A 61,051-nucleotide genomic window follows, 5' to 3' on the forward strand; every position below is an offset into this window, starting at 1 on the left:
GGAAGTTGGCTTCTTGGAGGAAACCTGTTCTACCAAGGGTTTCTCCTTTAGGAACGAACGGTTCTACCCAGCGCTTCTTGCTTCTGAGCGTGTGTCTCTGTCGGCTCCGTTCTCTGAGGAGTTCCTGTCTGCCTCCCTGCCATAATTAAGGTCAGGGGAACTACCTCTCTCACATGAAAGGCTAGCCTCCCCACTGCTGCATGCTAATGCAGTCATATATCAATGTGTCCTAGGACTCCTGGGGATGTGCTGGCCAGATGTCTGGGGCTGCCAGGGGGCCAGGAGAGGGTGGAGGCTGAAGAAGGAGGTCAGGGGACAGCGAAGGAGGCCGGGGGAGTTTGGAGGAGTCCCGGCGAACGTTGGTGGAGCCTTTGGGAAACGTTTGGAGAATGTCGAGAGAATCTTAGGGGAAGGTCGCAGGACATGAAACCAACACTTACAAACCAATACACAGCCAAACAGAGATTTGAATCGATGTTTTACTCACCCTAATCCTAACCCAGTTCGAATCCTGAAGGGCTCCGTTCCTCATTGTGCAAGAGTAGGAAGAGTAGGAAGCTCTAATGCCACGGTCAGCGGGAGCTGTGCTGGGAGAGAAACAAGCCAAGCACAACAGACTGAAGCCAGAATAGATAAGCAGAAATGTTTAGACACGAGCAGCACCCACGACACTGCTACAGTCAGTGTTCTACCAAGGAATGGAGCTTCTATGAAACACAGCGACAAACTGCAGCGTTGCATTATTGGCAGGGAGGAGGGAATGACTTTCCGTTCGTTGCTTTCTGGGTGTGTGTGTGTTTGTGTGTGTGTGTGTGAGAGAGAGAGCCCACACAGCACTATACTGAGCAGTCAGACCTACATCGAATCCTTGCCCAAACACCACATGCTCAAGCACACACACACACACTGTAAACACACGCAGACACACTTTCAGAGGCTGGTGAAGCAGGTGTCTACCGCAGGTGTGTCTCACGTTGTCATGACAGGCTAACTCATCAAATGTTACGCTAGCATGGAGAAAAAGGAGGGAAAAAAAGCCTTCCCGCAAGGCTGAAACGTAACGATCATGACAGGGAAGAAAACCTGAAGGTCACGAAACAGGGTTCAAGGGGTTTAGGATCAAGGTTTTTTTTTTTTTATGGTTGCAGGGATTAGGGATTGGTGTTTAGGAAACTCACAGACTGTACTCCGAGCTTCTCTCATCGACTCTCTCCCCACACGCACACACATGACTGTGCAGAGATGGAGAGCCTGGGGCTGTGCCTGTGTGTGTGTCAGGGTCTGATCTGTGAGCCCTCTGGGTCCTGCCCGTCCTGTGATCTCCAGGTCCGCTGAGTCGGCGCCGGGCTGATTAATGCATCTCCAGAACCCTTCTGGCACATCCCTCTTCCCAGGCCTGGCCCATGGGCCTCCCCAGACAGCACTAACACCAGCTCTGACAAAGACGGGTGGGCGACCCGGCCGCCGGAGGTATGACCCGCGCCCGAGTCCTCTTGGTGCCTAATCACATGCAGATAGAGGGGAATTCCTCCGTTTGAGGAGAACCGGGGCAGAACCGGGGCTCATCGCGAGGAGCAGGAACCACAGAACGTGATTAATGGGCAGCTCGGCCGAGGGAAAGAGAATAGATCTTTGTGCGTTTGGGAACTCGCACGCAGGAACGCATGCACGCATGCAGGCGCACGCACGCACACACACAAAACACACACAAAAAGGCGCAAACACGTGCATACACACACACACACAGATGTAGCTCGCAGACAGAAAGAACATTCTGGCTTTGATGCCCCGTCTCATTAGGTCTTCATGGGAAAGGCCTGTGTTCTTGTTGAAGCAGTGTGGGAACGACTCCCTGACACAAACATAGAGAAGCAGGAGGGGGATCGTACACGGTCGGTAACACAACACACACACCTAGATAACAATCAGTCATCTAGAGTATCGGTGGAAACACTGAGTCGCGTGCGTGCGGGCGTGCGTGCGGGCGTGCGCGCGGCGCGTCAGTCACATTTCGCAGCGAGCGAGAGACACGGATGGCTGCCCTCCATTTTGGCAGGTCTGAATTCCCGACACGCTCGCGTTACAAATGTGACTCTGCTCAAACCAATCTCACACATCCAATTATGGCTTCACACACGTCCCTCAACACGCGCCTACTGGGTGTCACTCTCCTTCCTGCTCTCCCTTATCCAAACACGTACGGCCGGGTCGAGGAGCAGGCCGGCCCTTTCATGTGAGGAGCCCCGGGGAATGGCGGAGCGAGTCTTCGTCTCCACAGGAGTTTATTTGTCCTCCTGAAGAACCCCGCACCTGTGTGCCGTATCACGTTGCACCTCACGTCGGGGGGTGCAACGTGATGGGGGGGGGGGGGGGGGGGGAGGAACCTGACACTTCTGGGGAAGGAGTCGGATGCGTGTGTCACACACACACAAGTCCATTCACGCGCCTCTCTCTCTCTCCCTTTCTCTCTTTCCTCTCACTTTCTCTCGCTCTCTGATGACTATTTAAAAGGACATCAATCAACACAGGATATGTTGCTTTTTTCGAGTGGCAGGATGACGGCGTTTTGATTTTGATTGGACGCATTCATGCTGGAGAGCAGGAAGTGTCTGAAAAGAGAGAATGAGAGCGAAGGTCTGGAGAGCGTCAGGCAGAGGGCAGAGGGAGGGAGGGATGTGAGGATGGAGGGATAGAGGAGGATGGAGGGATTGCTGATTGATGTAGCACATGTTCCAGAGACTTTTGAGAGCTGGGTTATTTACCCTTTGGTCTCACAGAGGAGATGACAGGTGAGGAAAGAGGAGCAGTGGAGGGGTGGAGGGAGGAGGGGAAAGGTGAAGAGAGGATTGGAAGGGTGAAGAGAAGTGAAAATATGACAGTTGAGGTGAGAGAGAGAGAGAGAGAGAAGAGAGAGAGAGAGAGAGAGAGAGAGAGAGAGAGAGAGAGAGAGAGAGGAGAGAGAGAGAGAGAGAGAGAAAGAAAGATTTAAAAAAAAGAGAGAGAGGTGACCTGAATGTTAGACAAACAGACTGGGTTAGCCAGTAAAGCTGAAGCTCCTTGCACATTCACTTCCCTTAGAGGTGTCTGTGTTAGTGTATTCGTGTGTTTAATGGTGTTGGTTGATTGCTACCGCTAGACCAAAATGCTTCAAGCCCCCTGCAACCCAGACGCGGCGACCTCATCATGCTACAATAGTTCCAAACCACCTCTGCTACACAGCAATCAGACACAGACCAGCTACTGGAGCCCCTACGGCCTGCTTCATCCAAACTCAATGTTGATATCAAATTGCATATAAATGCAAATGACATTTCCAATACAGAAGAGAGAGATGTGTTGGATTTGTCATGGTGGGAGAGCAGAGGAGAAGAGAGAGGTGAGGGGAGGAGGACAGGGGAGGAGGGGAGGAGAGGGAGGAAGAGAAGAGAGGAGGTGAGGGGAGGAGAGGAGGACATGGGAGGAGAGGGAGAGAGAAGAGAAGAGAAGAGGGGACGAGAGGACAGAAGAGGAGAGATTCATTGAGATGGGTGAAAAGGCGAGTGGTCCTCATTACAGAGAGCTGAGAGATGGATAGATAGAGAGACAGAGAAAGAGAAAGAGAAAAAACTACGAGATTAAACATGCATACATAGTGGCTTATAACAGACCCCTTGGGATCAGAGTGCAAATGAGAAGAGAGAGAGGGGGACGGGGGGGAGGGGGGTGGTAGAGAGAAAGGGGGTAAGAAGAGAGGTAGAGAGAGGCGGAGAGAGGGGAGGGAGAGAGAGAGAGTGGGAGAGCTAGAGGGCGGGTACAAAGGGGAGAGAGAAATAGAGTCAGACTTGGGGAACATGGAAGAAGAAGGGGAGAGAGGGAAGAATGGAATGAAGCATCTTTCTCTCACCCTGGATGAGACAGGGGACAAGGAGCAGACGGGGGCTGATATTGGACATGATATTAGATTCCAACCTTAATATACCAGGACTCAGGCAATATTAGAATCCTCTGAATGTGAAACCATGGATATGTCACCAGGAAGCAGGGCAGTGGAGATACAACTCTGTCAGGGAAGCTGAGCCTGAACTGTACTGGTGGGAATCGTTGTGGAGAGAGAAAGAGAGAGATGGAGGAAGAGAGGACCTAGACAGACAAGGGGAGAGGGAGAGAGAGGAAGAGAAAAGGGAGATAAAGAAGGGGGGGTGGAGAGCGCAGGAGGCATATGGATAAGGGTGAATAAAATGGTTTAAAAGCAAACCTGATAAAGAAACTAAATTGAGTCATTTAGAAGGATATCACATGCAAAAAAAAGTATCTTAACTTCTTAACAATTATTACTGCCGACCCTTTTGCCACAAACTTTTACAACTGTCATAATTCGTGCACAGGGCGTTTTTTTTTGTGCAATGCTCCTAAACTGAACATAAGCTACACAAGCAAATGATTTACCTGAGCTGGAAAAAATGTGGAGGATTTTTATGTTTACCCCAAACTGGCTACTGACAGCTGCGCAGTTCATGTTCTCCTCAATTGCTCCCTTGGGTCTCTTAAACCAAAAGTGCTTGTCGCATTGATAAAGTTGCCCCCCACACACAACAACAAATCTACTGAACAGCAATCCAAACGTGTAGAGGTAGGTTAGCAATGGGTGATGTTTTGCAGAGGTGTGGCAGGATGGGTAATATCCATAAAAGACTGTAATATACTCTCAATTAAATGCATTTGACTCTCTCCTAAATGCAGTGCTGTACTATGTAACTACATCTCCACAGTGCTCTCTGGCTATGTGGGGTTTTGTAAGGACTGGATGCCTCTGAAGGTTGGTGGATCTGCTGGCTTTGATGAAGGGCTGGTTCCCCGAGGACCATCCTCTGTCCAGAAGCTTCTGTGTGGAGAGTCAACAAACATATCGTAGAACACACACACACAAATGGGATGCGGAGTTAACTTTGAAACTACAGTTACACCAGGGATTAAGAAACACAGAGATAGATCAGTGTGTGTGTGTGTGTAAATGTGTGAACATTTTGAAAATTGGAAATACATGCCTCTACCCTGAACAAATATGTGTGCAGTATTTGTCTTGGACGCGTGTTTGGCATCGCCGTGTGTGGTGTGTGTGTGTGTGAGAGAGAGAGTGTCACGGCCACAGCGGTGCCCCCCCCCCCCCCCCCCCCCCCCCGGTTTCAGTTTTTTTGTCCTGCCCTAGTGTTTCCCTGTCATTGTCTTCACCTGTTCTCGTTAGCGTTATTGTGTCCACCTGTGTGTCGTTTGGTTCTGTGTATTTAGGTTTCTGTTTTGTGTCCAGTCTTTGTCTTGTCCTTACAATACCTGTACATGTGAGTGCCCTATTTGTTCCCAGTTTTTTGAGAATTAAAACCCATGTTTCGACCATGCCTCGCATCGTGCATTTGGGTCCTACCCCTCCTCACACAGAGAGAGAGAGAGAGAGAGAGAGAGGGGATAGTGTAGGAGATAGAGAGATATTAGGATTATTAACTATCGTAATGACCCTACCATTACCACAGCTGTAAGTCCCACATGGCCGTGCATGCTCTCAGCCATGCTGCGTGGGGATCTGGCATTCAGGGCTCCGTCTCTGCACAGCAGCTCTAATGGAGGAGAAGCGGCAGCCATCAGGACCAGCTCTCTCTGCCTGTACGCTCTGTTACCTCACTCTGCTCAGCAGGCTGACTCAGCACACGCACTCACACGCAGAACAGGAGAGGAGTGGTTATGGGGGGGGGGGGGAGGAAGGAGAGGAGAGTGGAGTAGAGAATCAGAAGGGGAGGGGAGGGGAGGAAAAAAGGAGAAAAGAGCAGAGGAGGGGAGGGGAGAGGAAGAGGGAAGAGAGTAGAGGAAGGGAGGAGAGGAGGACAGGAGGGGAGGGGAGGGGAGAGGAAGAGGGAAGAGAGTAGAGGAAGGGAGGAGAGGAGGACAGGAGGAGAGAGGAGGGGAGGGGAGAGGAAGAGGGAGGAGAGGAGGAGAGGGGAAGAGAGGAGGGGAGAGGAGAAGAGGGGAGGTATGGCTGCGAGGCAGTCCCCAGGAGGTTGGTCAGTAATATAGCTCTCTGCCTCTGGCAGGTGGTGACATAACATCCATCACAACCTCTCAGGCTGCAGCTCCCACTGGAGCCCGTCCACTGTGGCTCTGTGTGTGTGTGTGTGTGTGTGTAGTGTGTTTGTGGGGGGGGGGGGGGGCGGGGGGGGGTAAGTGAAAAAAGGAAATACAGCCCTCTACCCTGAACAAATCTCAGTGGTATCATTTATCCTATTATCCTGTCTGTCCGCTCGTCCGTCCGTCCGTCCGTCCGTCTGTCTGTCTGTCTGTCTGTCTGTCCGTCTGCTTGTTTTGAACAGTAGATCAGAATCGATTCAAGGCTTCCTGAGACTCTCTTGTGTAACCATCCGTGTCACTTCTTGCTGATTGGAGCCAATCAGCTTTTAGCACGGCAGACATGCCATTGCTCTCATCCAGTGATGATGATGGCGAAAGTGTCTCTCCTCTTTCTCCTCTCTCTCCTCTATCCCTTTCTTTCTTCTCTCTCCTCTTTGTACACTCTCTCCCTCCATCTCTCTTTCTCTCCTCTCTCTCTCTCTTTAGGGTGTTACTTTACGTCCCCGCTGAACTACCTCATGCTGAAGAATAAGCAGGCAGTTTTTCTCGGCGACGTAAAGTTTAAACACTGGTTTATAATAATCAATATCCTCCTCACCAGGCGTTAAAATGGGGGGCCGCTCCAAGGCTCTCTGGGAAAAGGAACATGAATCACTTTCTGCCCCACGGCTCTTTAACTGGAGGGGGAGAGAAGGATCCGCCGTGAACACACACACACACACGCACTCAAGTATCTCAATGAAACCACAGTGCAGTCATAAATAATATGAATATGCTAATCAAGCCACCAGGTTCTGTGGTTCAGAACCAGATATAGAAATAAGGGGGAGGAGGAGGGAGGAGGGGGGAAGAGGAGGGAGGAGGGGGAGGAGGGGGAAGAGGAGAGAGGGGAGGGGCTGAAGAGAGAAAGACAGAGGGAGGGAAAAAACGAAAGGTATTCCTTCATTAAACCTTTATTTAGCAGGGAGGTCTCAGCTACCTTTTACATGCGTACCTTGTCGTAACCCCAAACAATATAAAAACATAATGACTACTGACATAAAACATAGATGGTACACAAACAAAGCAGAAACAAACGCTGTGAGGTACAACACACATTACTATTATGAGTAATGTGTTGCTCATCCATATATAATGGTCACTAGTCAACAAAAACAAAAGGGTGTATCATTCAGTACAAAATCCTTTGAAGGGTATTTCGTAAGGTCTGAGGCGGGAGAGGGTCAGAATCAGAATCAGAAAGGGATTTATTCGCCATGAAAGTTTGCACAGACAAGGAATTTGCTTTGGCAGGAAGGTGCATACAATAAACATATACCTAAAATTTAAATATGTGGACTAACTATACTAAGGGTACATAGACTAGCAGTACTAAGTGGAATAAATATAAGTTGCCGTAAATTACAATATAAAAATACAAATACAAATACTATTACAAGTACCTTTTCTAAATAAAAGAAATAGAGGGAGAATGTATGGAGACTGTAAAAGAGAGAAAAAAGGGCGGGGGGGAAGGGTGGGGAGCAAGGGAGGGAGAGGGGTGGGTCAGGGAAAGGAGCTGTCATGTGTCCCTCTCGGAAAGAGCAGCGAATCAATATGGTGTGTATGACATGCCTCGTGAGACCCTCTCGAGATGTTGCGACAGAGAGAGGGAGAGAGAGGGGGAGGGCGAGACCGAGGGAGAGAGACAGAAGAGCGAAGAGAGAGTGGGAGACAGAGAGGAGGAGCGGGAGAGAGAGAGAGAGGGCGAGAGACAAAGAGTGTTTGAAGATCTTGTCTTTATTAAGTAAAGACAGATGAGCTGATGTGCCTTGAGATCAGGGCTACCCCAGAGGGAGGTGAGGATATGTGCGCACACACACACACACACATGCACACACATACACACACTGAACATGGTCAGTCATTCACATGCACATACAGACACACAAACATACACTGCACACACATCAGAGTACAGAATCTGTAGATGTCATTAAAGCTACACAGGCACACGCTAAAGCCCTGTGTGTTGGAAGCACCTGGAGAACTCCGAAGGTTCATCAGCAGGTTCTCTATCCACATATGACTCCCTTGTGGGATCTCCTGTATCTCTGCCTGCTTCTGCCTGTCTACCGGTCTCAGAGAGACAGAGAGAGAGAGGCAGAGAGAGAGAGACAGAGAGACAGAGAGAGGCAGAGAGAGAGAGAGGCAGAGAGCCTAAGAGAGAGAGAAACAGAGAGAGAGATGCAGAGAGAGGCAAATACTTTCTCTCTCCCCCTCTCTCTCTCTCTCTCTCCCTCCCTCCACCAATACATCTGGGATACATATAATGGATCTGTACTCTCGTTGGCTGTGTGTACATGTTGCCGAGCCTGCCAGCACTGTTGAGTCCAGCCCTGTTACCACATACCCACCATCACACTTCTGAAGCTGAGCAGCTGACCTCCTTTATGAGGCATGGCGGTCATTTCCTCCTGTAAACCAAAGAGGAACACAGTGTCCATGAGGCTGGAGCGGGACAGGACCTGGCCGTGATCACATGACCATGAGCACATGACCACTTCACTGCAGATACTTTAGGACATGCTGATGGATGTTTCTGAGGCGGGTGAGTTGTGCTCAACATCTTATTTCTATCTGCTGTTACTTACATTGGAAACACCTACACACACACACACGCGCACACACAAGCACACACACACTTACCTCTGCGGCTCTTTTCCATAAACGTGAAGATACGAGGTTCTATAAATCTTCCCACCACAGAAGACTTCTCTCTAGAGCACAGACCACATTTTGTAGACAGAGCAGATGAATTGGATATCCAGACTGTGTGTGTGTGCGCAGGTGATCATGTGTATATGTCAGTGTGTGTCAGTATGTGCGTGTGTGGGTGAGAGTAGACAAAGCTTCAGTTCAAGGTTCATTGGCCGACAGGTCAAGCGGGGTCCTTCTGTCCTCTAATGCAATATAAGTGACCGTAGACCCCCCCCCCCCTCCTCCTGCTGTAGATCCATGAAGTGGACCCCCCTGTGCTGGACTACAGGGATGTTGTTGTTATATTAATGTCTGATACTCGTTAAATATTCATAATATCAACAACAGCACCACCAGACATGAGGTCATGGTTAGGATGACCTGAACTTGATCCTAGAATGAGACATGCATACTGCACAAACACACACACACACACACACACACTATAAAGTATGTGAAATAAATCTTGATGCACTCTCATTGAGTCACAGTGCTGAGCTGACGTTGTCATTGGCTACACTACAAAATCAACCAGCCTGACCACTTCCTCACCAGAAGACGACCTGTCTGCCTGGCTGTCTCTCTGTCGGTCGGTCAGTCGGTCTGCCTGTCTGTGACTGTCTGCTTGCCTGTCTGTCCATCAGTCTGCCTGTCTGTGTCTCTGTCTGTCTGCTGGTCTGCCTGAGACATAAGGAGATAGAGGCAGATAGAGAGCTAGAGACAGAGATAGATAAAGATAGAGACGGAGAGCGAGAGACATACAGTATATATAGAGACAGATAACGAGAGAGACGGAGAGCGAGGTACAGAGAGAGCCACGTACAGAGTCCTATTTCTGACATTACCCTGGAGAGAAACAGAAATTAAATGTAAATCAGAAATGAAGTCTAAACAGACTGGCTGTTTGATGCTTTTGCACCAGTCCCTCCCTCCCTCCCTCCCTCTCAGCTTTTTGCATATAAAGATAAAACAAGCTGGGAGAACTTGGAACGAATCCCAATGAAGCAATCATCATGTCCTCTGCAGCCGTAGTTCCACACCACAGACCAGCTTGGAAGGAGGAGGTGTGTACACATCCAGACTTGTGTAGCAGTGTCCTCCACTCCCCTCAGAAGCACACTCACACCCCACCACATCACCATGCCAAGGTGGAAGACTGTCTCAGAGACTTCACCTTTACCACAAGAGAATTAGGTGTTGTATTAGGTTCGGAACTCTGTAAAGGGCTGTTGCAAAAGCCATATACTACATTGGACCAAAGGTATGCGGAATTGCGGAAAATATCACCGCAAATCCAATACAACAGGGACAGATGAAATGACCCAACGCAGTTCTTGCGAACTCATCGACTGAAACCACGTAGACTCAGTCTCAGAATCCCTGCCACGCATGATAATGATACTAATCCTTTTATCAGATATCCAAATAACTCCCTCAGACACCCAGCTGTCATTGGTCAACCCTGATCAAACGTAACTACAGCTATACTCTAACTCTCTTTTCCACTAGCATTGACATGGGAGAGCTTTGTTTCTGATTTGTAAAGGAAATGTATTATTGTCTGCACGTAATCTTGGATCATTTAGATTTCAATAATAGACTAAACTCAATTATCTAAACCCAAACGTCTATATTCTGTCTGTCTTTAAATGATACTGTTAAAGTTTAATTGAAACCAAACCGTCCTCACTTCAAATCCATCTAAATCTGATTCTTATAAATATAAATGTAACCTGCGTGTCATCATTGTTATGATATGCTCTACTCTTAGAAAGAAAAAGAATCCATTATTTTAGAATATTTCAATTACTGCATAATCGTTTTTTTTCTTGATTGGCAGTGCCCATTAAATTGATAATTTTATTAGTAATGCCAATTTCTAGAAATATCGGCACACCTCGCTACACCCTATTATACAATTAAACCAAATTTCAATGATGTGTGACCTTCGGGAGTGTGCGTGTGCATACGATGTGTGTGAGTTGCAACACACAGGTTTAGCTCCAGCCCAAACCTCAATCCTACCCAGGCTGAAGCCAGACTTGTGGAGCCCAGTGAATCCTTGTGAGACCCTGCGACCTCCTTCTGTCTCTCCCTTGTCCTCGGAGCCACGTCAGTTATGTGTGTTTCTGTGGTTAGGGTCCCAGAGCTCTGGCACTGCTGAGCTCCTGGGAACATGTCGTCTGTGCGTGGACTGTGTATGCATGCGACTACATGCACACGCGTGTGTGTGCGCGCATATCGGCAAACTCATCCTTAATTATACAAGTGGAACAGGGCACTTGGGGGGTGGTTTGGGGGATTGTGGGAAGGTCCCTCTGGTTTGGAGACAGACTGCATGGCAGGCTCGCTTCACCAGGGCGGCAGCTAGTGGCGTACGGTTGGCACAAGGCTGGCAGAAAGCTGCAGCGATTAGTCATGCTGTTCTCAGACTGCCAATATCTCGTCCAGTCACAATCAGGAAAGTCCAAAGGGTAGGGTGTGTGGGTGGGGGGGGGGGGGGGGGGGGTGGAGCCAGGTCTCTGGTCTATAGGAAAACTCTTCACGCCAGTGGACACACTAAAGAGCTCTCCCCAGACTGGTTTTAGCCCCCTGTGTTTACGTGTGTGTGTGGAGTGTGTGTGTGCGTGTGTGACGAAACAGATGGGAGCGCTGGTGGAGTATTGCAGTAGAACACTGAAGGAACTGTCTAAACACGTGCACAGACGAGTACGGCACCGTTGTGGGCGTGTCAGTGCATGCCTACTTACATGTGTCTGTGTCACGTATGCGCATGCATGCGAGTGAGCGTGGATGCGTGCGCATGGATGTGATTTTTGATTACACGGAGCATGAAATCGTTTGTTCAAATCTGATGCCTCCCTGCTGTTGTCTTGAAGGGTATGTTTAACTGAGTGATGGATTGGAGCCACATTCGCATCGTTGCTTGAATGTGTGTGGTGTGTACTGTAGGTGTGTGTGAGTGTTCGGGGGGGGGGGGGGGGGGGGGGGGTACGTGTGTGTGTGGGAGGGGTATTCCATTTGCTGGCTCATTTACTTCAGGTGTGTCCAGGTGGAGTGTGTTGGCAGGCAGACTAACCCCTCCCCCTGACTGTTACCAAGGGCACAGAAAGGTTGGTCTGCAGGAGAAATACCAAGGACATCAGACTGCGACTCCTAGCGCACACACATGGCACACACACACAGCACACAAACATTACATACATACCATAGGCACAACACTTGTCTGGGGTGGGAAAAGGGGCTGGATGGGGGAGGTGGAGAGAAGAGACATAGGGGAGAGGGCAGAGGGGTAGACACATGGAGGTGGGGGACAGGAGAGACATAGGGGAGAGGGCAGAGGGATAGACACATGGAGGTGGGGGGACAGGAGAGACATAGGGGAGAGGGCAGAGGGGTAGACACATGGAGGTGGGGGAGAGGAGAGACAAAGAGGAGAGACGGGCAGGAAAGACAGACGCCAGCAAGGCTGAGGATCCGTGTGAACAGGAGGATCGCTCGTCAATCCCAACCGTGACCAGGTCTGTCGTTTCCCAGCGTGCCCAGCGGTCAAGTCCCGCTGCCTCGACGTGCTCTGGAATCTCTGAATGAAGACGGGCACACTGCCAACATTCCCTCGGAGGGATGACAGATGCTGTCACGGCAGCTGGAGTCAGTCAGATAGACCATACCAGACAGAACTGGAAACACACACACACACAGACACAGTAGTGCTCCAGATGTTGGGTATCTGTCAAACATCCCAGTGCTCCTGGGAGGATGATTCTCTCCAGCGTCAGCCTCACCCTCTTCTTCCGCCTCCCCTAATGAAGCACACCGGAGATCGGGTCTGTCTGACGGTGGGTGATATCATGGTATGGATTGTTTAAATAATGGTGAGAGAACACTGACATCGATACTGTATTGTCCCTTCAGCAAGAGCCACGCTCCACAGAGAACACTGACATCGACCTGCAGCACACTCTGGAATAAACACATATTTGTCTATGGATCTTCCTGGACTGACAGTAATGGCATTCATGAATAAGTAGAGGAGAGAAGGTGAGAGGAGAGAAAATTGGAGAAGAGGGGAGAGGAGAAGGGAGAGGAGGGGAGAGGAGAAGGGAGTGGAGGGGAGAGGCAAGGGAGAGGAGGAGGGAGTGGAGGGGAGAGGAGGAGGGAGTGGAGGGGAGAGGGTTACAATGACAAAGCTGTCTTCACGAAGAGGAGAGATGGATTAGCTTGACCACTCAGCCTCCAGTCGAGGTTTCATCCATAACAGGAGTTTAATGAGAAACTGTACTCATCTATAACTCTGGGCTAGGATGGGAGTCAGGGAGGGAGGGAGGGGTAAGTGAAGTGAGGGGGGGGGGGGGGGTGATGATGTTAGAAATGAGTGCACAGTGTTAAAGAGAACCAGTATTAGTCAAAATGCTGCTGATGCCACTGGAGCTGCTCATAGCTAACATTTGGTTTTGTCCCTGACATACTGGATCCTCACTGGGTTACATACACACACAATCACACACACACAAACATGCGTGTACACACACGCCCACACACAGACATACATGCATGCATGTACACACACACACACACACACAGACACACATGCTTGCATGTACACACTCACACAGCCACCCAAACACATACACACAAGTGAATGCAAGCACACACACAAATACCTCATTAAGTTACTTTCCTTAAGGCGATGGAAATAACTGAATGTTTCAAAAACCAATTTTAATTTCAGATCAGAGCCTCAGCTCCATCTGTAAACATGTGTTCAGGTCACAAAGTAAAGATGGGTAATTGGTTGATTAATTAACAACGAGAGCTAACATAGCCCCGTCATCAATTATTCTATTAGAATCTGGCTGACAGAGCACAGGCAGTGAGACAGAAGCCTTTTCCCAGTCATGAAACAAACTGACAACAGTGGATCTATAACACACAAGTGATCCCTGCCTGGGAGGAAAACAAACATTTGTTATTTACCTGATAAGGTTGTATTTACTTATACAGTGCAGTCTGGTTGGGGAAAACATTCCACTCTCTTTAAATCTTTCTGACTGAGCCAGGAGAGTGTTTGTGTGTGTGTGTGTGTGTGTGTGTGTGTGTGCATGTGTCTCTCTGATATAGGTAGGACTGTGTGCACATCTGTGTGTGTGTGTGTGTATCGGTGTGCATAAACCTCTCATCCCAGCATCAACATCTCACCGTGTCCACACACACAGTAGATTGCATCAACCCCGACCTACAACCCCTCCACCTCTTCCCACCTCCTTCCAGTCTCCCCTCAAGCCTTCCCCCCTGTCTCTCTGGTCTTGTAGTGGACTTCTGGAAGGTTCCTTAGACGCTCCGCAGCCTGCAGAAAAGAGATGGGCACACACCCACACACAGGGAAGAGTGAGGGGGGAGAGATGGACAACATTATAGCTGCAATATTTTAGAAGAGAGCTGGGTGGGGGCAGGGGACAGACAGACAGTGCTAAGGAGGAATAGGCTGGAGAGAGACAGGAGGATGGCAGGGGGGAGAAGGGGAGAGAGAGAGAGAGAGATGGCAGGGAGGACAGAGAGAGAGAGAGAGGGATGGCAGGGAGGACAGAGAGAGAGAGAGAGAGAGAGAGAGAGAGAGAGAGAGAGAGAGAGAGAGAGAGAGAGAGAGAGAGAGAGAGAGAGAGAGAGAGAGAGAGGGATGGCAGGGAGGACAGAGAGAGAGCGAGAGAGAAAGAGAGATGGCAGGGAGGACAGAGAGACAGCGAGAGAGAGATGGCAGGGAGGACACAGAGAGAGAGCGAGAGAGAGAGAGAGGGATGGCAGGGAGGAGAGGGATATCTAGTCTCTTTATTTTCCCCTCCTGTCTTTAGCTGAGGAGCACTCAGGTCACCCTTCAAATCAGGCTGACAGAGAGAGGCTTGGGAGAGGGTGTGTGTGCATTGTAAGCATGTGTTAGGCTGGAGGACGTGTGTCTATATATATATTGTTTATACATATATATACTTAAATGTGTGGGTATAGTCTGTGTGTGCATACGGTTGTATCCCTCACCTGTTCAGGTGTGAGGTCTCTCTGCTCCAGCGCCAGCATCTCATACCCCACCATGAACTTGCGTACGGAGGCAGAGCGGAGCAGGGGGGGGTAGTAGTGTGCATGGAGCTGCCAGTGGCACTGGTCCTCCTGGAGGTGGGGGCCAGTGGGGGCTCCTGGGGGGGGGCAGTCAGTGACAGGACAGGTTACATTTCACAACGCCTCTCACAGAAGACGTAGATTCCTCTGGTGGCATCTAGGGGTATGGAGGGGGGGGGGGGGGGGGGGGGGGGGGGGTCTCTACGGTGCTTATTAAGATATGAAGTGACTGTGAGAAACAGCAGTTTGGCTTTTCTCCCAGACCTTATCCCCCCCCCCCCACACACACACACACACACACACACATACCACCAAAACCTCTGCTGTCTGCATATCTGTATGCTGCCTCAGAGAACAATCTATGAGAGACAGAGAGTGAGAGATGCAGACAGTCAGAGATAGAGATAAAAAATAGACACAGATGTACTGCAAATACTGCAGGGTCATCTATCTTTCATGGAAGAGCTAATTTAGTCGATCTCATCCCATTATAAGCGTGATGTGTTTGGTGCCGCCGGTGTGTAACAACACTCCCTGCTAGTTCACCATCTCACGCCACTGGGACGCCCTCACTCTGGAATATTAGCAAAACAAACTGAACCAGAAAGTAGCTGTTGACAAGAGTTGCACATTCCAAACACACTCGGATGGCACACCGGCGTGCATCCTAGGTCTCTCCGGCACCCGAAGGTGAACAGTGTGTGCACAGCCGCCTCCACCCGCATCGCCCGCCAGACTCACTGTTTCTGCTTCTGCTCCGTCTGTTTCGACAGCTAGACTTCCTGAGTCATGGATCGGTGGAGGATATCGATCAGGGAGGCCGAGCGTGCTGACGGGGAGGGGGGTGAAAGTGATTGGAGATGTGCAGTGTGGAGCAGGAGTTGGCCGAGGAGGACCGCGGAGGGGCCATGGCTGTGACAGCACTGCAGAGCAGGGTCTACTGGGCGGAGGTGGACTAAAGCTTCCAGCTACCTCCAGTCAGGAACGCGCTAAAACGACGCTACAACTCTGCGCCCGATTAATGTACAATTCATTAGGGCAAAGCAAATATGACAGGGCGGGAGAGGGAGGGGGGGAGAAGGAGTGGGCAGATGGGGAGAGTTCATTTTCCTGTCGAGTTTCTCCTGCAGGGAAATTACCTGAGCAGACTGAGAAAAATACTAGTTACCTTCCTCTGACTGGTGTGCGTGTGTGTGTGTATATATCTAAGAGCACCAAATGAAATTCTCTGCAACCAGTTATGGCTGTTTCCTCTCTCTCTATCACACACACACATGCACACACCTCTCACGCACGCCTAAATTACATCCTCTACACTGCTATGGATCCGAGTGTGTCTGTGTGTGTGTGTGGTTCTGAAATTGAGTGCATGCCTGGCTGCATATTCAAACAAGCGTGACTAAAGGCTATCATCAGAACTTCCACATTGATAATTCATCTGGAGAGGCTGAAATAGGCAGTAAACCCACACAACAAGATGAATCAATCCGGAAAGGGGAGAGCCTGCGTTCAAAACATTTTCTCCTCTACTTTCCTCTCATCCATCGCCTCTTCAGCCTGTCATTACCATGTCACTTCCTGTGTTAAGGAGGGCTGGCAGCCAATAAGCTCATTTGTTTACAGTAGTTATTATGGATCAGCTGATTGATGAGGGCCGGGACAGCCAATAAAAGGGTCCCACGGAGACAGGGGACAGGAGGGAAGAGAGGCGGGAGAGAGAGAGACGGAGGAGAGCAGGAAGCGAAGGAGGGGGAGAGCGGAGAGGAGATGGAGGCGAGGACCGAGAGAGAGGACCTCCAATTTCTGAGTGCGTCGAGAACAGTGCTGAGTTAGCTGACAGGTGATTGGTTGCTTTTCATATCAGAGTCGTGGTAAGTGTTGCACAGAACTTATATTCACACCTCCATTACACCCTGAAGGGGAGGGAGGGAGAACGTTAAACGAAAGGCTAAAATGAAGGGAGAAATGTTCTCCCTTTTATCTCTTAACCCACCCTCTCTCTTTTCTTCCTCCCCCTCTCTCTCTCTCTCTCTTTCTCTACCTGCCTCTCCTTCTCTCTCTTCCTCTCTCTCACTCTCCCTCTGAGTTATTGAGCTGTGAATGATGGAGGGATAAAGGACTGCTCCATTAATCACTGCTACTAATGGTGTGTGTGTGCGTGTGTGTGTGTATAAAGGGTAAAAGGGAAAGAGGGCTGTGAACATCCAGGGAAATGTGACCTGCAGTTGACATCTGCAAGTACAATAAGGGAGGGAGAAGCCATTGGAATTTTATATATATATATATATATATAAATGCACACACACATAATTATATATCAGACAACCTTGGTAACCTTAGTTCTTATGAGGTTAACACCAAACTCCTCTCCTCATTAACTGTGGATGGGGCATGGGGGGGGGGGCTGAAGTAGAGAGATCCTGTAGACTAGACTTCACACACATGCTGTGTGGGAGTAATAAAAGCCAGCCTTAAACTGCAGATATCCTGTCATTCCTTTCTCCTGTTCAAATGGGAGAGGGGGGTAGCTGTTTGGTGCAAAGTGGAGCGGAGGGGGTGGGGGCGGGGGTGCGGGGGGGGGGGAGCGGGGCGTGGAGTTCAAACACACACCCTGTCAGAAACCATTACACACTGGAGATGGTGGGGGAGACTACACTGGGAGTTGGGGTGTGACTGTGTGTGTGTGTGTGTGGCACAGACCAGGCCTTTCAGCTTTACAGGCCCATTAGTGGGACATGATGAATGTATGGGGTCTGCTACAGAGATGTGTGAGAGAGCATGTCTGGACAAGTCCTGGTCAGACCTCTTACAGACACACACACTCTCTCCCTCTCTGTCTGCCTGACAAGCTTATTCATTCCAGGCTAGCCTCGGTCTCCTTGCAGGTAACTTTGTCTGATGGCTGATTTCCCTCCAGAGTTTGCCGAGCCGCTCTCAGACCAGAAGCACATGGGCCGTAGAAGAAGATGACTTCCTGTCTGCCTCTGAGACCGTTGGCCAAACTGCACTGGCAGACACACACACACATCTCTTTCTGGCCGAGCCCTCTCCTCTTCCCCTCTCCTGTCTTGTCTCGTCGTTTCATCTCCTCTCTCTCCGAGTCCTCGGACCCCGACACAGCTAACAGGGCCTAAGCTAGAGCTCTTACTGAACTTGTCAGACAGCCCAGCACCTGTTCACCAGCCCCAGCCAAGCACACGTCAATGACCTCCCTCCCTATCTGCATGCCACCATGTCCTCTTCCTCCTTCCTTCTATCTCTCTCTCTCTCTCTCTCTTTCTTTCTTTTATTCATGACATCCTTCCCCAGTCTGTCTTCTTCTGAGGTCCTCTTTTATTCATGAAAGCTGTCCATCATTACCCTCCTCTCTCCATCTTGGTGAGGCCTCTCCTAACAAGGACCTCTGGTTGGTCTGCAGATGACTGCAGGTGATAGACATCCCTGTGTGGTTGTGTGAACCAGAGCCAGTCTGATGATGAGGTAAGGTACAATGGTCTAGAGATCTTTAGTACCCAGGTAATATAGTACAGTTGGTTTCCGCCCCACCCTAGAACACTTTCTGTTGAATCAATTTGTCCCTCCCTCTCTCCCTCCCTCTTGCTCGTCTGCTCCCCCCACGCACCCCCCCCCCCCCCCCCCCACGTCTTACCGTGCCAGCCCATGGAATACGGGAAGGAGATCTCAAAGAGGTTGTCATATTTGGTCAGAAGTCTTTTCATAATGTCAGCCAAGCCTGTGGAGAAGAACAGAACAGTGGCTCGTGACACACTCCTGTCATGCCCCACACACACTCCTGTTACCCCACACACACTACTGTTACCCCCCCCCCCACACACACACACACACACACAAACTGTCTGTCAATGGAGACTTGCCCTTCCTCTTGCGGTTAAGGCCAAAGAAAACAACAGTTCAATAAATACCCCTTACAAACACACATATATATATATATACACATACACACTCATGTACATGCACACACATGCACACACAAGCACCCTAATTAACATTTGTAGCAAACTGATCACACAGACGTTGTATAATCTGCATTTTCTATCAACTGCAAGATGGCAGCATCATTTCCCTAAATGGGCCTTCTGCCTGTGTTTGGAGTGAATTAAGTTTGCCCTTCAAGGATGGAGCTGTAATACAAACACTCCAAGTCCATTTCCTGACACAAACAACAGCTGCCTCTGTCATTTAAACACTATTAAAATACAACCTGTCAGGAAAGGGAATCAGACGGACATGCAGACACACAGGCAGGCAGGTGGACCTGCAGACAGACAGACATGCAGACAGACAGACAGGCAGGTGGACGTGCAGACAGACAGACGTGCAGACAGACAGGCAAGCAGACAGGCAGGTGGATGTGCAGACAGACAGACGTGCAGACAGACAGGCAGGCAGACAGGCAGGCGGAGGTTCAGACAGACAGGCAGGCAGACAGGCAGGTGGACGTGCAGACATACAGACAGACAGGCAGGCAGGCACAGTATTTTGGGTCTGTTTGGTGCCTGGAGTGGCTCTTAATTACTTTGCTCTGAAGCAGGTTATCTGTCTGACAAGCTGACCAACACATACACAGACACACACCCAGACGCACACGCACCCTCGGCCTTGACAGAGTAGCTCCGTAATGTGACATTTATTTACATAGAGGATTAAGTCTGTCAGGCAGGGCCGGCCTGGGGCACTCATAGCTGTCAGAGAGAGATGGAGGAGGAAAGAACAAGTTGGTAGAGGAGAGGAGGAGGGGTGGGGGACGTGACCCTTACTCTCTCTCTCCTGGACTGTCAGGTCCGTCAAGCGCAGGACATGTCTCCGCGGCAACAGCAGTGTCTGGAATGGCCAGGTGGCCCAGTATGGAACCACTACCAACCAATCAGGACTCTCCACAACCACTCGCTCCTGCAGAGAGAGAAGAGCGAGTGTCTTTATTTAACCAATCAGAGATTATTGAACGCTTTTTAACCACTTGTCAGTGTGCAAAGGCAGGATGAGAGTGTGAGTGTGTGTGTTTACGTGTGTGTGTGTGTATGTCTGTGTTGTGTGTGTCTGTGCATACGTACAGTCTGTTACTGTGTGAACAGACTGAGTTGCCACAGATTGAGTGGTTATGGAATATATGTGTCTGTGGTGCGTATAAGTGTATTGTCTATGTGTGCATGCATAAAGTGTGCGTGTGTGCGCGCGTGTGCATGTGTGTGTCAGCAGTGTGCAGCAGAGAAAGCCAGCCGTTTGGGCGTTAATAATGATGGATGAGGAGTATGGTGGAGATGGTGGAGCAATTCGGAGCTGACAGATATCAGTCACACTAAGGACAACTGGATAGGGGGACGAGGGCATGTGTGTGTAGGTGTGTGTGTGTGTTTCCTGTTTGAGTCATTAGGCTGCCGCCTGACCCCCAATCCCTGCCCTCCACTTGTTTATCTCACAAAACTTTAACAGTGACATCATCCTCATCTTCATTATCATTATAATCTCGCAGTCCTGCTACAGCAGCTCCGTTCCCTTGCCATGGATGAGGATGTTAGATGTCGCCGTGGCAACAACTTTGGGATGAGTCTTTTTCAGACTTTTTCAGACTAGAATTAATCAGCACTTCTTCCTCTTCACCTCCTCTCATCTCATTTTCTTTGTGTGTGTGTGTGTGTGAGAGAATGCATGTCTGTGAACACACACATCTCCCGACACACACCAACACCGGTGTTATGCAAATGAGCTGTGCAGGGCAGATCAGGATTGGACACAGCGCTTAATTTGCATGAAATGGAACAATGCTGATTTGATTTCCTTTCTGGCAATAACAAGGTGATCTGAGCTTGCTGCTACAGCTCCAGCTACCTGGCTGATTGGTTAATAACCCTCCATTAGGAATACATTAGTTTAGAAGGCACTTACGCAGACAGGCAGTCACAGGGAGGTCTTGGCTTAGTAGAAGTGTGTGTCTGTGTACGTGTTTTTGAGTGTGTGTGCGTGCCTGTGTGAGGGATTGTGTGTCAGTGGCACACATTAGAACTCTGCTGGGGCTCATATCAACAAAGACAGCGGCCGGGACCGATCCCAGCAGGACCAATCAGAATGCTCTCGGTTCTCCCTAATAGCTGTGGTCGCTAGGCGACAGCTCACAACATCCTCACCCTGGTCCAGCCTCTGATCTCTGACATGGCTTACTTCCTTCTCCGACACGCTAATGATCTGCCAATCAATCAACATCCCATCACCGTGGAAACATCTGAGGGGATTGTTAGTATAATTGTCAGCTAGCCACACCCTCAGGCTGGTGGAAAACATCTTGGTCTCGGTCGAGTGTTGGTAACGGTTGAATTTTATTTGTTTGGGTTCTCAACAAATGCTGTTATCGATGCATCTTCTTTTCATGCACACACACGGACACAAACAAAAATAAATAATGACATCACACCCCCCACACACACACACACACACACACTCCTCGTCTTTTATTCTCTGTGACAGATCAGTATTCGTCCCACACTGGGGGGACACAAACACACTCAGCATGACCACAAGTCCTGCACACACACACACACACACACACACACACACACGAACACAAGCCTAAGTGCACAGACACACACACAAAATCACTCACACACAAACACTCACTCTAATTATCTGCTTCATTTTCTATCTGCTTCATCTGCTTTATTCAGTGTGTGTGTGTGTGTGCGTGTGCCATACGGCCAGTTGCCACCTGCTGAGGTGTGAAAGAGCTGCCATGGGGACAGCAGCAGGCTAAGGGGAGTCTGGGACAGCAGCCAATCACATTGAGAGTTACTATACTGACCAAGCAACTGCCAATCAAAAGCCTCATGGACTCTGTCCTCTAAGTACTACATCTAAGTGTGTGTGTGTGTGTGTGTGTGTGATTTGTACCTGTTTCTCGGCCTCCAGTGTGGCGTACTGTAGCAGTAGCGGTTCTCCATGTTGCTGTAGAAACTCTCTCTGACAGCTGTCGGCCAGTGCAGGCTCGTTAGGGAGGAAGTTACTGGCCCACACCTATGACATCACAAAAAGAGGAACACAAACACATCAGAGTAAGGACGGGAGACAGGATATGACGAGAGAATTTAAAGACTGATGAATAGATGGATGGTGAATGGATGGATGGATGGTGAACGGATGGATCTCTCACAGCCTGATTGAACCTATTTTATTATGGCTTGTATCACTTCTTCTCTCCCTGCATTTTTGTACTTGCCTGGCCATCCCTCCATCTCTCGAGGTTGACTGAAAACCAACTTTAGAAAGTAAAATTATTTTCTGTGCCTGCAGCACTGAATCAGGGGGAGAGAAGGAACAGGGGACAAAAGTTGGAGAGGAGTAGAGAGGTATCTCTGGCCAAGAGCAAGCTAGCCAGACTTTACAAGAGAACTTTAAAGAGAAAGAGAGATGGAAAGAAAAGAGAAAGAACCCTCCTTCCCTCCCCAAGGGAACCCGGCAACCATTACCAAACCAGCTGACAGCATAACAACCTCACTGTACTAACAACAACAAAAAGAACACAAACTCATGAGCTGGTCTGATGCAATGACAGTCAGCGTTTTTATCTCAATCCCCTCCATTTCTGGGACACCACACTTCCTGTTGCTGAACTGTCCTGCTTTTCTGATTCTCCTTTCTTCTAGCTTGCCCCCGGGCCCGAAGCCCTTTTCCCCAGCTGTGTACTACATGACAAAAACCTACAGGCTCCTGCCATGTTTTCATCAGAGGAATCATATTTTACAAGAATCTCTTCATGCCATATAAACTCTCCTTAAAAGGCTCACTAATCCACTGCCCCCCCCCCCCTACTCTTCTCTCCTAACAATTCAACGTGTTTAATGCAATAAAACGGCTGCAGATGAGGCAAGGAGAGGAACAGAGGGAGAGAGGAGGGAGAGAGAGGAGGGAGAGAGAGGAGGAGAGAGGGTAGAGCGAGGGACAGGGGTGAAGAGACAAGACGGTTCAGCTCCCACCAGCCAGTCTGGATGAGAGCCAGCAGAAATGGGCAAAACAGAGTTGGACCAAAAAAAGAATGAACAAAAAAAAGCAGAGAGCAGCATATCACTTTACATGTAAAACCCAGTCCAGTAAAGCAGCCATGTTGCTCCATTTTAGAAAACTTCCACAGAGCCTGTCTCCTCATACGGTTTTATGCACTATAAAAATCAAATAACACTTGGGAAAATCAAGGTCCTGTTTTACAAGCTGGGAAGTAAAATCTGTCCTGTTCCTCCCAGAAGCACCTGAGGGAGAGCAGAGAAGTGTTGGTGTGTGCTGATCCCGTCTACAGAAACCTTGCTAGGCCAGACCGGAGGTTTGAGAGCAGACAGACCGCATTTCCCAGAGTCCATCTGCCAGATCACCTCAGTAAGTCATGTCTACACACACCTGAAGCCTGACCCTGGAACATTAACACACACACACATCAACAAACACACCCACTTTGTGCCTCCATGGACTTGTCTCCTTGCTGCATGCGCAAGTAATAAACTTTCTTGACTCCATCGACTCTGTGCACTAGTTGAGAAAAGATTTTCCTGACACATTAACAAACACCCACACAAAGTCCACAAACATACACATGCGCTCTCAACAAAAACATTCACACACACACCTCCACTGTAACCAATGGCATTCCAGCATCATGACTCACAGCTCATCCTACAGTGTTGTGGGTATGGTGAGCTCAGCCAAGCACCCTGGTACCCTTCACTCTGCTTCCTACCAGTACAGGCAGTGTGATTGGGGTGGTTGGGTGACCAGCTAGCTTAGCTCAAATTTCGGAACTAAAAGCTCTGTAAACAAAGGACGCACCGACCCAACAGGCAACGTGTTAGCATGGAGAAGACACGTGATCTGCCAATAGCTGTGTGAGAGCCCCTCATGTAAAGGCAAATATAGGAGGTCTCCTGAGGTCTTCCACTGGGGGGGGGGCAGGGGGGGCTGCATTAACAACCCCACGACGGGCCATAGGAGACTCCTAATGTCATAGAACATCCATTAGCCTTTTCGCTCCGAGAATGTCTGGGTATGGGCAAGGCCTGAGTGTGTATGTGGTCATAGGCTACGCTTGTGTGTGTGTGAATGTATGTGTGTGTGTGTGTGTGAGTGAGTGTGCTGGTGTGTGATTATGGCGAGACCAATAAAGAACCCTGTGAGGACTGACTCACCTTTGAGGAGGATATTAATTATGCATAACAACAGAAAGATGTGCTTATGCATTAAACATTTAGTCCCAGTTCATCAGATTTCAAACATGGACTGAATGTCCCTCCATTTGGCTGCAAATTCAATTAATTACCTCCCACAGCACGGTCCAGGCACAGCACTCGGAGTCTGCACTTAATGGATGTGGACCGGCCTGGTGGTAAGGTGAGCCTGGGTGAGCTGAGGAGAGGAGAAGCCGGGCAAGGCAAGAAGGAAGAAGAAGACAGGAGAGGAGAGGAGGAGAGGTAGCAGGCTCCAAAACAGGAGATCTCCACTCTCCAAAGCTTCAGTTGCACTTGAACTATCTCACTGGTGCACTGAGTGCTTTTTATGATGATTGAATTGATGTGACGACTTCAGGCCAGCAACCTCAAGTGTATCTGAAGCATATGCAGTCTGAAAGGCCGAGGCCAAGGAACAGCCAGTAAAGTACTGACCAAAGTCTATGTATGGCCGTAAGGATCCAAATCTAGTGCTCGTGTATTACATCTTGTCCAGGATTCCATCTAGTCTACTTCTCAGTATTCCATCTAGTCCTCAGTATTCCATCTACTTCTCAGTATTCCATCTACTTCTCAGTATTCCATCTAGTCCTCAGTATTCCATCTACTTCTCAGTATTCCATCTAGTCCTCAGTATTCCATCTACTCTTTAGTATTCTGCTTGGCTTTCACTATTCCATCTACTCCTCAGTATTGCATCCAGCCCTTAGTACTCTGCCTGGCCCTCACAGTATCCCGTATGTTGATTTAACTGTCAGGAGTGATAGAGCAGAGCAGAGGGAGAAGGAAAGGAGGGAGAGTAGGAGGGGAACGGAGGGGAGACTAATCTCATTCCCTAACAGCACCCCCCCTGTCCCTGCCTGGGGGGCTCGTCACTTTGTAAACACTCCCTTGTCCCCTGAAACTACCACCAACCATATGTGTGTAAGTGTGGAAGTGTGTGTGTGTACCTCGTGTATGAGCAGCCTTGGGAATAGTGACAACTACTACACTTCTCCTTCTAAAATATCTGCCGCTGTCCTCTCTCTATAGACCGACAGGCCTCTGAGGCAGAGTAAACGTGCGAGGTGAGCCGTCTGTCCTGTACTCGCTGCCTGTTCTCGGTCAGGGGGGCCCCACCGGGCCTGACTCCCTGCTCTCCTCCTCAGGCTGTCTCTATCACCGCGGATAATGTCATTCATATACCAGGAGATAAAGCGCCCCCTAACTTGCGGCCCCAGTCTGACAGAGCAGCTCTAATCTAGCAGCTCTGAGGACCACAGCCTGGTGTGGAGCCGGCCTCCTCGGGGGCTCCCGTCTGCTGACAGACACGTGGCAGCCCGGCTACTGCCTGCTCCTCCTCAGCTTCCACACTCTTCCCCCCTCCCTCCTCCTCCTTCTCGATCCTCCGTCCTCCTCATGCTCGTCCTCCTCCTCCGTCTTTATTCTGTCCTCCTCGTCCTTTCCTCCTCCGTCTTCCTTTCCCCTCCTCCTTCCTTCCTTCCTTCCTTTCATACTGCTGCAGCTGGGTCTCATGAGTCAGTCCATTAGGGGATCCGTGCGCACATGGGCGTCCCTGTGATGTTCCGGGCCTGGTGTGTGTGTGTACGCTCCTGGACCCTCGCTGCCTGTCCGTCCTCCCTCATTCCTCCTGTCTCATAAAAGAGACAGGATAGAGAGATAGATAGAGCCCCCCCCCCCTTCCCCTTTCAAATAAAAGAGTCAGAGAATGTGTTTTCTCCCGTTTTCTCACAGTCGGGGAGAGCAGGGGGAAATGACCTGACGCATTTCGATTGGATATCGTATATATGTATTTTTAATCCTCTCGTTTTCATCTCGGGAATACATTTCGGGAGATAAAAGTTGAAACCCTACTTGAGCAAAAAGCGATACACGATAGACCTTGAGAAGATCCTTCCCCCGTGGCTCCTGACAAATGAGAACAAGGTCCAGCAGAGATGCAGGGAGAGAGAAACAGACAGACAGACAGAGAGCAGTCGAGAAAGAGAGGGATGGAAAGAGAGGGAAAAGACAGGCAGACAGGCACACAGGCAGACAGGCACACAGGCAGACAGGCAGACAGGCAGAGAGCAATAGAGAAACAGACAAGGCGAGCGCGACAGAGAGAATCTTTCAGGATATCACTTGTTCTCTATGTCCTGTCCCTTCAGGCACATAACCCAATTCCTTCATCCATTCTTTACAGCCATCTTTCAATTCTGTTTCAACTCTTTTGTGAGCACTCTCACTCAGTTATGCTGTAAAACCTCCTCATCCTCTCCAGGCTGCATGTTAGCTACTCCCCCTGACTCCCCTCAACCCTGCTCAGGAGGGACACTCAGTCCTGGAAGAGTTTGCCATTTTGGCCCTCATTCTCTGTTTATTAGCTACTCTCAAAAGGTAAACTCCCCTACACACACACACCGCACAAGGATTCAGTAGCCTAGCCTAGGAACTGAGTTCACACTGAGGCTGTCATCTATCACTGACTTGGCTCCCACAGACATACTGATACTGTGCAATACTGATTCAGTCTGTACCTGACGCCGTCTAATATCGATCCTTTTTAATACTGCTCCTGTCTAATGCTGCAGTACTGATACGATATAATACTGCAGTGCTGAAACTCTTTAATACTGTAGTACTGATACTGTCTAATATTAGAGTACTGATACTGTCATAGCACATAGTATTACTACATACAGTGTTACTTGTGTCCTCTGTGGTGCCCTGTTCTAACCAGACGTAGGGCTGCTGTGACCTGGCTGAGCAACTCTAGGGACTGGGGAAGATCATGTGGTCTTGTACTTATTATCCAAACATGCTCCGAGACACCGTTGCCAGGGAAACAATGTCGGAGAGGGCCCTTAAGGACCGTTTCCATTTTGGGAGGTGGAATATTAATCAGAGCAGGACTGCAGCAAGCTGAAGAGAGGGCACCACAGAGTCTCTCGACAAATCGGGAGACGTCTTTTTAGACCAGGACACAGGGCAGCACAGTCTCTATAGACCAGGACACAGGGCAGCACAGTCTCTATAGACCAGGAGACAGGGCAGCACAGTCTCTATAGACCAGGACACAGGGCAGCACAGTCTCTATAGACCAGGAGACAGGGCAGCACAGTCTCTATAGACCAGGAGACAGGGCAGCACAGTCTCTATAGACCAGGACACAGGGCAGCACAGTCTCTATAGACCAGGAGACAGGGCAGCACACTCTCTATAGACCAGGACACAGGGCAGCACAGTCTCTATAGACCAGGACACAGGGCAGCACAGTCTCTATAGACCAGGACACAGGGCAGCACAGTCTCTATAGACCAGGAGACAGGGCAGCACAGTCTCTATAGACCAGGACACAGGGCAGCACAGTCTCTATAGACCAGGACACAGGGCAGCACAGTCTCTATAGACCAGGACACAGGGCAGCACAGTCTCTATAGACCAGGACACAGGGCAGCACACTCTCTATAGACCAGGAGACAGGGCAGCACAGTCTCTATAGACCAGGAGACAGGGCAGCACACTCTCTATAGACCAGGACACAGGGCAGCACAGTCTCTATAGACCAGGACACAGGGCAGCACAGTCTCTATAGACCAGGACACAGGGCAGCACAGTCTCTATAGACCAGGACACAGGGCAGCACAGTCTCTATAGACCAGGAGACATGGCAGCACAGTCTCTATAGACCAGGAGACAGGGCAGCACAGTCTCTATAGACCAGGAGACAGGGCAGCACAGTCCAGTCAAGAGTCAGGGGAGGATAGATGATAGGAAAGGAGGATGAGAAGAGGGTAGACTAAAACGTCTGCTGCTAATATTTGCTCCGTTAGATCACCCAACTCCTCTCTTTGAAACTCCCCCGCCAGCCTGCGGGGGGTATTGATAAGCAGCTCTTCTCCGAATCAATCCACCAGTGGAGACTGGGTTCTGGGTCCCTCAGCAGGCACATCTAACTTCATAAATCCTATATGTGATTCAAACCCCAGGTCAACCCAGGCCAACCCGAACCTCTATCATTAGACCAAGAGGACACATCAAATCATTCAGAACTTTAAATACAGACATAGATGTCTTATCATGAGAGTATGGAACCAAAGCGGTGGAGATGAAGATGGAGGGATAGATAGGGAGGCTTGGGTGAAGTCACCTACTGCCCCCTGCTGGTAGCTTCACATTCCAAAGAACAACATCACTGAGAATCAGTCAACTTTTAAATATGGTGGAATAGAGGCAGCTAGAGCGACAAGAAAGTCAGATCCAACTCTTCCTACCCTTATCTTCTCTGAGAATGTCAGAGAGAGAGAGAGATAGAGGTGGTGAAGAGAAGAAAGGAGAGAGGAGAACGTCTGCAGACTTGGTCAAACACAAAAGTATGAAAGTTATGACCTTTTAAAATCTCTCTACCAGACCATCAGTGATGACACAGAGAGGGGAGGACTACAGGGAGGGAGGGAGGGAGGGAGGGAGGGAGGGAGGGAGGGAGGGAGGGAGGGAGGGAGGGAGGGAGGGAGGGAGGGAGGGAGGGAGGGAGGGAGGGAGGGAGGGAGGGAGGGAGGGAGGGAGGGAGGGAGGGAGGGAGGGAGGGAGGGAGGGAGGGGCTGCAGAGACAGCCAGGGAAGAAGGAAGGAGGGAGGGAGGGAGGGACTGCAGAGACAGCCAGGGAAGAAGGAAGGAGGGAGGGAGGGACTGCAGAGACAGCCAGGGAAGAAGGAAGGATAAATGGAGTGAAGATTCTCCTGAGCAGGGCGACACACCTCATAGAGCAGAGCTGTTACTGATTGGCAGGATGGGGCTAAGTGGAACAGAGCCAGTGACCTGTGTGTGTGTGTGTGTGTGTGTGTGTGTGTGTGTGTGTGTGTGTGTGTGTGTGTGTGTGTGTGTGTGTGTGTGTGTGTGTGTGTGTGTGTGTGTGTGTGTATTTTACCTGACAGTGGGGGTGGGGGTTGGAACAACCCATCATGGCACCTTTATTCTCAAATATCTAAAACACATTAAGAGTCAAAAACTTGTATTACGGTTGTGCAGCTGGAAGTCGTCATGATCGACAAGAAAAACGTAACGTCCAATCCCATACCTGAACCCAGGGGTAGGTGGAGCCCAGATCTTTGACCAGTTCCGCCCACTTGTCAATCACCTTAACAATCTCCGACTGCTGCATGAGTGGCAGAGTGACATCAGACCAGGGATGGAAACACATCACCTTGCTGTGTAAACACACACACACACACACACTCACTCACTGTGAAATAGGCTGGCTGATTGGCTGTCTAAACATGGATCCTAGCAAACCAGTTTGCAGTGTTACACATCCTTTTCTTGTAAAGTGTCCCAGTTATACAACAAGACTATACAATAACCCTTCTTTATACAAACACCACAGATGACGTATTAAGGGAACAGCGACGATAACTTGAAATTGTAAACAAACATAACAACAAAAGGATGCAACGGGGAGGATGATTGAATGCTGAATATTTTGTTGAACTGTGATCAAGTCCAAAACACCACACCCTCAAGTATAGCCCTGTCAAATGTTTGGAACACCCTCATGGACTGGTGCATGTGTGTGTCAACATAGAGGAAGTGTCTGTGCGGCAGAGGTTCTGACAGAAAATATTGATGTCCTTGCTCACAGTATCATCTGGTGGCTATATTGTGGAACTACAACAACTCCGCTCTGGATAAGAGTGTCTGCTAAAAATGACTAAATGTAAATGATAACGTAAGGGTGTAACAGTGCAGTAGATCCTTCTGATTATTCTCACCAGACTCCTCTAGCTGCCCTGGACTGGAACAGAGGATGCTGGACCGTACCTGAGAGCGAGAGAGAGCAAGGAGAGAGCGAGAGAGAAAGAGAGAGCGCAAGGAGAGAGAGATAGAGATAGAGAAAGAGAGCACAAGGAGAGAGAGAGAGATAGAGATAGAGAGAGAGAGTGGGGGAAAAAGAGAGAAAAAGTCAGAGGGAGAGATGGGGAGAATTCTTATTGCAATAGCCTTATTGCACACTTAAATATTGCTAAAGTAGCTGTCTGTCTTTGTGTCCATCGTCGTCCTCACCCCAACCCCCCCCCCCCCCCACCACCACCACCACCACCACCACTTCTCGCCCTCTCGGTAGATCACTCTTTCCACTGGGGGACGAGGGATCCATCCAGAGGAACTGGGGTGGTCCTGGAGATGCCAGTGGTTTACTTCATGTGTCTTTGGTGTTGGCTTTTGTTTGTTATTGATGTATTGTTGTGCTCTCTGGGTCATGTTAATGTGTTATGGACCACAGAGTCATATCCAACCAACTCAAAAGAGCTTATAAAGGTGTGTAAAAACTAAACTTTTTCCATCCTCTCACCTGGGTCAGGTGCATCAGGCTGCAGGGCAGGGAAGTCATTTTCAAACTCAAAGGTGCTGTCATAGTCTGGGTTCACCTGCAAAGACAGACACAACAGCAATGCGGTCATTTCAGAGATGACTAACAGCCATGACAAACTATGGCCACCAAGCTTTTGGACAACAGTAAATAACAGTGAAGGAGACCTTGTTTTCTCACTTCTCACCTGGCCACTGGCACGAATACTGCGGGGGCAGAGGGGGTTGCTGGGGTCATGGCGGGGCACGTTCTCCTGGGGGGGCTTCTCCACCTGCCCCTGCCAGGGACGCTTCATACGGTGAGCGGAAACAAGGACCCAGCTGCCCTTCAGAGGGTTGTACCTTAGGTGCTGGTGTTCTGATGACACACACACATATATATGCATACAGATACACATCACTCTCACATAACTACTGCATTAACTGCTGACCTGTTTACCATTTACTTGATTTACTTGCGCGGCGTTTGTAAAAATACAATTTTAAAAACATACACAAAACTTTAAATGACACAACTGGTAACTTGCATCATGAATGATCTACAAATATGCAGCCATGCCATAGAAGATAGGCGTGCTTATCCATTTGCTTTCAGGATCCGCACAGACAAACAGGAACTAAATCACGTGGAACTCCTTGTGCAGAAATATGTAAAAATGTGTGGTTTTAAGTGTTCTTATGTCCTTTTCACTGTAGGCTACTGTGGTTTTCGTTCATGCTAACCAACGAGTGAATACCGATAGCCTACTGCATAACTACTCATAATTGTATGTACTGTACCTTTGGGGTCGAAGGTGTCGCCTTTGCTGTTCATAGTGACGAACTTTCAGGCTATATGGATTGGCAGGCGCGTGATAGTTCCGTTTGATGGATCTGAGTTCCAGACTTCCAGAGATGGAAGTCTACCTAGTTTGGCGTATTTAGTGTACGCAATAGTGTTTGAGATATATAACACTGTGCTAAAAGCTGCTGGCGATATTTATAGCTCACATATATATTCTCATTTTATTAATTAGATTAGTCAGCAATGCGTGTGAAAACGAGCCTACTAAAACCAGAATAAATACGGTACGTCCCACATACATCCCAATCCACACGGTAGAAATATCAAGCGTACCCGATGTTTCGATAAGGCTCGCCTAGTTTTGCGCGATTCCGATTGGATACGCGTGGCTTAACGCTCACTCTGATTGGCTACATCCCTCTTGTACATGCTCCGTCGGACCAGGAAGGAATTGAGGTTATATGTATCACGCCTACTCCGTTTAGAGCGCGTGTTTACCTGTCGTCTCTCCTTGTCTTAATGTTAGCTTGTCAGTGCGTGGGGGCTGATCAAGATAACTACAAACAATGTCTTTGATCAATGTAATTTTGAAACTCATAGTGCTTACGGGAGTGTCGGTTTTGATAGTGTTATTCCTGCGGCACTGGATGGACACAAAACAGTACGTTTTCACTCAAGAAGATGTTGCCAAATTGGCCAAACAGTATGCAGGTAAGTAAAAAAAAGTGTATGTTTTCACGTTGATGTAGGCCTAAGCCCCAGTTGTGACAAGTCATAGCTATTCCTGTAAAACTGAAACAGACACTGGATAGCAAATCCTTATCATACTATCTAGCTAGCCATATACCGTAGTAAGCTAATTGAATGATAAGAAAGCATGTCTCCCCGCCTCCATCGGTTTCTCTGTTCCCCCTCCTCCAGGTCAGGACCACGACCAGGCTTTCTCCAAGGTGGTTGTGGAGCTGAGGAGGAAGTACCCGGGTCACATCCTGCCAGACGAGGACCTCCAGTGGGTGTTTGTGAACGCTGGGGGATGGATGGGCTCCATGTGTCTGCTGCACGCCTCCCTGACGGAGTACGTGCTGCTGTTTGGCACGGCGGTAGACACAGGAGGACACTCAGGTAGAGACAGTAAACACAAAATACTTTGGTACCGTCCCTGCCCGCCCATCATTCTCTTGGCCCCAGCCAAGAACCACATAACCAGATCAACCTGTTTGTGTGTGTGTGCCCTCCCCCTCCCCAGGGCGCTACTGGGCAGAGATCTCAGACACCATCATCTCCGGAACGTTCCGCCAGTGGAAGGAGGGATCTACCAAGAGTGAGATCTACTACCCTGGTAGGATCCACTGACCAGCTAGGAGACACTGCTCCCCTCCAGTCACACAAGACCTGCCCAACACTGTTGAAATGTGTGAATAGTTTTCTTCAGATAACAACACTGTCTTATTTACCGAGTGCGTCTCTCTCTCTCCAGGTGACACGATCGTCCACAGCGTTGGCGAGGCCACGTCGGTGCAGTGGAGCGCGGGCACCTGGATGGTGGAGTATGGCCGTGGCTTCATCCCCTCCACGCTGGGCTTTGCCCTGGCTGACACCCTCTTCAGCACCCAGGACTTTCTCACGCTTTTCTACACGGTGCGGGTGTACGCCAAGGGCCTCCTGCTGGAGGCTAGCACCCTGCTCTCTGAGACTGGGGTTCTCTGAGGGCGGGGAGGTTGGAGGGGGACAGGGGGGTACCACCTCTGGGACATGTTCCATGAGCCAGATCCATGCAGAGGATGTGTTGTGTTTTAATACTCCGTCACCCTCAGAACTGTGGAGGGATAAGTGAATGAGGTGGGAATCACCTGTCTGGAAGAAAACATGCTGAAATGTGTTATATGCAGTCAACCAACCTGCTCTCCTATCTGCTCCAGTCCATTGTTTAGTGAAAGGCCTGGATGTTGTTAGTTTTGGACACTTTAGGAGTGTCTGATAGGGTCGTGTTATCGTTTGTTTGTCCTGTCCATGTTGATGAACCATAGTCCCATGTCAAATGAAGGTGGTAAACACTAATTCACTTTATACTTGATTGTAAATTGATACAGAACTGAATAAAAAGACCGTACCAATAAATGTTTTGAGGTATGAAATGTGGCCGTTGTGTTATTTTAGGCGTCACTAATTGTTAATAATGTGTGTATTAAAGAATAAAGTATTTTTGTTTGTTTATGAAAGTGTACCTATTTAATTTATATAAAATGTGCACAACCTAAATGTAATTATTATGGTCTATAACCATAACAGACGAGATGTAATGGATCTTGTTAGTCAGAGTTGAGATTGGCAGCTTGGCGTGCTGCAGCCCTGCTAGTCTAGCACTATAAGTTACTTTAGCCGTGGATCTCGCAGCAGAGGCATACTGCAATCCTCACACAGGACGATGGAGCTCTCATATCAAGCGATCAAAACAGCAAATCAAGCCAGAGAGGCGGTGAGTGGAGCATTGCTTTTCGCTTGATGTTGTCAAACAAAGTGAACTCATTAACGTTTATAGTCAGTGCTAGCTAGATTAGCGACACTGTTTTTGTTGTGTCTAAATGTGTGTCGGCCGCAAACGACATATTGTAGAGCTTGCAATAATAATGCCAACTGGAAGTGGGGGGATAAACTATAGAGATACCTTATCTTTCAACAGCGGCGAACTTATAAAGCTTTATGAATGGCTTAGCTATTACAAAAAGTGCGAAGGGTAATGCCCTGCATGTAATGTCAGTTACGCATGTCGACTGCGATTAGCTAATTAGCAAGCTAGCTAGCTAGCTAACACTTTCTGTAGCTAACTAAATGCAGTGAGTGTGGAGTCAATGAGCGTCCACCGGTTACCTAGGCGATATGTCACACTCACAGCAGAGCCGAGGAATGTTTGGAACAGATACAGCGCCATCTAGTGGAGGGATTTCTTTAATTAATTAATTACTTCTCTCTCACTAGGATGAGCTGAGAACAGAGACCAGGCGAAGAAATATACTCATATTGATCTATCACCATCTCACAGAGCAGGGGTAAGATGGTCACGATCATTTATATATACTGGAGGTGTGTGTGTGTTTGTGTATAATAGAGAGAAAGAAATTGGTATGATCACTGTGTGTGTGTGTGTCAGGTACATGGATGCTGCCCGTACTCTGGATCAGGAGACTAGCGTGGGCCTGCGGAGGTTTGAGGTGTGTGACAATGTGGACCTGGAGACGGTTCTGATGGAGTATGAGAGCTACTACTACATCAAGTTCCAGAAGCACCCTAAGCTCACCAAGAAAGTCCTTGAGCCAGGTGGAGTCACACACACACACACACACACACACACACACACACACACACACACACACACACACACACACACACACAGGCATAGTGGTAAGCGCTGTGTTCTAACCCTGGCTGTTTCCCTCTGTGCAGTTGAAAGCCGGCAGCCCAGAAGCTGTGGTAAAAAGAGGTGAGTTATCACACTCCTGAACCACCTTCTGACTTCCATACCTCGACCCCATCACCCCCATCCTGCATCCCTCCACCCCACCACCCCCACCCTGCATCCCTCCACCCCACCACCCACATACTGCATCCCTCCACCCCACCACCCCCACCCTGCATCCCTCCACCCCACCACCCACATACTGCATCCCTCCACCCCACCACCCCCATACTGCATCCCTCCACCCCACCACCCCCATCCTGCATCCCTCCACCCCACCACCCACATACTGCATCCCTCCACCCCACCACTCCCATACTGCATCCCTCCACCCCACCACCCCCACCCTGCATCCCTCCACCCCACCACCCACATACTGCATCCCTCCACCCCACCACCCCCATACTGCATCCCTCCACCCCACCACCCCCATCCTGCATCCCTCCACCCCACCACCCACATACTGCATCCCTCCACCCCACCACCCCCATCCTGCATCCCTCCACCCCACCACCATTGACTCTTCTAAATATTTCTCTCTCCGTCTGTCAGAACCCCCTGTACTGTGGTTCCACCTCTCCCCAGGATAGGCTCCTCCCGAAGACCTCAGTCTGGGGTTAAGAAAGAGTCGAAGATGGTTGCCAAGGAGACCAGTAAACCCTCTAGCGTATGTTCTACTACTCTTCTAACAAATGAATATGTTGAATAACCAAACAACTAGGTGTTCTAGATCAGCGGTAGTTCTCCATGGTTCTAGTAGCTCCAGTAAACGGAACTATGTGATTAGAGTGTGACTCCTGGCGTGTGTGTGTGTATGTGTGTGTGTATTTGTATGTGTGTGTGTGTGTAGGGGAACGGTCACTACTCTCCTCCAGAGTCTTGCGACTTCGGCCTCAACGTCTCCTCCATCCCCCGCAATGGAGCAGGGGAGGGGCCTCTGCCACGGAAGGTGGCTGACACACACACACACACTCTCACACACACACTCACACACACACTCTCACACACACAGGTCCAGAGAGGCTAGGACAGTGGTAAAGTTTGCTGTGCTGTGTGCCCTGTCTCAGGCTCAGCTGATTGACTACAGAGGTCTGATCCAGGACGCCCTTAAAGGAGCAGCGGCCGACATGGCTCCCCTGTCCTGCCCCCCAGACCCCATGGTAACTACCCCGGTGTCCTTGGTGACCACCCCATCTCCAGGGTATCTGTCCCTGTCACCATGGCAAGTACCCCTGCCCCCCCCCCCCCCCCAAAGCCGTTCTATATTGTTCTCACTAACTCTCTTTCGATCTCTTTGTCATTCATTCTCCCCCCCCCCTCCCTCCCTCCCTCCCTCACCCCCTCCCTCCCTCCCTCACCCCCTCTCTCCCTCCCTCACCCCCTCCCTCCCTACCCCCTTCCCTCCGTCTCAGGAGCGTCTGCTGAAGCCCATCAGTGCGCTCAGTGGGATGAACAGTGAGATGAAGGAGCTGGCTGCCATCATCAGTAGGGTGAGACAGGAGGAAGCTGCTGACCATCCCCATGTGACTGGACCACAGAGCACACCCCGTGCTGCTCCATAGCTGCAGTTCTACCACTAGAGGGCAGCAGAGAACCTCTGTAGTCCGATCAATGTCCTCTATGGTGTCTTCAAGCTGTATGAGTGTGTGTGTGTGTGTGTGTGTGTGTTTGTGTGTGAATGTCTGCCTTCCTGCCTGCCTACTGTGCTAATAAGTCTCCATCTCTCTCCGCCCTCCTGAAGGACATCTATTTAAACAACCCCAACGTGCACTGGGATGACATCATCGGCTTGCAGGCCGCCAAGCGATTAGTCAAAGAGGCTGTCGTCTACCCTATTAAGGTAGCGCCCCTCCGCCTGCTCTGGTATTTCACCTACCGCCCTGGACCCAGGCCCAGGCCAGGGACATTTCTTAACCTGACACTTAATCCATACTTGAATACCAGCCAATCACCAACTAATACACACCCTCCATCACAGTGATGACGACAAATATGGGGCCGCATCTTGACACACACACACACACACACACACAGATGCATGGAGGAACACCACACTCTAGAACATGGATCATCGCTATTTGAGGATTTCTAGGATGTGACTGTTTAATACTCTCCTCTCCTCCTTGTCCTTCCTCCTCTCCTCCTTGTCCTTCCTCCTCTCCTCTCCTCCTTGTCCTTCCTCCTCTCCTCTCCTCAGTATCCTCAGTTGTTTACGGGGATCCTGTCTCCATGGAAAGGTCTGCTGCTTTTCGGTCCACCAGGTGAGACACCCCCCCCCCCTTCCTTCTCCACCCTCTTCCTCCTCTTCACCTCCTTTCCTTCTTCTGTTCTTCACCGCTCCTCTCTCCCTCTCCCTCCTCCTCTTTAGGTACAGGGAAAACTCTGCTGGCCAAGGCTGTAGCTACCGAGTGTAACACCACCTTCTTCAACATCTCCGCCTCCAGCATCGTCAGCAAGTGGAGAGGAGACTCCGAGAAGCTGGTCAGGGTGAGGGTCTCGTCCCACTGCACGGTGCCCACGTTTAGGATATACACACACACACACACACACAAACACTGTTGTGTGCTCATGCAGGTGCTGTTTGAGCTGGCTCGGTACCACGCCCCCTCCACCATCTTCCTTGATGAGCTGGAGTCAGTTATGGGCCAGAGGACTGGACAGGGGTGAGACAGGGAGGTGATATGGGGGGATGCAGAGTGGAGGCTGGGGGAGATTGGAGGGGTTTAGAACATGGACCAAACTTTGTTCTTCCCTACTCTTCCCCCCCTTCCCTATTTCCTCTCCCCTCCTCCCTACTGTCTCCCCCCTCTTTGTGTCATGTTACCTTGTGTCCTGTCTCCTAGAGGAGAGCATGAGGGCAGTAGGAGGATGAAAACAGAGCTGCTGGTCCAGATGGATGGTCTGGCTCGTTCTGATGACCTGGTGTTTGTTCTGGCCGCATCCAACCTGCCCTGGTGAGAACCCAGGCCTCTCTACCTCCTTCCTCCCTCATTCTCTCTCTCACTCCTCCACTTCTCTTTCCGCTGTCCTTCTCCCTCCCTCCCTCTCTCAGGGAGCTAGATCATGCCATGCTGCGACGGTTAGAGAAGAGGATTCTGGTTGGTCTTCCCTCCTGTCCAGCCCGTCAGGCCATGATCTCTCATTGGTTGCCGCCAGTCAGCTGCACAGGAGGGGTGGAGCTACGCACGGATCTGACCTATGAGACGCTGGCACAGGTATGAGTGAGCGTTTGTTTCTACATCCCAGACGAGGATCTCAGATGTAATGATCCATCCCTGGAAGTAAGGACATATGTGTTTCCTTTCTAGTTGAGCAGTGGTATTTCCTGTCTGTGTTTAAGGATACTTCCTGTTTACGTTCCAGGAGACAGAGGGCTACTCAGGTTCAGACATTCGGCTGGTGTGTAAAGAGGCTGCTATGAGGCCGGTACGCAAGATCTTTGATGCTCTGGAGTCCCACCAGGAGGGTAAGACCAACAGACAGGCAGGGAGACAGACAGGCAGGGAGACAGACAGGCAGGGAGACAGACAAGCAGATGGGCCTTATCTGACTGTTCTCTGTTCTCTCAGGGAAGTCAGACATGCCTGTGATCGAGTTGGAAACCGTGACAACGGAAGACTTCCTGGAGGTTATCACTCACTCTAAGCCCTCAGCCCGCAGCCTGACTGACAGGTACAGCGCCTGGGAGACGGAGTACGAGTCTGTCTGAAAACAAACGCGTACAGAAAACACACGTGTACAGAACACACACACACGTGTACAGAACACACACACACGTGTACAGGACACACATGCATCCCAACCTGGTTCCTCTGGGAGTTCTCCCTTGTATATACTCATAATCTGTGTATATATATTTATAATTATACTGAAGGTGTTCGCAGTTCCATTGCTCTGCTCAACCAAACACAATGAGCAACACTCAGTTTTGTCGTTTTATTAAAACCCAAAAATAAAATGTTCATGGTTCAACATTCTAGTTTGACACATTATGCATTCCTCATGACAAACACACAAACAGAACAAGCTGGCAGCTAGTCATCAGGCTGGCTGCCCTGGGAGGAAGGTTATATGAGATGGAGCACTGTTCCGCTGGCCGGAGGAGGGGTGTCCTGGAAGTGGAGGTTAGCTGACTGGAGAAGGAGTGTTCTGGAGGTGGAACTGACCTGGTTCTGGGGAGGGCTGTTCTGGAGTTGAAGGTGAGCTGGCTGGAGGAGGGGTATTCTAGAGGTGAGCTTGTTCGAAGCAGGACGGATGAACAGCACTTGAAAGGGAGGGTAAGTTAGAGGCTTAGCTAGACCAGGTCAGCTGGTTAGTTATACCAGATGATAGGGAGCTGGCCATCTAGACCAGGTGATGAAGGATGTGGTCTACAGCCTGGACAAAGTCATCACAGGTCAGATATGGAGGAGGGGAAATCTTCTTCTCATCACCCTCCCTGTATTTACCTGCAGGAGACACAGCTCATAGTCACACATTTGTGCATGTCACAGGACATGGCACAAACACACAGAATATAGAGTCTCTCACCAGTTTTAACTAGGATTCCCTTCATGCCTGCCTTCTGGGCACCGCCAACATCGTCCCGTGCGTCCTATAGAGGCACAAACAAGAAGTGACCAACCTCTATAGGGTCGGGCACAGTGTTACTCCCAGGAAGGGAGGGAGGAGTGCACATTTTTAGTGTCTTCAAACGTGGCCCCTGGCGTGAGCAGACCACTCACGTCTCCTATCATGATGGCGTCCTCAGGGCTGCAGCCCAGCTCTCGGAGAGCCTCCAGGAAGAAGCTCTGCTCAGGTTTGCCCACCACCTCCGCCTGCCGCTCTGTGGCATACTCTAGTCCCGCCACAAACGGACCGGGCCCCAGCGCCAGCCCGTCCTGCCGGCGGTAGTACCGGGCCTTGTGAATGGCTATGAGGGAGGCACCCTCCAGAACCAACCTGAGGGAGGGAGGGAGGGAGGGAGGGAGGGAGGGAGGGAGGGAGGGAGGGAGGGAGGGAGGGAGGGAGGGAGGGAGGGAGGGAGGGAGGGAGGGAGGGAGGGAGGGAGGGAGGGAGGGAGGGAGGGAGGGAGGGAGGGAGGGAGGGAGGGGGATAGATGAAGAGGGAGGGAGGAAAAAGGAAAAAGAAAACATTGTGATAGTCAACCATGTGAGGTCAGCTACATTGTTAGAGTTACCTGAAGGCCTTGTTCAGTGTCTGGTAGTTGAAGTGTTCGGGTGCTAGTCCTATCACCACAGCGTTGGGCTCGGACGTGTCCAGACCTGCAATATACACCTTGTCTGTTATACATTGTATCCTAGCACGCACACTAAGACACACTGCTGCCCTCCTCTCCCAGTCCTATCCCTCGCCTGAGAAGTCCTCCAGAGCGCTGTCCTCCACTAGCAGCAGGGGGCGCTCTCTCCTCTGCTCCAGCAGGCGACATGCCGCGCTCAGCGAGGTGAAGATCTCCCGCTCCTCCAGGTCAAAGTTCAGCCGTTGCAGCCGCTCCAAAAGGCTCCGCCTACACTCCTTGGTGGTGTTGGTCACAAACTTCACGGCCACTGAGGACTGACGTAACCTGCTGAGCCGAAGAGGAGGACGACAGCTTCAGCCTGTTAGAGGAAGTAAGGGCTAGGATATTTAGTAGGGAGGATAGAGGCTAAGTTATAGGGCCTGGGGTATAGCCCATTGTGAGGGTAAAAGAAAAAAGGAGTATGGAGTTAGAGGTAGTATGGGTCAGAAGAGGACCAGGTCACCTGCGGAGGGCTTCCTGGGCCCCGGGAACAGCACAGTCCTCTACATGGAGTGTTCCGCTTAGGTCAATTAGCACCGCCTTTAACGCCCGTCTGCTCGCCATGGCAGCACTTTCCTACAGTCACAATTAGAATATAAAACCCCAGACATTGCACATAGACTACCTCCACACCAGCCACACACTGTAGCAAGGACTAGGCACTGATCGCTCCGATAATGGCAGCTATTCATTGCTCTGAGAGCAGTTTCAGGCCTGCAGACAGTACACAGTAAATACTACTTTATTTTGATAATCATAATTCACTTTCTTTATCATAATTCACATGAGATGAAATAGGGGGATTATTTCTGGTGAGCGGTATCTCTGGTACGATGCCCTGCGTGACGCTACAATACCCGGAGCTCTTTTACTTATGAATGCTAGATTCTGTCATGTAGTTATAAATCTGGCACAATTAATACTGAGCTCAGCACTGTGAACCCTTATTCAACCGACTGAACACTAAATCTGGTTCATGATCTGTACGTGACATTATTGGAAAGATTTTAGTTAAAGTTTTGCCAACTGGGAGTGTTATGTGGCATAGATGTATCAGCATAGCATGTATCAGTCTGGATTGATCGGAGCTCGGATCAGACTATATGACCGAAGCGGCCAGGACATAAAAAGGAAAAATACTTAACACATCGCTATAAACACATTGAACTAGAAAATCGGCCTGTCTTTTGAAAGTCACAGCTTGTAGCTAGCCAGCTAGCTAACGCTAGCTTTAAGTATAACGTTAGCTTGTAGCAGAACCCGACAGAACATGTGAAGTTAGTTTGTAGTCGTACTGTAGGCTTGATGAACCAACGTTAACCAGACTTAATAGTAATACTATTATTATTATTATTACTATACAGATAAGACGATACCATATCTAGAACTGAGGGTCTGAAGTGCCTAGGCTACAAGTAACACCTAACCCCGAATTAAGGTAGGAAGAGCCAGTACGAGTGCTAGAAACATTTCCAAATCAATTACAGCAGTGTCAGGCAGTGCTAGAAAGCTAGCTAACTGATAAATAACAGACAATAGCTATATTCCGACGAATGTATGCAGTATTGAAGAAGTGCCAGGAACATTTTATTGCTATATAACGGAGTAAAACTATTTGAATGACCTAGCTACCTCTTCTGGGCGTGGTGTTTGTTGTGTTTAGGGTCTTCTGAGAAAGCTGTCTGTAGATATGCCTATTAGTTCTTATTGTCTAATGTGAATTGTGAAATTGCTTTGAATGGTAAATGAAACAATGGTTACGTACTCGCGAAAATATGTACTAGTCACTTAGTGAGAGTGACACACGCACACAAATTCATACGCACCCACGCACACTCCCCATGATTCGTCCAATATATTAATCATTTAAGACGATTTACAGAATAATCATTCATTAAAAGAAAAACATATGTAGCCTATCTCAATAACAACTCACAGATGGATCATATTTGCATGTATTTTTGCATTAATCGATTTAATATAGCAGAAAGTATTATCAAAGCTAAAAAACCTCTTTCGCACGTTGCCAATCCACACCCAAAGCCTCTTTCAGTCACTAATTCTACATCAAAATAACAGTAGGCTATTGCTAAATATTATTCTCTGATGTTTTGTTGTTATACAAATGTTACACTCATACATTCCTAACCCCTAGCCAACAATATTCAATTAAACCGTTTGCACTTGTTACCAAACTATTGTCCACTGTAAGCCCCTGCTCCCGTCGTGTGAAGCGCCCCTTGTACTGATCAGGGAAGGCCTTCCATCTCTCTCCTCGTGTGAAGTCTCCCTAATGCCCCATCATCACTTAAAATCACACTATCTTGAGCTAAGATTAAGTCACGCTAATCTAAGATAAAACGGCTTTATACCATTAATCCCACCGATAAACATATGGTATTAATTCTGTCAAAAAAATATCCCTTACTTCGTGTATTTAGGTCCAAACTACCGTTAATAAAAACGTTTTCCCAGGACCACTGGCAAACACAGCCTCTAATACGGGCACCAATGGAGATTATGAGAAGGGGTTGTTTGTCTGTGCCACGGATCCCCTGGTTGAAATAAATACAGACAGGTTTGTTTCAGACAAACATTGTATATGATGTGGATCATGAAAGAATTAAAGCGCTTGTCCTTTCAGCTCACATACGTGTTTAGCCTAGTGCGTAGGCCTACAAACAATATAAAAGTTTAAAAACATTTATAGTGGCCAACGCATGCTTAATACACACTTCACTTTTCCAAACCCTGTTATGTACTGTAGATTGTCAGAACATTTAAGTAGGTTATACGTTCTTGTTTATAGATTCTTGTCCAGATTATGAACTGTTTCAGACAAACATTAGATGTGGCAAGGACCGTGAATTAAAGCATTGGTCTTTTCAACACATAGGCTACGTGTTTATTGCATACAAACAAGTATAACACATTAAAAAACATTTAGTTGCAAATGCTTATACTTACTAATACACATTTCACTTTCCCAAAACCTGATGTCATGTTGCCCTACTCCAGGAGAAGTATCAGAATATTCAGACCAGTCGAACAGAGCTACTTGTCCCATTCATTTACACTATAATATGTAGAGTTAAATATCCTACAAATAAAAAACGCTTAAAAATGTGTGTACAGTTTGTCATGGTGCTTTAGTCTTTCACATGGTATGAGTAGCCTAATCCTTATGTTGCATTGGCATCGTTAATCGTGATCAGTAGGCTACTGATCGTGATGCTCCTATCTCGGAGGTGTGTAAACACCGGTGTGTCCGGCTAATATCACTGTTTTTTCTCCAGTCTCGGTTAGTTCTGTCAGATAACTGGACCAGTTATGTCAGAGTGGCTTGGATTTTGGCTCTTGGAAGGTGTCCGAGTCCATGGCTGGAAGGATCAGCCGAACAGCAGCAGAAGAACGATGCAGACTGAATTCACTAAAATCAGCGGCACTGAAATCAGACACAGAAAATTTAGAATAACCAGTCTGCTTTGTTGTGCTGATGATATTGCCGTAAGAAGTGAAGACCTTACGTTGAAGAATTTATCATACCTCTCATAACAGTTTTGACAGAACGAATCAGGATCAGAAGTTGAGCGTTTATCGATGGGTCATCGCCAAACCCTCCGGTGCCATGTTGCGCACTCCACCCAACTGATGACAGAGAAGGCTCAGTTAGGTCTAACAACAAGACTGGCTATGTCTAGGTCTAGGACGTTAAACCTGGCTAACTTACATGCAAACGCAGGGTTTCCGAGTTTTTAATTCAATGCATTTTAAGGAAATCTGCAGGAGAACTGTACAAAGCCCATATATAATTTCCTTACAGCCCAGAGGCTCTATATCCAGCTACAAATCTCTAGTTAGCGGCAAACAGGGATGCATTCTGTCAGCTTTACAAGCTATCTATCTACGGTTTTGATGGCAAATGCAAACAAAACACACTTATCACGTTTACAAACTCGCTTACTTTTGCTAAGGAACCTTTCTTCATGTAACACTGCAACAGCATTGACACAGAGAATAGCCGTTTGAATGAGAGCATAGAATGTAAACGCCATGCTGGCAACTTTGTTTCTCCTCCTTCAGAAGCTCTGACAACTCGAGCATCTGGTGACGACAATTTTGTGCGCCCCGAGATGTATTGCATTTTTTATATTTAATTTTTTCAGAGCATAGATGACACAATTTTGGGGCCTGTTTCAGGTCCATTATTCCCTGACTGCATTTTATGATATGTAATGAAGCACATGCGTTCAAATATTATATAGACTTTTTATTTATCCACATAAATAGTAGAGAAACTACAAGAACATATTTCAATACATTTGCATTAACCTTTTTGTAATAATAGCATTATTGATTTTGTGTTTCATGTTAATTTCTCCATTTACATCCTCGAAACAGGGAGACATTAGAGCTTGAGCTTCAACGCTCTGAAACATAAATTCAACGCATCGTTTTCTTATATACATTCGGTACATTTTTTGAGACTAGAACCAGGAGGCTAGTTCAGTCAGACTGAGACAAACACACACACACACACACACACAGACACACACAAGAGGGAGGGAGGGATGGTGGCATCACTGTACAGAAACATCATTATCATCATTATCATGTAGGAGAGACATCAGACGGCCAAGGTGTGTGTCTGTGTTGGTCCAGGGCGGGGGGACGGGGGTGGAGGGGGTCTAGGACAGTTCATGTTTAGACACACAGCCGTCTAGTCTTTAACACTGTCTCGTTTTTGGTCCAGAAGGAGCTGAGGAGAGCAGGGGTGTAGGCAGGTCCATACGTCACTGGCTCCGTCGGTCTCTCTCTGGGGAGACGAGGTCACGTTTGTTGTAGAAGTACAAAAAAGTGTCAGATCTTTGAAGCAAAACTGTGTCAGATGGTTCGAGCAGTGCTGTGCGTTCTGTCTTTTTCTTCCAGGCTGCACAGGTTCACAGAAACTCAGTGAGGAGACCTGGGGGGGGAACACAAACCCATCAGAGTCCTGGTCCACCTCTATCCTGCATATATATCACTACATAAACACTGCCACACAATATATTACACTGTATACTCACCACTTAGCTTTTGTTGAGATGTGTCCCTATTTTTTCTTTTCGTATCATGTTCGCATAGGGAATCTGAGAATGAGGCAAAACAGAAACATAAGTTGCTTTCATATACTGTGTGTGTGTGTGTGTTTGTATTAGTGTGTGTGTGTGAGGTAATCTAGAGGATGTCTGCAGGGATCTTACCATTTGTAGTTGCTGCACCATCTCCTCTCTGTAGGCCAGCTCTCTCTTCATCTGGTCCTGGAAGTTATCTGGAAAAGAACCGAATCGAAACTTGTTTCAAAATGATCATTGATTATAATGAAACTCAAGAATTCCAAAGGAACAAACAGAGGAGTCTATGATAAATGAGGAAAAAGTAGTAGAGAATAAGGAATGGTGAGGAGGAAGTGAGAGGAGGAGGAAGTGGAGAAGAGAGAAGACTTACGGAACACAGGGAAGGGTGAGTTGCCTTTCAGAGCATGGAATTCCTGTTCTAGTCGTCTCCGCAGGTCTATCTGCTCCAGCAGAACCTTCTGCAGCTCCTCTGAGGAACAGATAAGACGACACTAGAACATTAGTAACAGTAGATCCACAAGAACACACATCAAGACCCAATATCGTTAGAACACAAGAACTTTAATTTAATGATAATAATTGACTGTTTGCACCTTTCTCCATGTTCTCGACATCCTTCTTCAGTGACACAGGGGATGGTGTTTCTTGCGTTTGGTCACCTAACATAAAATACACAAGGCGTTTTGATTGCGATAAAGTTGTACTGTAATAAGCTTTACTAAATGATTGTTACAATCATCTAGGTGAAGCTCAAAACCATTTTTAAAAGCACAGCTTGTTAAACCGTGAGCCACAGGGGACGAGTACTCCCCTCGTCCTCTAGATGTCAGTCTCAGTACATGTTTTCTGACACAAAACCATGGCCAACAAATTGTGGGCCGTACAGAGGATTTAGTAGCCAACATTCATACCAAACAGTATTCTCATCATCATACAGATTTGTATGAGTGCTGCCTGAAGTCTATAGGCTGCCGTTAGGCCTGATTGTGCGTCCGTGCCCTGGGCCTTCTAAACCACACTAATCATATTCCCTCCAACACCCCACTGCCTCCCTAATATCCACAGTTTTCTCATCACACCGAGCCTTCTCCCATGAATTTACAAACCTGGGAATGTACGTGTCTGTGTGTGAGCCTGTGTGTGTTTGTAAACACGTGTCTGTGTGTGTGCAAAGTATGAGCTGTGACAATGAGGCAAATCGAATGCCTTAAATGAAGCGATCTGGTCCATTTTGTGTGTGTATAATCTTCATTCTCTTTCGCCTCTCTCTCTCCCACCTCTCTCTCTCCCGTCCTCCCTCCTTAAGCCTCCCAGTGCTGGTCTCATTCAGCCCGCTGCTCTACTCTCTCTGTCTCATTTGACAAGCACATTTGCAGACAGTGCCTGAGGATAACAACCTCGTTTGACAGTCAATTAACCGTGAATAGTCAAAGCCAAGGCAGTTTGCATTACATAAATGGAAAATTAGATTATTTTTCTCCCAAGAAACAGAAGTCTCTTTAAGGCGGCGCCTCGGCCGCTGTGGAATCAGAGCTCCTAATCACGTCCGCTTGCAGCCCTGGGAGACATGGCGCAATCAGGCAAAGGTGGTTTCATTTAATTTGTTTCGTGTAATTTTTTGAAATACATTATACATTATGTGAGGAGATCATTATGGGATAGATAATATAAATGTTGGCATAGATGTCATAAAACACTGTGAATGTCTCCCTGACAGATAGAAAAGCTCTGATCTCAGGGATGGAGGGCTTGGCAGAGAAAAAGGCAATTATATCCCTGCGATAATGTGAGGATGGAGGCTGCCACCTCGTCTCCGTGGAGACGATAGTCTGTTGAACTGTGATGGCTCCCACTAGAATACTTCCTGAACATTATGAGGCGTTGCTCCATTTTTGAGGTAGCCTGTGTTATCTCGTGTTTCATCTGTTTGTGCAGTTATATTAATCCCTAAACTGCCGGTCTGGGACAGCTGACTACCAGCCCCTCCAGAGGAAGATGTTAGGCTCAGTGAAGTGGCTTTTTAACTCCAACTTTGTTTATGTGTGTGTGTGTGGACAGGCATAAGTTTAGGGACAGACAGTAGGGACATGTCTGTACCAAAGTCAAGACACTGTCGAAACATCTCCCCCCAAAATATTAATATTGGTTGAAAAAAGGTTCCAACCAAACCTACACCCTTGTATGTATGTGTGTGTGTGTTTACCTGGAGTCTCCCTCCAGTACTCCGGTCCTGAGGCCTCACTCTCTGACAGGAAGAAGTTGCTCTGTTCTTTGTTGTCATCTAGAAGACAGACAGACGGAGGGAGGAGAGGGACAAACAGAGCAGGCACCATTACTCCACCTCATCTGGAATCGTAAAGGGGGGTAACTGTGGAACTACAGAGAACATTGCCTCTCTGAGAGGAGCATCGGCGAGGAGAAGCAATGGGACGTCAAGCCAACATTACCCCCAGATGACCAACACACACACTCTCTAGTAAGAAACATGCACTTACGTGTAGGAAAAACACATTCACTAGTAGAAAAGAAACACTAGAAGGAAACACTGTAGGAAACTCACCGGCGTGGCTGACGTTGTCTTTGGTGGCGTAGGCAGGCAGTCCTTCCTCTCTGTTTTTGTGTAGCTGAGAGAGGAGCAGAGGACCAAAAGAGGGTTGGTTCTTCTACGTACAGCACAGCTCAACATTGAAAAGGATGTGAAAAATAGAGTTGTCTAGGGGTCTGGAGCAGGATAATACTAGCGTTTGTGTGTGTACACAGTTACTAATGGTCCTGAACTTTTTTGCTAGCTCCTCATTAACCCAGGGTACAACCCCTCGGCCCCTTTATTTCTCTTTCCCTTTATCTTTCTCTCGCTCTCTATCTTTCTATGGCTCTCTATCTGCATCTCTCTATTTGCATCTCTCTCCATCTCTTTCCCCCTGGCAGCCAGGGCTAATGTGGACTCGACAGGTTAAAGATTAAGCAGGCTAACAGGCAGGCATGACAAAGAGAGAACAAATAGAATGTCGCTATTAAACAATACATGACTGGGGCCATTAGCAGGGTTCACAACACTGTGAATATCTCATTTCTACAGGGAGCTGCTGCTATCAATCTGGTTATGCAGATCAGATCAGGCCTGCCAGCGCAGCCATTTAAATAATAATTAGCTAAAGTGCCTTGAGGGAATATTTACGTTTTTGTAGGTGGCCTCCTCCAGTGGAGGGTGTGGAGGGCTGGAGCTGGGACTGGGGATGGCCAGGCTGGCGGGGGGAGAGGCCGGCAGGCTGGGGGGGTCCTGGCTGGGGGCTGAGGGGGTGCCGGGGTAGTCTCCACTGTCCCTCCCTCTCTCCTCCCCCCCCTTGCCCAATCCTCTCAGGTGTAGACTGCTGCTGAAGCTGTCCTCCTCATCCTGCTTGGTCTCCACGTCCACCTCCCCCTCCTCCTCGCTCTCCGGCCCATCTCCCTCCCCCTCCCCCCCACTCTCGCTGCCGTAGCTGCAGCTGGTGGTGGGAGACAGGTGGCGGTCCGATCCAAACTCTTCCGTCACGTTGCCGTGGAGCTTGGCGATGCTCTCCGCGTCCTTGACGACAGGCCGGAAGGCGGAGTGGTAGCTGCTTTTCCTAGCCTGGAGGGAGGGGGCGTGGTCGAGCAGCTTCAGCCAGCCCTCTGAGGTCACAGGTCGAAGGTCAGGGGTCACAGCCGGACACTCCGGTTCAAACAGGCCTGACCTGGGGTTGGTACCCATGCCCGCGCCCACCCCTGCCCCGGCCTCAGTGGGCTCCGACAGGTCCAGGAAGGCTTGCCTGAGGGAAGGGCTCTCTGCCAGGGAAGAGAGGGCGCTGGGCTGGTGCTGCAGGTAGGTGGGCACTGGGATGCCCCCTGTGGCCCTGGGGGGCCAGAACATGCAGAAGGGGGGGTAGAAGGTGTCCTTACGCCCCGGCCACAGCAGCCCAGACAGACCGGCGGGTTTCTGGCTATTAGGAGCCTCGCTGTCATCCTTCTTCTGGGGGCAGAGGCCGAAGGTGGGGAAGGAGTAAGGGTTGGGGAACAGAGAGGTGGGGGGGAACTTGTGCAGCATGCCAAAGCTCTTACTGGGCACGGGGATGAGGGGGTAGCTGCGTGGGGCCTTCCTGGGAGAGAGGCTGTTCACATCCAGGTCCTCGTCCTCCTCAAAGCGGCCCCTCTTCTGGCTCCCCAGCTCTGGGGATGACATCATGTGGGGCAGGACGGAGCCCATGCCCTTCATCTGTCCCATGGGGGGGCAGTGGGAGGAGGGCAGGGCACGCTTTCGGCTGCCCCCATTAAACATGGCCTTCACGTCCTCCCACGCGAACGCCAGGTCGTCGGGCGGGGTCTTGTCGGACAGTTTGAGATGGCGGCGCCAAGAGTTGAAGTTGGCGGCGTCGGGCTGCGTGTACTTGGCCTCGGGCGTGCGGTGGGAGTGGAAGATAAACTTGTTGGGCGAGAAGTACATGTTACAGTACGAGCACTTGATGCACTTGGCCCGCGAGCTGTTGTAGCGCGCCGGGATGAAGTTACCGCGGCAACCCCAAGCGCACTCGTGAGACACGTCGAAGGCAAAGTTATCGGGAAGCTTGGGGGGCGAGTTCTCCCCCAGGAAGGACTTGCACAGGCGCTCGGCCTCGCGCTTGGTGATCATGCCGCACCGTCGCGAGGAGATTGGCATGGCGCCCGCACGCCGCAGGATCTCCAGCTGGACCGGGGTGCACTGCACGCACGTGATGCCCAGTGCCACGCGCCGGTTGTGGATTTCGTTGTAGCTGTAGTTCTTCAGCAGTGTGTTGGAGATCTGAGCCAGGCACAGGCGCTCCTGGTGGTCTATTACCAGGGAGACGATGGGCACCCCATACAGCACCACCTGACCCACCTGGTTGGGCTTCAGGGAGGAGGAGGAAGGGGAGGGGGCCCCGTGTGGAGGTCTAGGGGGGGTCAGGGGCTCTGGCTGGAAGGAGCTGGGTGGGGTCGTCATGGTGATGTTGTTGGGTCTGGGTAGGAGGGGTGTGTCCATGCCAGTGGGGTCCACTGCAGACAGGAAACTCTCAGTGACTTCCTGCTGGCAAGCGCAAAGCAAAATATTAAGCACACAGAATTCCAAACCTTTACCAGCTGAACCGCTGGTAACATGGACAGAGAAAAGATCAGGCTCTTTTGACAAAAATGATAACAACTGTACAAAAACAGTAATATTTAAAGGCTGTCAGAAAATATTTTTTATGATTTATATTGTTGTATTTCTCTGTTCATAATTCGGAAACATCATATTTGTATTGACTAGAATGTAATGTTATTTATCTTATTTAACACATTATTGTTGAGAATGTGCGTCTTTTACTGACAAGGCTGGATCTAAAAGAGAACTAGGGCAAACGTTTTAAATGTGGAAAGAGGCGCGGACATACTGGTCTATACTTCATGAACTGGTCGTCGGCTCAGAGTTAGTTTACGATTTAATTTACAATCCGGTCAATGCATTTACCTTCTAAGATATTATCTTGTCATCTGATTAGCCTATATTGTGGCACTATTTTGCCATGTTGAAAGGTTAAGTATGGCATGTTGGATAATCAGAGGCCTTTTAGATCCTCTACCGTAGCCGTATGTCATTCAGGTAACCTAAAACAGTTATGGAGCAACAACAGTCTGTGGTTTGACAGCTTCAGAAAGGCAAGTTTATAAGAGAATTCCGAAAGTGAAGTTAACCTGATAGTGGAGAGGTGAACAATTTGCCGACAAACACCGGCAAATTATTTTACATATTGAGACGAAGCGAGACATGTGAAACCATACCAGAAAGCCTTTTCTTTCAGAAATACTAAGCCTTCTCTGCAACAACACGAATAATATTAATACTATGCATATGAATACCTACAATATTATACAAAATTAATATAATAATACAATTATAGTTTTACTCTTTTTAGTATAGCCTGCAATCTACACTTGGGCCTGATGACCATATCAGTGACAACTGATATTTGCTATAAAAGAACTACAAAAGGTAGCCTAAATAGATTAAAATTTGACTTTTATCATTCTTATTTTGTTTTATAACTTTAGGCTATATTACCTAATTGTAATAATTTGTAACAAATAACAGTTCACAGAATATAGCTTCTTACCTTGTAAAGATTAAGAGAAATCCCAATGTTAAAAAATAATAAAACACATCCCTGTACTCGCAGAAAAATCAATTAAGCCCAAAACAACTTAACTACAAGAGCCTATATTTTGCATTAATTACTACGAATTTCGATTCAGAGGGCGACACTCCGCGAAGTTCAGTCCGAGGAAGTTAACGGTTGGTGAGTTGTGAGTAACTGCGTAGCGCTCGCCGGCTTTAGTCCCTTTAAAAGACGTGCCGCGTGCTTTGCCGCCGGTGTCGGACGGGACTTGATTGGCGTAGCTCTGCCCCTCTTCTCGTGCCACAGCTCAGAAGACTTTCCGCGAGCAGCCAATGACGTCTCACTAACTGCCACTCAACACTCTGAAGAGAGACTAGCGCACGAGCCTGGCCCAGGGCTACGGCAGGGGTGTACAGCTATAGAAACACACACAAACACACGCCGCATGTGGATGTGAGCTTGGTTTACAAACAACTCGAATACAAATACAAATCTGACATACCAATATAGCTTCTGATATTTATTGAAATATAAATAATTGTTTAGGCTACTTCAGCCTATAGCTTACCTAAATGCAAATATTTTAAGAATAGGCTATCATCAGTTATAAGATTGTCATAAATACAATTTAAATAACAGGTGTAAATCTGAATTGAGTTGAAAGCTTTGTCTCACTTTTTCTCAGTTTACAAATAGGGCTATATTCCAACGTCTGAGAAATAAATTGTCTAATGTAGCCCTATTAGTTTCTATAAAATTGTCATTAGTCGAACCTGAACTTATTTTTTAAGGATCCCTGCAAAATAAACGTTGCCACAGCCCGTATAACGTCAATGCAGGTATGCAAATCTTCAGCTTGGCCATGGAGCTTGAATCATGTTGTCAGTCTAAGGACTGACAACATGATCATGATAATGTGATTGTTATTGTTCTAACGACATTTGGTATCGTTTGGTAACAATTTCCACCACAATTCCTATGTAGTCGTTCTACTGAATGAAGACAATTGAGTATTAAACGCTCTCAGTCCCAAATTCGATCTGCGGTGTCTCCTGCAGCGAGAGGCAATAACGGGCCGCTATTTCTTCATCATTACCGGGGCAGCATATGTTCCCCATCAGCTGGGATCGAAAACGGAGGTGTTAAACGGATCATCTGAAACGGATGACAGGTTTGCAGACAGAACGACTCGTCAATTACCGTAACCGTCCCGTATTGACGTAGCCTACACCCGGGTTATGGCATCTAACTTTATTGCATTGAAAAGGGGAAAAAATTGTATTGAAATTAATTGAATCCAGACCAGGCTTTTTAGACATGGTCGTGAATTGATCAATGAAGGGTTTGTCAATATGTATACTATGAGTTGCATAGGCCTATGTTCAAGTTTCAGAACAACAAAGATTACATTTTTTATCTATAGTTTGTTAAAAAAAAAAAAACGTATTTTTTATTTGGGCGACACTACAACGTTCAAACAACGGTCTGCCATTTTCATTTATTTTTTTATCGTTTTAAGGATTATATTGTATTTATAATATTTCTCCCCGTAATTACGTCAATAAATATAAAAGGGTCCCTTTTGGACAAAACCTGAGCGGCTTGTGACAGCAGTGAGCTCGAGCCCCATCTGCTTGTCTTTAAACCAATTTAGATGTCACTGCTCGCGCTTTTGTCTCGCGGCTCCGCTGTGGCAATGGCATGAGAACACTATAGATGTATGGAAAGGCGCTCGCTATCATTCTGCTTTCAAAGAGGACAATAACAAACTGCAATGGAAATGCAGAATATCACAAGAGTCCCGGAAATAACGTTCCCAAATCTCACAATTTATTTAGTATAGAATACTGTTGTCGAAACATTCGAATTTACGTGGCTGTTTGGTCCTTAAACATTGCAACGTTGCAACATTGTTATTAATTCAAATGGAATGAGATAGGTCTACACTTCTCATTTGATTAATTAAAATGATATAGACAGCATGTTATGAAAAAATGTGGGTGCACTGACCGTTTCTGTGGCCTATAGGCTAACTATTTTATAATAGTATTAGGCTAGAGCAAACTCATCTGGTGCAGGTTCAGATGGAGGGAGGACAGGCGGGCCTGCACAATACCTTAGATGTAAGGTTAGACAATACGAGAGGGCACACATTCGAAATTCCACGTCTCCATAATGCATTAGACGTCATCTTTGTGAGCGGTCGCCCTACTGTGAAATTAATCATGCGTTTAAAAAAGAATTGCTTGTGTGACCTTTGAGGGTCAATAGAAAAAACAGATATAAATTAAGAGCTACAAGACTAAGTGAGCCTGAGACATTTAACATCAAATCAGTCTACAAACGTAACCCGCCCCGGGTGTGTCATTATCATATTAAAATATATCATCATCAGAACGGGAGATTATAGACCAATCTTAGTTGAAACGTCGAGGAGAAAAGCATGAGAAAGTCTTTAACTTTATTGTATTGCTGCTTCTGTAAGCTTGCCTATACATGTTACACTGACAGTGATCACGGTGCTGGGGATTTAAAGGCAGATGTAGGCAAGAGTACGTCGCGCGGCCACTGGGCCCTCTGCTGCGGATTATCATCCTTATTTAATACTTCTATCTCAAAATTACAAAACTAATGCTTCTTCATCTGTGAAGAATTACCGTGCAATAAAATTAAGATAGCCCTACATCTTAACTAAATTGAGGCAAAAATATTATTAATACGGTTTACATTTACTTTTCCCATCAGTCTTGATTGTGTGATTAACGGGAGACAAGAGGTCCTTTATAGTAGTGGGTTGGGGGGACTTGTCTGACGTCACACGGTCTATTGAATCGCCGGGCTGTAAAACGAATTCTTGTGGATGCACAATTCTATGATGAGATCATGCCGTTTATACTGCGTCAAGCCTCCACACTGTTAAGAGACTATAGGCCTAGATGTTGCGTGAAAAAGTTTTTGAGTTGTGGGTGGCTAAATGCTTATACTGTGTAAAGTTTCTAAACTATTTAGGGTGACACATTGGAAGCACCTGGACGTAAAGCATATGACGGTCTGCCGGTTCACCTGCGCGGAGCAAGGAGTCTGACGCTCATCCAGCCTGTGGCTATATGGCTATTGGGATTACATTGGCCACCAAAACGCTACCGTCATTTCCCAGGAGATAACCATGATAACTATCCAGTCATTAATAGGACTGAATAAATGAGATTTAAAAATCAAATTATGAATTATCAGGATGCAATAAATAAATAAATAAATTCGCAAAATACAAACAAACATTAAGTCTATGTTTCTTTATTGCAGAAATTAAGCAATAATAACAAAATGTATTCTATGAAGAAAGACCATCTCTGTATAGATTAAATACTGTGAATCAAACTGGAACATACCAAGAGAACAATTAATAATCAGAACAAATAAATAACAATAACTAGACTAACTAAGTTATGCTCTTTTATAGATAGACCTACAATGTACAACGTGCCTTTTTTCATCATTAAAGAAAACAAATATATAGACCCATTTTTTTTGTCGGCAATAGGTTATTAAAAACCAATATAGTCGAATGTTGACAGCCTATACGCACCTCTTCCTCGTGTCTTTGGGAGATGGTGCTCAGGGCTTTCCACCAGTCAGTCAGTGTGGCGTCTGTAAAAAAAAATACATTATCTTGTAAATTATGTTGTAAAATAAAATAAACAAAATAGGACGATTACTAGTTTATGTACTTCTGAACCAATAAGATGATCAGGACCATGTGGACATTAGCCTTTAAGTAGTAGAAAACTGCTTTATTCAGAAACCTACATCAAACTTGTATAGCCTTACTGTTTGTAAATATAGCCTTTCTGCCTATAAATATATTAAGCTTCCACATGCAGCAAAGAAAATGGGAACTATAGTGTTCATTTAAAAGGCAGCCGGATAATAACCGAGCTATCAGGGACAGCATAGAGATTATAAGCTTTGCTTACTCACTGAACCTATTCCGGATCATAATTAAAGGACCACTCGACATGTAATGACCCCGGAACACAAGCAAACTTCTGGCAGTTATTCTAAGTGGAATAGCTAATGAAGCGCTGAACGAAATCAATTAGACGCAGTCAGACAGTTAGGCGCTGGGCAGGGTTGAGAGTAGGCTCACAAGGCCGCCCCCCTCAACCCCCAACCCTCACCCCACCGCGGCCAGGGAGGAAGGGGAGTCCGGGTGTCTAAAAGCAGGACATCATTGATGATGTAGCTTGTAGACTCCCCATCACTTTCTAAAACTTGACATGAGCCACATAAACAACACAGGCGCCGCGCGACAGCACGTGCTTCCAAGTTCAGCTCTCGCCCAATATTCTGCAGCTCATAGATAACTTCGACACACCTACAGTGGAATACAATGGGTCTAAATCAAGTATTAATCAAGTATAAATATTATGGAATGTTACAGTCATATGTTGGCTAATCTCAACCAAAATTCCCCCAGAAGTGTGTACAGTAGACTATGGAAGGTAATATTGGACGTTGGGGAGGCACATTATCCTATAACACGATGTAGGCCAACTTTAGTTTCTACAAACATAATCTATAATCAGAATAATAGCAATCAGCTAATGCCGGTGGTCGCGTCTGCAATTAAGCCCTTATTCAAATCCATGACGCTCCAATCAACAAACCAACAGATTCTGTGCATTAGGCCCCACACAACCATCAATTAGACCCCTGTTCAATCAATGATATTGATTAGAATTCTTCTGTGAAAATGCGCTACTGTCCCTGAGGAACAGACAGTTAGCCTCCACTCAGAGACGTGTTACTTTATCAAACTAAAGCCTTAAAGCTGGGAATGCCCTTCAGCTAAAGTATATTGCCTAAACACAAAAATATGAATCAAATATGATAATAAAATAATATAAATGCGTTTTTTACCTTCCGGTGGTGGAGGTCTTCATGGGGTTTAGTCTTGCTCGTACCTATAGCTTATCGGAGGTATGTCAACCCCCCCTGCAAACACGCACGCATATGCTGGCTTTAGTCTCTCCGGATACATATGTCTCGGCTTGAAACGTGGGATTCAAATTTGCCGTTTCTGCCATCAGCTACCAGTCACGAAAACGATGATAGCTCCTAAATAGTTTTTCAGGTTATTCCATCTATACACTGGACAATGCATGCGAGGGTATTGCTAAGCAGGTGTGTGGAGGGCGACGGTGGGAAAGTAGGCGCGCTCAGACCAAGGATGTACAGCGGGGAAACAAATTATTTTTCATCCAATACGATCACTCCACACACCGCGGGGGTCAAATGGAGCTATAACAAGAGAACTCCTGTACTTCCCGAGCGCTGAGGATAAAATCCAGAATCATCTCAGGTCTTCTGTTAATCGTTTTAACGTGTGACACTTGTCAGTATTGTGATAGGCCATATAGCAGGTGCGGGAAGTAGGGGCCTATACTTTCTCGTCGGACTGGAAAGTGGAAACCTATGTGCAACAAATGATAAAATAAGATATAACACTTTAAGTCCCTTGGGGAAAAGACCACCCCCCCCCCCCAGATCAATTGCCTGAATATTTAGCAAAAGACCGCATGGATATGTTAAAAGTTGTGTACACCTATGAACAACACCTGCCACCACCCTACTCCACATACACACTCTCTCTTCACACACATACACACAAACACACAAACACACACACACACAAACAGCATACAACATAACAGAGTACAGGAGGGAAAGCCTGTTTCCAGCCTGTGTAAGTGTTCCGTGGCCCAGCTCTTCCCAGCAACAGTCTGTAAACAGGCGGTAAACACTCTATAACCAGGCTGTAATGGGTCTCTTACTCTCAGCAGGAGGAGACACAGGAAGCAGAGAAAACAGCTCTCTTTATTATTAATGACCTGGCTTAATCTGTCTCTTAATCACCACTGTAGTGGTCAGGAGGACAGAGAGCTTAAAGACAAAGGGGGGGGGGGGGGGGTAGAGAAGGACGGAGCCAGCTATAGGAGAAAGTGGTAAATCCATCTATCACCACATCCTTCTGAGAGATCGCATCATGAGAAGTGCTTTCACACTGTCCATCTCGGTCTCTGTTCTTGACATGGCACTGCTGACATCACTGTTGCTCCTCAATACTGAACGACAGTCACGAAAAGCCAGCGACGCGATCCACGTTGGTGGTTTTTGTATTTGATATGTTTGGTGTGGTGGCAGTTGTGCTGAGAGAGATCCCATGACGGGACACGAGTCCCCATGGATCTGTCTTGAGTACTGCTGCTGCGTGCGCTATGATGTCCCTGGTCTCTACCATCTGTCAATGATCTCCATAGTTTCATTCTAATCATCTATTTGATTTCTCTGTTCTAGATGCTCTCTTTGCTCCCTCTGTCCACCCTGACTTCCAGTTCTCTGCAGTCTCAATGGAAGATCAGGAATCATCCATTGCTTCCCAGACCAGCATTAATTGTGTAATCCGTTGATCCGGTTGTAATCCCTTCAAACATGTCGCTGACACTCTAACTATGCCGTTTACATGCTCATTGTTCCTACCAGCCAAACATGGCAGGAGAGGAAACACACACACACACACATACACACATACAGACACACACACACAGACACACACTCAGACACACACACAATTAACACCTGCAATTAATGCACTTCCTAAATAATATTTTCATTAATGTCATAAATGGAAATGTCTTTTTGTTTTGTAATTATTTGATTTTTAATTATTTGATATTGTTTGAAGTGTGTATGTGCTGGAGGCTGTTGCAGTAGATAGAGTTGAGCTAGAGAGAGCCCAGTAGCCACACTAGTGAACCACAGTTTTAATAGTTTGAATAATTATTGTTCAGCTACTCAGCCCCACTATCTGGCTCTCCCTTAAATAACACTATTCATAAGCTGCTCTGTCTGTCTGCTGAGAAACAGGGAACCAAACACACAGATGCAGACACAAACTCACACATATTCACAGACACACATACACTCACCCACACACACACACACACACACACATGTAAACCTGCCCACACCCCTCTTCCCTCTTTTTCAAACATCATAACAACATGCTATCACAAACAGGATCATATGAGACACATATGTACTCATTGTTGTTCTACTGTAATCCAGCTGCTGCATATGTATCAAAACAGCTCTTTAAATACCCCTGGGATTATAATGACACAGTCGTCATGGTTCACTTTTCTGAGCTGTTGTTTTTTAAGGGGCCCACACAAACAAGCTGTTATTATGTGATTAGGGGAAGATGATGTTGATCATTTGACTAGATTAGAGAGTTGGGACATAATCTATTTTTCATAATAATAACAATGCCTGTGAACCTGTGATAAAGAGAAACATGTTTTCTCCCAAGCTGCAAGGCAATGAAAATGATGGGTTACACTGTCATTTTTGTAGAATGCAAACCACTCTACCTTCAAAACATAAAGGAAGACACTGTGGAACAGGACGACACTTATGTGGATTTGTGATTCAGCAAAAAGAGAGGCTCTTGATATTTGGGGAGGTCGTGGGCTCAAATCCCTGCATTACCCTGAGACAAACACCATACTATGATCCGGAGAACGGAACATAGATGACCTGCGTGCTAATCTACCCTCTACCACCCCCTGCTGCCCCTGCCACCCTCTGCTGCCCTCTCTCACCCTCCGCTGCCCTCTCTCACTCTCTGCTGCCCTCTCTCACCCTCCGCTGCCCTCTCTCACCCTCTGCTGCCCTCTCTCACCCCCTGCTGCCCTCTCTCACTCTCTGCTGCCCTCTCTCACCCTCTGCTGCCCTCTCTCACTCTCTGCTGCCCTCTCTCACCCCCTGATTCCCTCTCTCACTCTCTGCTGCCCTCTCTCACCCTCTGCTGCCCTGTCTCACCCTCCGCTGCCCTCTCTCACCCTCTGCTGCCCTGTCTCACTCTCTGCTGCCCTCTCTCACCCTCCGCTGCCCTCTCTCACCCCCTGCTGCCCTCTCTCACCCTCCGCTGCCCTCTCTCACTCTCTGCTGCCCTCTGCTGCCCTGTCTCACCCTCCGCTGCCCTCTCTCACCCTCTGCTGCCCTCTCTCACTCTCTGCTGCCCTCTCTCACCCTCCGCTGCCCTCTCTCACCCTCCGCTGCCCTCTCTCACCCTCCGCTGCCCTCTCTCACCCTCCGCTGCCCTCTCTCACCCCCTGCTGCCCTGTCTCACCCTCTGCTGCCCTCTCTCACCCTCCGCTGCCCTCTCTCACCCCCTGCTGCCCTGTCTCACCCTCCGCTGCCCTCTCTCACCCTCCACTGCCCTCTCTCAACCCCTGCTGCCCTCTCTCACCCTCCGCTGACCCTTGCCACTCTCTGTTGCCGTCTGCAACCCTCTGCTCTCTTCCAGTCACCCAGTTTGCCCCCTTTACAAGGCTTTTTCTATAAACTTTTGGATTAACATTAAACTAAGAATATAAATATGTTGGTACCCATTTACACTGTGTATGTGTGTGTGAGAGAGTGTGTGTGTGTGTGTGTGCATGTTTGAGCTCAATGCTGATGCTTACAGAGCTGGCACTCTAAGCAAGGCTCAGTCTCCAACACTGACAGATGGTTTACGTTTTCTTAAGTGCTGGACAGTTTTGATGTTTTATCACAAGTCCTCTCATTAATGATAGTCCACTCAGAGGATTAAAAACAACTCTTTGTGGGCGAGAAAGAGAGAGAGAGAATGAGAGAGAGAGAGTGATACAGAAAGAGAAAGGGGAGAGAGAAAGAGAGATAGGGAGATCAGGAAGTTAAAAGTCCAGAAAACGACATGTTGACACATTAACATTAAAAACATATGAAAAACATTAGCAGGTCTCCAGATGTTACCGTGGTAATCCCGGGACAGAGCCATATGATTGGCCGAGAAGTTTAATCATGCAAGTCCATGGCATGGGAGGTAGCAGAGCTCTCAGTGAGTGAGCGACAAGAGAATTCAACCTATGTCATAACTCTTAAGGAGATTAAACCTCTATTTTTCAGATACTTTGAAGATCATCTTTTCCGTCGCAGGGAGCGTTTAATGATCACACGATCATTCTAATGTGTAGATTTGAATAAGCCAATGTTTGTTTTGGAGTGAGGCCAGGCCCGTTTTGTGCAGAGCATTCAGAGCACGAGTGGACATGGTCAGACATTACCCTGAACCTTCTATGAAGATATACGTCATTCTTTTATTAGTATAGATTATATTCGATAAGTACATATGGAGTGTGTTAACATGTAGGTCAATCAACAGACAGGACTGTGACGTATGAACTTTTTCTATGTATGATCTTTTTTGTTTACTTATTCCACACACTGTCTGTACTTATATAACTCCATCTACCTATGTGTAATATGCACATAAGCACTTGTATAGCAAATGTATTTATACAAAACATGTCCCACACATTAGTATAACAGGATGTCCTTAGACAGCATATGTACAGTATTTACACAGCATATGAACTTTTAAACCATGTGTCCTGTGCAAAGCTTCACAGCAGTTCATATACCTGTACATCCTCCTCCAAGGAGGGTGTTTCTGTTCTTCAGTTCTATTCCATTTCTATTCATATTGTAGTGCAGGTACGCAACAGAAGTGTTTAGGTTCACACGGAGCCTTTGCCGGATGCTGTGAGAGAGAGCTGTTGAGATCCCTGCTGGCTGTCTCTCCTCAGCTGCACCCTTGTTCCTTGTTCTTCCTGTACCCTTGGCAGAGATGAGTGACACGTCCCGTTATACCCCCCCCCCCCCCCCCTCCCCCCTCCACACCCCCACCACCACCACC

At 48.0% G+C, this 61,051-nt stretch overlaps 6 protein-coding genes across 10 annotated transcripts; 2 read left to right on the plus strand and 4 right to left on the minus strand.

Moving 5' to 3' along the window:
* Positions 1 to 13,539: 13,539 nt before the first annotated feature.
* On the minus strand, positions 13,540 to 31,575 carry galt (galactose-1-phosphate uridylyltransferase). Its single transcript, XM_067250605.1, has 11 exons — positions 31,287 to 31,575; positions 30,695 to 30,864; positions 30,490 to 30,565; positions 29,909 to 29,957; positions 29,218 to 29,347; positions 29,068 to 29,124; positions 21,841 to 21,963; positions 19,719 to 19,851; positions 18,590 to 18,673; positions 14,863 to 15,017; positions 13,540 to 14,179 (listed from the first exon to the last, which is right to left on the minus strand). Exons 1-11 carry the CDS (start codon positions 31,318 to 31,320, stop codon positions 14,111 to 14,113), a joined length of 1,080 nt encoding a protein of 359 aa, XP_067106706.1. The 5' UTR covers positions 31,321 to 31,575; the 3' UTR covers positions 13,540 to 14,110.
* A 182-nt stretch (positions 31,576 to 31,757) lies between these two features.
* sigmar1 (sigma non-opioid intracellular receptor 1) lies at positions 31,758 to 33,503 on the plus strand. Its single transcript, XM_067250760.1, has 4 exons — positions 31,758 to 32,001; positions 32,212 to 32,412; positions 32,537 to 32,629; positions 32,768 to 33,503. The coding sequence occupies exons 1-4, from the start codon at positions 31,857 to 31,859 to the stop codon at positions 32,995 to 32,997; spliced, it is 669 nt and encodes a 222-aa protein (XP_067106861.1). The 5' UTR covers positions 31,758 to 31,856; the 3' UTR covers positions 32,998 to 33,503.
* Positions 33,504 to 33,715: 212 nt separating this feature from the next.
* On the plus strand, positions 33,716 to 38,453 carry katnal2 (katanin p60 subunit A-like 2). 2 transcript variants are annotated; one of them, XM_067250837.1, is made up of 16 exons: positions 33,716 to 33,766; positions 34,267 to 34,337; positions 34,439 to 34,605; positions 34,732 to 34,768; positions 35,297 to 35,411; positions 35,595 to 35,693; positions 35,812 to 35,904; positions 36,157 to 36,234; positions 36,486 to 36,584; positions 36,942 to 37,005; positions 37,113 to 37,231; positions 37,319 to 37,407; positions 37,588 to 37,698; positions 37,797 to 37,959; positions 38,108 to 38,210; positions 38,314 to 38,453. In XM_067250837.1, the coding sequence occupies exons 1-16, from the start codon at positions 33,716 to 33,718 to the stop codon at positions 38,451 to 38,453; spliced, it is 1,599 nt and encodes a 532-aa protein (XP_067106938.1). The 2 variants fall into 2 exon arrangements, with proteins under 2 accessions (XP_067106938.1, XP_067106939.1); XM_067250838.1 differs by having other exon boundaries at positions 35,315 to 35,411; positions 35,818 to 35,872; positions 36,128 to 36,234.
* Positions 38,454 to 38,667: 214 nt separating this feature from the next.
* On the minus strand, positions 38,668 to 42,235 carry hdhd2 (haloacid dehalogenase-like hydrolase domain containing 2). Of its 4 annotated transcripts, none has more exons than XM_067250089.1 (7): positions 42,214 to 42,235; positions 40,486 to 40,598; positions 40,099 to 40,307; positions 39,924 to 40,008; positions 39,469 to 39,685; positions 39,275 to 39,338; positions 38,668 to 39,192 (listed from the first exon to the last, which is right to left on the minus strand). In XM_067250089.1, exons 2-7 carry the CDS (start codon positions 40,584 to 40,586, stop codon positions 39,089 to 39,091), a joined length of 780 nt encoding a protein of 259 aa, XP_067106190.1. In that variant the 5' UTR covers positions 40,587 to 40,598; positions 42,214 to 42,235; the 3' UTR covers positions 38,668 to 39,088. The 4 variants fall into 4 exon arrangements, with proteins under 4 accessions (XP_067106190.1, XP_067106189.1, XP_067106188.1 ...); XM_067250088.1 differs by lacking the exon at positions 42,214 to 42,235 and adding an exon at positions 41,655 to 41,689; XM_067250087.1 differs by lacking the exon at positions 42,214 to 42,235 and adding an exon at positions 41,655 to 41,689 and having other exon boundaries at positions 40,099 to 40,310.
* Positions 42,236 to 42,902: 667 nt separating this feature from the next.
* ier3ip1 (immediate early response 3 interacting protein 1) lies at positions 42,903 to 44,097 on the minus strand. The gene is made up of 3 exons (XM_067251040.1): positions 43,987 to 44,097; positions 43,569 to 43,670; positions 42,903 to 43,467 (listed from the first exon to the last, which is right to left on the minus strand). The coding sequence occupies exons 1-3, from the start codon at positions 44,075 to 44,077 to the stop codon at positions 43,412 to 43,414; spliced, it is 249 nt and encodes an 82-aa protein (XP_067107141.1). The 5' UTR covers positions 44,078 to 44,097; the 3' UTR covers positions 42,903 to 43,411.
* Positions 44,098 to 45,091: 994 nt separating this feature from the next.
* skor2 (SKI family transcriptional corepressor 2) lies at positions 45,092 to 50,153 on the minus strand. The gene is made up of 7 exons (XM_067250930.1): positions 48,318 to 50,153; positions 47,700 to 47,763; positions 47,343 to 47,420; positions 45,733 to 45,798; positions 45,510 to 45,608; positions 45,266 to 45,333; positions 45,092 to 45,151 (listed from the first exon to the last, which is right to left on the minus strand). The coding sequence occupies exons 1-7, from the start codon at positions 50,151 to 50,153 to the stop codon at positions 45,092 to 45,094; spliced, it is 2,271 nt and encodes a 756-aa protein (XP_067107031.1).
* Between the last annotated feature and the right edge of the window lie 10,898 nt (positions 50,154 to 61,051).

This window comes from Osmerus mordax, chromosome 14 (assembly GCF_038355195.1).
Source record: "Osmerus mordax isolate fOsmMor3 chromosome 14, fOsmMor3.pri, whole genome shotgun sequence".
Lineage (NCBI taxonomy): Eukaryota > Metazoa > Chordata > Actinopteri > Osmeriformes > Osmeridae > Osmerus > Osmerus mordax.

Bases quoted from the DNA above. Each gene is read 5' to 3' on its own strand.
- hdhd2 (XM_067250087.1), bottom strand. From the start codon at position 40,586: ATGGCGAGCAGACGGGCGTTAAAGGCGGTGCTAATTGACCTAAGCGGA. The intron at 39,339-39,468 runs GTGAGTGGTCTG...GTGCCTCTATAG, and splicing joins ACGCCATCATGATAGGAGAC to GACGCACGGGACGATGTTGG. The intron at 39,193-39,274 runs GTGAGAGACTCT...TGTCTCCTGCAG, and splicing joins GGGAATCCTAGTTAAAACTG to GTAAATACAGGGAGGGTGAT.
- ier3ip1 (XM_067251040.1), bottom strand. From the start codon at position 44,077: ATGGCGTTTACATTCTATGCTCTCATTCAAACGGCTATTCTCTGTGTC. The intron at 43,671-43,986 runs GTAAGCGAGTTT...CTCTGTCATCAG, and splicing joins AGAAAGGTTCCTTAGCAAAA to TTGGGTGGAGTGCGCAACAT. The intron at 43,468-43,568 runs GTATGATAAATT...GTCTGATTTCAG, and splicing joins TGTCAAAACTGTTATGAGAG to TGCCGCTGATTTTAGTGAAT.
- galt (XM_067250605.1), bottom strand. From the start codon at position 31,320: ATGAACAGCAAAGGCGACACCTTCGACCCCAAAG. The intron at 21,964-29,067 runs GTAAAATACACA...GTGATGTCATAG, and splicing joins ACCCCCACCCCCACTGTCAG to GTGTGGGCCAGTAACTTCCT. The intron at 15,018-18,589 runs GTAAGACGTGGG...GCCCCCCCCCAG, and splicing joins GTATTCCATGGGCTGGCACG to GAGCCCCCACTGGCCCCCAC.
- katnal2 (XM_067250837.1), top strand. From the start codon at position 33,716: ATGGAGCTCTCATATCAAGCGATCAAAACAGCAAATCAAGCCAGAGAG. The intron at 34,606-34,731 runs GTGGAGTCACAC...CCCTCTGTGCAG, and splicing joins CAAGAAAGTCCTTGAGCCAG to TTGAAAGCCGGCAGCCCAGA. The intron at 35,412-35,594 runs GTATGTTCTACT...GTGTGTGTGTAG, and splicing joins AGACCAGTAAACCCTCTAGC to GGGAACGGTCACTACTCTCC.
- sigmar1 (XM_067250760.1), top strand. From the start codon at position 31,857: ATGTCTTTGATCAATGTAATTTTGAAACTCATAGTGCTTACGGGAGTG. The intron at 32,413-32,536 runs GTAGAGACAGTA...CCCCCTCCCCAG, and splicing joins AGACACAGGAGGACACTCAG to GGCGCTACTGGGCAGAGATC. The intron at 32,630-32,767 runs GTAGGATCCACT...CTCTCTCTCCAG, and splicing joins GAGTGAGATCTACTACCCTG to GTGACACGATCGTCCACAGC.
- skor2 (XM_067250930.1), bottom strand. From the start codon at position 50,153: ATGGACACACCCCTCCTACCCAGACCCAACAACATCACCATGACGACC. The intron at 47,421-47,699 runs GTGAGTTTCCTA...TCTGTCTTCTAG, and splicing joins AGACAACGTCAGCCACGCCG to ATGACAACAAAGAACAGAGC. The intron at 45,799-47,342 runs GTAAACACACAC...ATTTTATGTTAG, and splicing joins GTACTGGAGGGAGACTCCAG to GTGACCAAACGCAAGAAACA.